Source organism: Scleropages formosus, chromosome 1, assembly GCF_900964775.1.
Source record: "Scleropages formosus chromosome 1, fSclFor1.1, whole genome shotgun sequence".
Taxonomy (NCBI): domain Eukaryota; kingdom Metazoa; phylum Chordata; class Actinopteri; order Osteoglossiformes; family Osteoglossidae; genus Scleropages; species Scleropages formosus.
Window position 1 is genome coordinate 54,043,560 of NC_041806.1, and position 69,296 is coordinate 54,112,855.

General features: G+C 48.2%; 3 protein-coding genes and 1 long non-coding RNA gene across 5 annotated transcripts; 2 read left to right on the forward strand and 2 right to left on the reverse strand.

The window, feature by feature from the left end:
- Positions 1–10,164: 10,164 nt before the first annotated feature.
- Positions 10,165–10,834, reverse strand: LOC108932927 (uncharacterized). Its single transcript, XR_001966030.2, has 2 exons — positions 10,590–10,834; positions 10,165–10,439 (listed from the first exon to the last, which is right to left on the reverse strand). It is a non-coding gene; the product is annotated as an uncharacterized LOC108932927 (long non-coding RNA).
- Positions 10,835–10,923: 89 nt separating this feature from the next.
- tesk1b (testis associated actin remodelling kinase 1b) lies at positions 10,924–27,691 on the forward strand. The gene is made up of 11 exons (XM_018749650.2): positions 10,924–11,146; positions 11,864–12,245; positions 21,566–21,687; positions 22,239–22,287; positions 22,624–22,770; positions 22,963–23,045; positions 24,000–24,090; positions 24,291–24,374; positions 25,400–25,486; positions 25,650–25,755; positions 26,108–27,691. Exons 2-11 carry the CDS (start codon positions 12,063–12,065, stop codon positions 27,142–27,144), a joined length of 1,989 nt encoding a protein of 662 aa, XP_018605166.2. The 5' UTR covers positions 10,924–11,146; positions 11,864–12,062; the 3' UTR covers positions 27,145–27,691.
- Positions 27,692–29,645: 1,954 nt separating this feature from the next.
- Positions 29,646–39,339, forward strand: LOC108932920 (uncharacterized). The gene is made up of 8 exons (XM_018749645.2): positions 29,646–29,733; positions 30,112–30,212; positions 30,848–30,968; positions 34,105–34,277; positions 34,963–35,147; positions 35,624–35,768; positions 36,324–36,439; positions 37,187–39,339. Exons 2-8 carry the CDS (start codon positions 30,134–30,136, stop codon positions 37,673–37,675), a joined length of 1,308 nt encoding a protein of 435 aa, XP_018605161.2. The 5' UTR covers positions 29,646–29,733; positions 30,112–30,133; the 3' UTR covers positions 37,676–39,339.
- A 1,766-nt stretch (positions 39,340–41,105) lies between these two features.
- pik3c3 (phosphatidylinositol 3-kinase, catalytic subunit type 3) lies at positions 41,106–58,455 on the reverse strand. 2 transcript variants are annotated; one of them, XM_018749652.2, is made up of 25 exons: positions 58,066–58,455; positions 56,965–57,153; positions 55,267–55,410; positions 54,853–54,982; positions 53,923–54,009; positions 53,494–53,589; positions 53,197–53,268; positions 52,985–53,089; positions 52,803–52,895; positions 51,814–51,999; positions 51,585–51,727; positions 51,199–51,277; positions 50,936–51,000; positions 50,724–50,829; positions 50,404–50,520; positions 49,977–50,108; positions 49,154–49,282; positions 48,694–48,763; positions 45,080–45,144; positions 44,848–44,932; positions 44,538–44,612; positions 44,017–44,185; positions 43,812–43,902; positions 41,892–42,017; positions 41,106–41,809 (listed from the first exon to the last, which is right to left on the reverse strand). In XM_018749652.2, exons 1-25 carry the CDS (start codon positions 58,128–58,130, stop codon positions 41,795–41,797), a joined length of 2,634 nt encoding a protein of 877 aa, XP_018605168.1. In that variant the 5' UTR covers positions 58,131–58,455; the 3' UTR covers positions 41,106–41,794. The 2 variants fall into 2 exon arrangements, with proteins under 2 accessions (XP_018605168.1, XP_018605167.1); XM_018749651.2 differs by having other exon boundaries at positions 41,109–41,809; positions 50,936–51,003.
- Between the last annotated feature and the right edge of the window lie 10,841 nt (positions 58,456–69,296).

Here is a 69,296-nt window from a genome sequence, read left to right on the forward strand (position 1 = left end):
TGTTCTTCTTCTGTCTTGCCAAATACACAAATGTCGTCTGCAATTCCAACACACCCTTCCAGGCCTTCCAAGATTTCGTCCATGCGCTGCTGGAATATCTCTTGGCTTATGTTGAGGCCAAAAGGTAGGCGTGTGAAGCAACAACGCCCTAGGGGTGTGCGGAATGTAGTAAGCGCCTGTGATTGTTCATCGAGTTGTACACTCCAGTACCCAGCTTTAGCATCGAGCTTGCTGAACCACTTTGCTCCATGGAATTCAGGATTTACCTCTTCTAATGTAGGGGTTTTGTGGGGACATCTCTTGATCACTTCATTAAGTCTCTTAGGGTCCAGGCACAAACGGAGTGACCCGTCTTTCTTGAGGCTGCATACCATACTGGAACACCAGTCTGTGTATTCTCTCACTTTCTTGATGACCCCTAGTTTCTCCATGCGACAGAGCTCATCCTTAATTTTTGGTTTAAGGTTGATGTTAAATTTTCTTGGGTGATCAACGTGTGGCTCTGCGTCTTCCTTCAAAATGATTCATGCTGGGCCTTCTAATTTACCAATCGTGTCAAACTGCGTTGGATATAATTTTACTAGATCCTCTGTAGCGCTCACCTTGATTGGAGCCTTTTCTAAGGATTCAAGACGGCAATTGAAAGTGAGCAAATTCAGGGCAGTGCACATTGGTAACCCGAGGAACACTGGGCCATTAGCATCTACGACATGGAATGCTGTACTCACCCACCTGGACGTGTCATATTTGCATTGCATGGGGAGCTTCCCGAAACATGGTATGGAGTGACCACTGTAAGATGTCAGCTTCGTCATACCCATCGGTTTCAGAACCTCTGTCGGGTCAATATTGCCATACATCTGTTGGAAGGTACGGAGTGGGAGTGCATTCCCTTGTGCACCCGGATCTATTTTTATTTTCATAAATTTTGACTTGTTGCAGCCAGGATATTTGATTTTAATTGTTGTATAGGTTTCATCTCGGGTGTGAACCTCTGTGCTGTGTATGTCTATGCTATGAAACTTTTCGGCAGATTCATCTTCGGAGCTTCTGGAGCTGTCATCGGTTGCCTTGGAGCAATCATTGTTTGCCCTCACAGCATCAACCTTCTTTGCACCCTTTTTCTTCCTGCATCTCTCTTCTCAGGCCTGTTTCGTCTCTCATTACATTCTCTACCTTTTTCAGATCGACACATCTTCTTCCAGTGCCCCTTCTTCCCACAGCCCTTGCACACATCCTTATACGCTGGGCATGCACGGGGTTTGTGGTGCAGCCCACAACGGCCACATGGCTTTTTCATCCCGATGTGATCGATTTTCTTTTCCTGTAGAGTCTGTAACTGGCAGGTGCTAATGAGTGCAGCTTCATGTTTTCTGCCTTCCATGAGCACGTCCTGAAGCGTGAAGCCTTTTTCTCTTCCCAACAGCTCTCTGCGGAAGTTATTCATGGGCGTGCTCATTATAACAAGCTCCATGATTCTCTCCTGCATTTCGTCCTCGGAGAATTCACATAACTGTGCTTGTGCTCGGGCTCTAGTGACGAACTCATCAAGGGTTTAATTTTCCCGCTGTCGATACTGCATTAAGCTTAATCTGTGAATCCTGAAGTTAACAGCAACATTTAATTGCTTTTCAAATAACTCCCATAATTTTTCAGGACGTTTCTGCTCGTCATCAGTCAAGCCGGACGCACTCAGTCTCCGTAGTCCTTCATCGCCGACCCCTATTTTAATCTTCCTCGCAACATCGGGACCGTTCGCGACACCATTATCCTCGTACACCAGCAGGATCTTCTGCTTGAACAGCTTAAACGCTTCTGCGAGATCAGCAGCATCCCACTGCAGAACGGGATATCTCGACGCCATTTGTACGGGCGCTTATTGCTGAGTGGCGACAGTAATATGAAGCGATTTCAGCTTGAATGCGCCTACAACGGCGGTGAACTTGCTGCCACGCGCGGTGAATTTCAAGTTGGGAAAAAATGCCGTACTCGCAGCCTACAACTAGCTGGTACCTCCGCTGGGACTGTATGTTCCCTGGTCCTTTCTATCACCGCTGCCACCATGTAGTGTTCTTGGGGTTATAAGACGCTTCACATTTAAGCTCCGACACAGACATTTCTTTAATACTGCTTTATTAGGCAGGTGCCGCCATGTTGGTTTTTTATTATACCAGAACGAGGCAGTATGAAAGAAGAACCTCCCACTACAGTCTACAGTATCAAACGCAGCATTCAAGTCTAGTAACATAAGAATAGAGATCTGACCAGCATCAGATAGCAGAAAAGAGAAAAGTGCTCGTGCGGGGTGACGATCCTTCATGATGCGCATAGTCTTTCTGAGGCAGAGTGTGGTGTAGGTGTCCTCGACTGCTGGTAGCTGTGTGCCGATGATTTCCTCAGCTGTTTTGACCACCCTCTGTAGGGCTTTTTTGTCCTGTATGGAGCAGCTGCCACCCCAGGATGTAATACACCCTGTGAGGACAGACTCCACAGCACACCTGTACAAAGTGGTGAGGACTGTAGTGGACATCCTGGCTTTCTTCAGACGCCTGAGAAAGTGGAGGTGTTGATGGGCCTTTTTGATGGTCGATGCTGTGTGCTCAGTCCATCTGAGTTTGGCGTTGAGGGTGACCCCGAGGAATTTGAAGCTGTTGACCCTCTCTCCTATGTCCCCTCCTATGTAGATGGGTGCTTGAACCGTATTCTGTTTCCTGAAGTCAATCACCAGCTCCTTAGTTTTACTGACATTTAGAAACAGGTTGTTGTCCTGGAACCACTCTGCCAGGAGCCTCACCTCCTCTCTGTAGGCCGTCTCATCGTTGTTGGTGATCAGACCCACAATGGTGGCATCGTCAGCAAACTTTATGATGGTGTTTGAGCTGTGACTGGCCACACAGTCATGTGTGAACAGGGAGTATAGCACTGGGTTCAGGACACTTCCCTGTGGAGTGCCAGTGTTGAGGATCAGTGGGAAGGAGGTATTACTGCCAATCCGCACACGCTGGGGTCTGTTGGTGAGGAAATCCAGGATCCAGTTGCACAATGTGGCACTCAGTCCCAGCCTTAGTAGTTTCTGGATCAGCTTGGTTGGGATGATAGTGTTAAATGCTGAGCTATAGTCTACAAACAATAGCCTTGCATAGCAGTTTTTATTATCCAGGTGAGACAGAATGGTGTGAAGTGTGTGTGATATTGCATCTTCAGTGGATCTGTTGTGGCGGTAGGCAAATTGCAGTGGGTCCAGAGTGTCTGGGATGGTGCCCTTAATGTGCCCCAGCACCAGCCTCTCAAAGCATCTCATTGCAATGGGGGTCAGTGCCACTGGGCGACAGTCATTAAGGCAGCTCACTTTGTTCTTCTTAGGAACGGGGATAATGGTGGTGTTTTTGAAACAAGTGGGTACAGTTGAGCTTTTTAAGGAGCTGTTAAATATGTCCGTGAAGACGGTAGCCAGTTGCTCACTGCATGTTTTTAAAACTCACCCTGAAATTCCACCTGGACCAGTAGCTTTGTGTAGTTGCCATCAGATATTAAAAATAAATTTTAAAACTGAAATGTATTGCTTGCATAAGTATTCAAACCACTCTGCTCCAAAAGCTCATAGTGGCCACATTTGCCTCTTATTTGAACATAATTGAATAATTAGTTTCTACCAGTGAGAAATTAAAGGTCACATTTCTGAAAATAAAAATCATTCTGTGTAGTGGTGATTTGCCAGGCTGTGACCCTACTAAAGAGCCTACCACAGCAGAAAGAGATGAAGTGACTGAAATGCAAAAGACAAGAAAAGAGGAGGAAAAAATATCAAAGTGCTTGGATGTCCCAATGAGCACTATTGAGTCCATTATCAGGAAGTGGAAGGTATATCACAAAATAAGTTTATTAAAACTTAGGGCCCAAGCAAGATATAAAGCGGTAAGGAAAGTGACAAAGATGCCAGCGATCAATCTTAAGGAATGACAGAAGTTAGTTGCTGAAACTGGGGTATGTGTGCATACACAACATCACCATCTCTCCATAATGCTGGCCTTTTGGGAAGGTCGCAAGAAATACGCCATTACACAAGAATATCCATATACTGTCATGATGAAATGGGACAGAAGGACCCAAGTGCGGGGTCGTTCGTCTGCATTCAGAGGATCAGGCAAGTTGTTCTTGGTATTGGGGACAGACGGAGGGTCGGTTGATTGGCAGTCGGGGTCAGAGTGGGAATCTATGGGCGAGGTCAGGAGACGAAGCAAAGAGTCGGTCGAATGGCGATCGGAGTTGAAACTTAGATCCATGGACATGGTCAAGAAACAAAGCGAAGGGTCAACAACTGGAGAACGTGAACTGAAAACTGGAGATGAGCAAGGAGTCACAAGGCAGGACGGTGTCTCTGACGAGATTCCGCAAAGGTATGGGAGCTGAGGAGGGTCTTTTAAAGGGTGAGTGGTTAATCTGGTGCTGGAGCAGAGTCAGGTGTTGTCGTTTGAGATGTGGGTGTGGACATGACATATACAAAGTATGTCTGGAGTTCATTGCAATGCATGATATGGACCCAGCTAGCATGTGGGGAAGGTGTTGTGGTCAGATTAAATGAAAATAGACCTTTTTGGCCAAAACTGAAAGTGCTATGTATGGTGCAAACCTAACACTGCCCACACATCAAAAAAACACCATCTTTACAGTGAAGTGTGGGGGGTGGCAGCATAATGCTGTGGGGGTGCTTTTCAACTAGGAATCTTGTTAAGAATAGATGGAACTAAATACAGCGAAATAATGGAAGGGACCCTGTTCTAGTTGGGTCAAACTGAGAATTAAGAGAAGGTTCACCCTCCCGTAAGACGATGATCCCAAACACAATGCCAAGGCATCACTGGAGTGGCTGAAAAACAAAAAAGTGAATGGCCTATTCAAAATTCTGATCTCAACCCCAGTGAAAATCTGTGGCACTCTTTGAAGATTGCAGCCCAGGAGTGTCATCTGTCAGGAAGAATGGGACAGAATCAGTCTTGAGCAGGGTGCAAAGCTGGTTCAGACTTACACCAAAAGACTTAAGGCTGTTATTGCCTCAACTCATGCTCATAGAACAACCGTAGCATCCGCAAAGCCACCAGTATTGTGGACGACCCCTCTCACCCCCCTCATGGTCTCTTTCCCCTTTTGCCATCTGGTAGAAGGTACAGGAGCATCCGCGCCACCACCAGCAGACTCCGCAACAGTTTCTTCCCTGAGGCAGACAGATTACTCGACACCCTGCTGCCTCCCAACGCTCACCTGGCACAGTCAAACAGGTTATCCAGCATGAATCCATACCACTGCAAACCTGCGCTTTACAAAGCTGCATCAGACACTTTTTATTATGGGACTTGTTTTTGCGACTGCTTAATATTTATTGCTGCTACACTACAAAATGGTTAACAGTTTACAGCCCATGTCCTGTGTATTTATTGTCCTGTGTATCTGCTGTTCTGTTCTGTATATTTATTGTCCTGCACTCACCTCACACTGTTGTGTATTTGCACTTTATGTAGTTCTGTGTACTTTTCTGTGCTGCACCATGGTCCCCGAAGCAACAACATTTCGTTCCACTGTATACAAGCTTGTGACACAAGACACCGTAGACCAGAGGTGCGTGCTCTTGTGTCCTTTATTTTTCCCTTGAGACAGACAGGGAATCGGGTCAAGGGGAAGGGAGGGGAGGAAAAGGGGGAACCTGGAAGTGGTACTACGAGAGGGAATCTGAGGTGCAGTTAAGGTTGGGCGAGGTCGTCTGCGTCTCGTACTCTGAATGTGTGCGTCTGACTTCCGTCTCCTCCGTCTCCCTCGCTCACTGTCAGGCACAGGGTTTGAAATAGTGGTTGTTATTAGCCCCAGGTGTGGAAAATCTTCCCACCTCCCCTTCCCTCTCTCTGTCCGCATAGGCATGCCACACTCCTATGCCCCCATCCGGTGGGGAAAGTGGGAGTCTTGCGCTACACTCGCCCTTCCACCATCCCCACCGCGAGAGGAAGTCAGGGACCAACAGATCCCGTCCTGGTCGGTGGACAATCTGTAAGCGGAAGAGCTGTAAGGCCAAATACCACCGGGTGATGTGTAGGTTTGAGTCCTTCATAGAGTGCAGCCACTGTAGGGTGGTGTGGTGTACAGAGTCGGAATTCCCGTCCTAGGAGGTAGAACCGGAGTGAGAGGTGGTCCATTTGATTGTGAGAGACTCTTTTTCTATTGTGCTGTACTTACGCTCCTGAGGAGCCAGTTTTTGGCTGATGTACAGAATGGGCTGCCACTCCCCCCTTACCTCCTGGGAGAGGACCACCCCTAGGCCCTGATCAGACGCGTCTGTCTGTAGGAGAAAGGGGAGAGAGAAGTCAGGACAGGACTGGACCCCCACAAAGCGTTGCCTTAATCCTCCGGAAAGCAGTCTGGTACTGCTCTGTCCCCTTGTCCAGATCAGCGGCCCCTTAGTGGGTGAGATCCGACAGGGGTACCGTCAGGGTGGAAAACGCCGATATAAACTAACGATAATAATTGGCCACCCCCAGGAAAGACCTTACTTGTTTTTTGGTCTTGGTGACTGGACAAGCTGCAATTGGAGCTATTTTGTCAATTTGGGGCTGAGTCTGCCCATTCCCCAAGAGTGAGATACTGTATTCAGATACTGTACCTCACTCCTCCCAATAGCACACTTCGCCGGGTTCGCTGTAAGGCCTGCCTCCCTCAGGGACTGAAGGACCGCCCGCAAGTGGGCCATGTGCCGCGGCCAGTCAGAGGTGTAAACGATGACATCGTCCAGGTAGACCGCGGCATAACTGACATGGGGCTTGAGGACCCTGTTCATGAGTCTCTGGAAAGTGGCTGGAGCCCCATGCAAACCAAACGGGAGTGTAACAAATTGGTGTAAACCAAAAGGAGTGGAGAAGCCCAAGATTTCCTTGGACTCTGGTGACAAGGGAATCTGCTAGTAGCCCTTGGTGAGGTCCAGTGTCAAATAAAAATTAGCAGTGCCCAGTCGGTCCAGCAACTCAGCCACCCTGGGAATGGGGTAGGCATCAAACTTTGTGACCGTATTGACCTTCAGTAATCCACACAAAAATGAACAGAACCATCCAACTTCTAAACTAACACAACTAGGCTACTCCACTCACTGTGGGATTCTTCAATGATTCCCAGTCGCAACATTTTGTCAGTTTCATCCTGAATCTCCTTGCGTTTGTGCACAGGAACATGATACGGGTGGCTTTGAACAGGCCCTCCCATCAGGGGGTGAATACAGTGCTCTATGAGTGGCACAGTGGCACAGCGAGTAGCGCTGCTGTCTCACAGTGCTTGAGTGGTGTGAGAGGACATACGTTCGATCCCCACTCAGTCTATGTGTAGTTTGCATGTTCTCCCCATGTCTGCATGGGTTTCCTCTGGGTGCTCTGGTTTCTGCCCACAGTCCAAAGACATGCTGTTCAGGTTCTCCATAGTGTGTGTGTGAGAAAGAGAGAGAGAGAGTGTGTTTCACTGATGCATGGATGAGTGACCCATTGTAAGTAGTGTATCTAGCAGTGTAAACTACCCTGGTGAATAAGGTGGGTGGGCTGATAACACTACATAGAGTTCACTGGAAGTGGCTTTGGAGAAAAGTGTCTGCTAAATAAATGAATGTAAATCTAAGCCCTGCTTGGGGTGCCTTGTCATCTGCTGGTGTCCTGTCCTGGGTGTGCCCCCCCCCCCCCAGCCTTGTGGCCTGTCTTGCTGGGTTAGGCTCCAGTTCACCATGACCCTGCTTGAGACAAGTGGTTTCAGACAGTGTGTGTGTGTGAGCTTGAGGGCAGTATGTTGTCATAGTGGTTTGTTGCCACAAGTGGGCAGCACAGCAGTGCACCAAAAGTGTGCAGCTCAGCTCATCTCATCTCAGTTCAAACAAGATGATGATGCTGTGCAGGTCAATGGGTTACAAACTGGTGTTATGAAAAGGCTGCTGCACTGCAGCTGGCTGCTTGGCTGCTGCTCCCTGTTCCCTAAGGGCTTCTCAGGCCTTTGTGCAAAATAAGTTGTCAGACTTTGTGCTATTTGTACCGCAGAAGAAAAAAGCCCATCAGTCCTTCAGATGTTGGGACATGCTCTACATTGACATGAATTTTTACAGATGAACCTCACACAGCTCTGTTTTCAAAAGTGACTTAAAAATTGGTATTCAGCTGAGTATTTTACCTGTGCAATTCAGAGTAAGTACCTTGATTTGACTCAGCAGCCATGAGGTGACAAGGCTGAGTCCAAAGCGACTGGAGCACTCACCTCACAGGGGAGCAGGACGCCTTGTCATTGCTTTGTTAATTCTTTTGAAGGGTTACTATAAATGTGTGATTCCAGTAAAGTAGACACTGACACTTATGTCTTAAGGAGGGTTTTTATATACTTACTTTCCAGATGCTTTCAGGCAGTAAAAAGAGAGGCATACTTGTATCGCAACAGGGGATGCCAGTTTACTGTACTGATTGGCTTCCTGGGCAGTTTGATTACAGTAACTGATTAGGTGCCTGCATCCCCACTTGACCCAGGTCAGCTCTGTGTGAGCAGAGCTGTGCTCCTTATATGATGCACTAGGGTACCCAGGTTGAGCAGGTCCTACTCAGACTACTCACACTGCACCCTGCTGCTGCAGGGATGTGCAGTGTGACCCTAACCCTAACCCTAAGCACCATACTGGTTTCTGACTTTGGTGCTGCAGAACTACAGGCGGAGGGATGCATGTGTGTCTGCCAAGGGTTTCGGGAAACAACAGACACTCGTAGTCCTGGGCACAGGATCTGGATCCGGGTCTCAACCGACTCGTTCTCCTGCACAGAGAGTTTAAACAGGAGACTGGTGCTATGGTGATGGACTCCAGGTGTGTTCTAGGTGCCCTCTCCCCTTGTGTCACAGACTCATTTGCCCAAGGCAATATGATCACACACAAAAACAGAAGGGTGAGCAGGGTGATCTTCAGTGCTTTCAGTACAAGAAATATTGACATATCTTCTTTTGCAACTTTTGCATTTTTTTTTACAAACACCAGATAGTGACAGAGTTTATATGTAAGTACAATCTAGAAGTGTGGGATGTGGTGGCACAGAGTAAAGCCAGTGCCTTACACCTCCTGAGTTGCATGATTGGTTTGGAGTTTGAATCCAGCTCAGAGTGTGTGGAGTTTGCATGTTCTCCACCCGACAGATGTGCATGGAAGATGGAACTGGCAAAGCACTCCAGTTTTAGAAACCACACGTGTGGTGGCTTTGAGTTGGATTTGACTCGATGGCACATCCATCCGCAGCCAAGAAATGGGTAGAAGTACTAATAGTTGCAACAAGGAACTTCAATTGCTAAGCAAGAGGTGAAAGAATCAGTCTGTACAATAAAAGCCCTCACCTTTCCGCTTGACACCATGCCTCCACCACAGCTGTATGGGCCTTTTGTAGTGCTTATGGTGTCCATTCTTAATGCAATTAATACATCTTCTTATGTTTGCATCTTACACACACACACACACACACACACACACGCACACTGAAACCGCTTGTCCCAAGCAGGGTTGCGGCGAGCCAGAGCCTAACCCGGCAACACAGGACACAAGGCTGAAGGGGAAGGGGACACACCCAGGACGGGACGCCAGTCCATTGGAAGGCACCCCAAGCAGGACTCAAACCCCAGACCCACCAGAAAACAGGCCCCAGCCAAACCCGCTGCGCCACCGCACCTCTCTGCAGCTTACCCAGCCTTCTCCTAATTATCTTGAAGGTAGCCACGGTCTGATCCTTGCCGAAAAGGCAAACATTGACAGTAACATACTCACTAACTACAAAATGATCATCAGCCTTACTATTCTGTCAAAGTAGTATCCATTTAGCTGCATGGATTTTTGGAAATTCACAACATGTTAGAAAAAGATGAGTGTGGATTTCGCTCGCCATGAAACTGAAAGTGCCTTAATCAGATCTGTTTATGACTGAGCGTTTGTCCTGTATTCTAGGTACTTTTACTGTACTGATGTTTTTAGCCCTCACTGTTCAACACAAAGGGGGGGTGCAGTGGCACAGCAGGTTTGGCTGGGGCCTGCTCTGTGAAAGATATCAGTGTCTGAGCTCAGGAGAATTAGAGAAAGTATGTTATTTTGTTTGGATGAAATAAGATAAGAGTTTACTGCTATCAAATATTAACTCAAAGGGTTTAAACTCTGCGATTGCGCCAGTACTTCGGCCCCTTTATTTACTCCCAGAAGAGTTAAGGAGACACTTTACAATCTTATTGTTCACTTATACAGCTCCGAAGCAGTTATTCATTACATATTAATCAGAACCATTAGAATTTAGTGGCTCTTCAGTGACAGGATGCAGGATTTCTCACAGGTGTCAGTAAAGTCTTTCGTTGCACCTTCGTCTCCTAACCAAAGCGCTGCCGCGGCCCAGAGGGGGATGAGCGAGCTGACCTTGGACCTCTGCGAGTGGGGGGGTGGGGGTTATTTTTCCCTTAAGTTTAGTTCCAGCAGATATTGCAGCGGGACTTAATTATCAGCAGGATTGTGAAATCGATGCCTTTTGCACTTTGCTTCACGGGCTGCGCAGGTAAGAGCATCCGTGACTCACCTGCGATCACCTGGCTGTGATCCGACTGGCCTCGAGCACGGAACTGTAACCTCGAGGGTTAAAAATAAGAGCAAAAAGCCATGTGACAAATGCAAACTTAGCCCTGACAAACAAGGGGGTTGCGCGAGCCACCCATTGTGCCCTTTAACGTGAACGAATGAATAATAAACGAAATGGCACAATGTGTGTGTGCGCGCGCTGCGAGAAGCGCCGCAACCGCAGGGATCCTTGTCGCTCCGCACAATAACGGCTACAGCGCGAAGGAGGAGCGACCGCGCTGACGCTGTTGTACAGGGGGAGGGGGAGGGGGACTGCGCGGCGCCGAAGCCGAAGCCGAAGCCGAAGCCGAAGCCGAAGCGATCCGACCCCTTCTGCTCCTCCAATAAGAGGTGGGAGACGCGCACACGGCCATGGCTGCGCGCGGCGCCGGACACCGGAGGAGCGCGGCGACACCGAGAGCCGCCGAACGGGCTCACATTATTATTATTATATAAAAGCTCGCGTTACCGACAGGACGTGGAGGCGCACCTTTCGGCCACCTGGACCTGGAGGAGCAGGTAGGCGGAGCGCTGAAGGCCCGTAATGAGCGACACAAACATGGTTGTGTGAGTGTGTTCGTTCATTGATGAAACGTTGCGGAGCGCCGCACGTCGCCGCGTGAATGCAGCACATAGACGGACACGTAGTTTGTGTGTCTCGCGCTCGCTCGCTCGCTCGGCTCGCTCGCTCTGCCGGGACGCGGCGGGGGGCCGCGGATGCGACGAGTCAGAGCAGAGAGACACAGTGAGTGACGGCGAGTTCGGCCGCAGCTCTACTTAAACCGTCACTGGTACTCTAGACTAGTACTACACTACTGCTCGACCGCACACTAGTACTAATACACTACTACTGTATCTATAATTGATTCTCCGCAGTCGAGGGCGAACGGCGCCGGTGGGCTCGGGCTCGTGCTCGTGCTCGGGGGTCTGTGACCGCGCGCTCCGTTTCCCAGTATCCTTTAGTTTTCTCCACACACGGCCCGGCGGTGCCGGAGGAGACGGATACCATGTATCGGTGTCGACTGAGAGAATCGTGGTTCGCGACATGCAAATTGCGGTGTCTCGCGGCGCGCCGCGTGCGACCCGTGCTCCTGCCGCGCGACCGCTGATAGACAGACAAATAAGGCGCAATAAAAGCTGCATTTTGTCCTTCGCAGCGGTTCATGAGGTTTTTTTTTTTTTTTTTTTTTTTTTTTTTCTTTCTCCCCCCTTTCTCCTTCTTCTTCCTCCCGGCAGAGAGCGCGTCGCGCGAGCGGCATGACGGAGCCGAGCCCGAGGGTGTCGCGCGCATCGGGGAGGGCGCACCTCCTGTGAAGAGTGTCGAAGTGCGCAGGGTTCACGCGCATTTCCTTCGCAATCCCGCAGTATCGCGGCGGCGGCGGCGCGCGGGACATGTAAGCACTCGCCGCTCTCCCTCTCGCGGGGTTTGTCCGCCATGGAGCGCGCGGAGCCGCAGCCCGAGCCGGAACCGGAGCCCCCCAGCCACGGGCTGCACGGACCGAACCGCCTGCGGCCCTCGTCGTACCGCGCGCTGCGCAGCGCCGTGTCCAGCCTGGCGCGCATCGATGACTTCTTCTGCGAGAAGATCGGATCGGGCTTCTTCTCCGAGGTCTTCAAGGTGAGAGCGAGAGACTCGGAGAGACTGGGACAGACAGTGACAGTCACTCTTCCTCCTGCACGTGGGGTGAGCAGGGCATGATGGGGTGATGGTGGGAGGGTTCTGGGCTCCAATCCCACCACCTGCTGCTGCTGCTGCTGCTGCGCTCCCCAGGCTTGATCCAAGTGCTTTACCCTGAGCTGATGCAGTGACGCTCGGTGAGAATGAGCCCCTGCCACCCATGCGGATGAGCGTGAGCCGGAGTTCCGCACCCTCCCCGTGCCCTTATTTTTATTACTAGGGCCTGCAGCGTTTCAGTTATTAATGTCGCTGTCGTCATCGGGATCGGCCGGCTGTCGAGCCGAACGTCTTCCGAACGCTGCCCTCAGCCTTATAGGCGAAGGCGAAACAAGCCAGAGTTCTGCACTTTTTTTCTTTGGCTTTTGCGGCTCACGGAGTGAATGTGGCTTTCGGTGGCGAGCGGTCAAAGTGTGACATGTCCCACTCGTGTAACAGTCGGGACTTTTACTTTTTAGCGATGGCAGAACATGTCGGGGTGTGATCAGCTGGAAAGTGGGCTATCGAACCGCTGCCGCGGTGTGAGCTGTGGTGCGCTTTGAATGCCTCTTTGACACCGAAAAGGAGAACGATTCATGTGCCGAATAAACCAGTAGGATTATGGCAATGAAGGTAACGCAGACGAGCCCGTGCGGGTAGTTCCCTGTCTAGTGGAGCGTTCCATGCACGGTGATAGGGTCGCGACCACTCCGTAGTGAGTTTAGACGCACATACGTACTGTGTGGAGCCTCTTTTTTCCAGCTTCGACTTTGTCACGTTGAGGTTCTCGTGGTCTGAAGTGAGCAGCGGTTCGGTGCGAGACTGGCCCACCGTGGCCCTGCCGTGAAGTCGGACCTGATTAAAAATGCACGAGATGCTCTCTTTCTTTCCGTACCGGGATCGCCTTGCAAAGTTGACGCACCTGTGGAATGTATTTCTGCCGACACCGAGCGTGTAAATGCTCGGCGCTTCTCTATGTGCTCGTCGCTGTTGAAAGCGTGCCTAATGCGCTTCCTGCACATGGGTGCCAAACGCAAACAGAATGTGTTAGAATGACGCTTTTGGCAGCTGGAGCTGGAGCTCAGCACACACTCCTCACGGTGGACTCAAAGCATTTGAACAAGATGGGTGGCAGTAAAAGGCCTGTCCAGGTTGCGTTCTCCGCTCGACGCAGAGGCCGCCCTGGGCAAAGGAAGCGCCGCACGTGGAAAGGCGGCAAAGTGGTCCATCGCAGCACTTGGAACTCGTGGTAAAATGTCGCCTCCGCTCTCGTCCCGATATTGTCCAAGCGCGAATGCTGTGCGTCTTTCTCTAGTCCTTCTGAAACTGGCACGGCTGAAGATCACGACTCTGTTTCTCTCAGCTTGAGGAACTGATGCTTCTGTTTACCGCGGCCTCCGGCTTTTGGCACCGAGGTCATCGCGTCCCCCGCTGTGTGCGGCGCAAGTCGTATTGCGCGTTCGCCGGGCTGCTCAGGAATGACGGAAAAGGGATGTGATGACCGCAGGAGCTGGAGAAGACCCCCTCAACGTCCACAACTCGCACATGGGTCAAGTTGCTTTTTACCAGGGTTATACTCTTGTTTCATTGTGTCAGGACTCTGGGACAGCAAGTGGCGTAGAGTTCGGAGCTGTTGCCTTGCGATTTTTGGAACAGTTTTGTGTGCGTGTGCGCATGCTACGTCACTAACGGTTCAATCCACGTATGTTTGCCCAGTGTATTTCGGTGTGAAAAGGACGCGTACGGGCTCGACGAAGTGAAGGAAAAGCGGAAGAGTATTTGTACTCTTTGGTGTGACCGATCAGCGCCCAAGACGGAAACGGTGGAGTTGTGTCCGTCATCAGAGAGCCCTTCCTTGCCTCAGTGATCGAGTTGTGTGAAACACCTTTTCGTACAACGGTGCCCTTCGCCACGAAACCCTGTTGGTGTCCGTGCCCATGAAGGCGTCTCATTGCGACGACGCGACTGCTTGTCGCGTGGCCCGCATGTTTTGACGGAACTACGGTCTTCGCTGTCTTTGTGGTGAACGAAGTTATTTGAAACCGCTACCGAGTCTTCAGGAAAGAGCAGTAGGTCAGAGTTGTGCTAAAACCCAGGGAACTTGGATTAACTAACCACTTATGTTTTGTGATTCATTGCTCAGCTATAAGACACTTCCCTCCAGGTGCTCTGGTTTCCTCCCTCAGTCCAAAAGACTTTTGTTTCAGGTGGAGTGTTCTAAATTGATTCTAAATTTAGAATTAGAATTAAAAATTCTAAATTGCTGTGTGTGTGTTATATTGCTCTTGTTAAATGGGTGATTGTACAGTGTTTAGTGTATCCAGCATTATAAGTAATCTAGGGGTAAATAATAGTGGCGATGATGATGATATACAACCCTTTCATTAACCATCCACCTGATGCAGTTTTCATCTGTCTTCTGAATAATCACTTTCATTTAGCATCTTGTTTTAAAGCTTAGCTTCTCCGTCTCGTAGAGTGCAATTGGGGTAAGGAAGACGGATTATCACCGGGTACCACCACAGTGTAAACGTTGATCTGCAGGCAGGAGCCCCTCGAAGGTCGGTGCTGCGGCGCAGCCGATACGGCGACTGCGAGTGCAGTTGTAGAAGCCAGCTCGAACCCTGAGGCTGACGCCAGGATGACTCTTCTTGTTTGCCCACCCCCCCCCCCCCCCCCCCCCCCCCCCCCCCCCGCTTCGAGCTGGGGCTTGTCAGGCGCTGGAGAGCAAGCAGCTGGTTGCGTTTGTGTGGCCTGTGTAGAGAGGATCCTTCATCGATGGCTCCGTAACCGGCAGCAAAACAATGACTTTTCTCGGCTCTCGTTTTGGAGCCGCCGGTGGCCACGCTGTGCCCTGTAACATGTTCCCCATCCGCAGCCTGTCAAGGACATGGGTGTCCTGGGGGGGAGCTCTGCTGGGGAACTTGAGTCCAAACACACTTGCAGCTTTCCTCTTCTCTCTGAGCTGTTTAGATGCCTGCGCCGGGCTTTCCCGCTTACCCGGAGTCCTGCTTCCTTTACGTTTCTTAGTCGGGTGATCAGTGGACTAAAAATCGCAACAGGTGGAAAAGCAGCGGCCTTGTGGGACAAAATGAGGTGGGTCCTTCCACCGGTGGAGGCTGAGCAGGTGAAACGGTTGTAGATCTTGTCAGAGGTCACAGAAGGACACGGTTGTGCACGTGATGGTTTTAGAAGCGCAAGCAGCCTGCGGTGAACCGGGCTGGACGCTTACCTGTTCAAATGGACACCAGTTGTAGGTAAAGATGGGTGATGGGGGCTGCAGCAAGGTTTCAGGTCCAGCTGTAGATTTGCTGAATGAAACATGAAATTTAAGGAATTGAAAGGGATGAAAAATGATTTTTTTGAATTCGCTTGGAATGCTGTTGTAACTACTGGGCAGAAAAAGCTAAGGATTTTAGTGACTTCCAGTGATCCCAGAAAATGTACGTGATGTCAGCACTATTTCTTTCTCTTATTATGTTTGGCATGTAGTAAAAGTGTCGCTCACCTCGGATATGACACAAATGATGGAGAATTGCACAGTGCAAAAGGTTCCCTATATAGGCCTCCTAATTAAGCGTGAATTTATGGCACGAGAATGTTGAAACCCTCTTGAACAAGTCGTTACACTTGAAAATAATGGCGTAATAAATTCAAGCCCTCCCTACATCTGCCTCCGCTGGTCATATTTGCAGCCCCCATATCGGTGACCTTTTCTTCTGCAGACTGTTCGCGGTCGTTGTCGCGCAGGGATACGATGCACGGTGGCCCCGGTGTCTCCGTTCATCTTACCCCGTGCATCATGACACCAAACCTTTTGGTGATGCTGTGCAGGTGTTTCCAGCAACGTGTGGGAGTGCCAGAAGCAAAAACGTGCCTGTTCAGGTCAAGTGTTGGATTGTGTGTGTGTGTGTGTGTGTGTGTGTGTGTGTAGTGGGGAGGTGACCTGCGCCGGTCTCTGTGTGAAAGCTGTCGTGACGTGGGGAGCGGGAGCGCGGTGGAGCAGGGGAGCAGGAGCGCGGGCTGGTTGATGTTTGCTTCACTTTCACATGACTGACTGAACGAAGCCAGTGTGTGACTTCCTGAAATGAGCCACTGAGTACAGAGGAGGGAGTGAAAGGTGAGTGGTGTCAATGTGAACTTTGACCTCTACTTCTCAGCTTCATCTCTTTACCTCTGTACATATTTTTGTCCCCGACTCCCTGGGGTATTTACAGGCATGAGCGGAGTTAATTACCCTCCTGGAGAGGGTGACTCGGCGCCTGCCTGGAGGTTGGCCGCAGGTCCGAGTGCGGAAAGATGGCGGCGGATCCTCGCCATGGGTCAAAATGAAGTGGTGTGTGTGTGTGTGTGTGTGTGTGTGGGGGGTTTTTTTTTTTTTTAAATTTTTTTTAATTATATACTTCTCACACCTGTGTGCGTGAAATGGGTCTCTGTCTTTCTCGGTTGTGCTCAGGCACCTGATGCCCCTCCACCTGACGACTGCTGTGCACAATGCTTTCCTTAACCCCCCCCACGCAGTCTGATGTACGTGTCACGGTCTTGCTGTGTCAGCAGGAAGGCTCGGCCTGCTCGCAGATCTCTTGTATACATGGTCACATCTGAGATTATGGCTTTTTTTTGGAGGGATTGTGCTGTTTCGGACATGGACTCCAGAAACTCTGGGTCCCTGGGTTCCAACTGTTCAAGTGATGAAGTTGAGGCTTGAAATTTGATTTACTGTGTTTTGCCTTCGCACCTCTGTAGTTAACATTTGTTCGCATGCAGCCATTAGTTGGCAATAAAAGAGACAAAAAGGGTTGGATTGTCGGACTGGGGTAACGAAAGTAGCGTGTGCAGTTTGCCGTGTCTGAGTTTCATGAATAGCAGGAGGAAGAACGTTGCACGTTTATGTGATGAACCTCTCAGAAGTTTGTGGGAACCACAGGTCTTTTTCACTTTTAATGTTTTTCAAGTTAATACATTTTTTTTTTTTATAGCTGTGTGTGTGTGTGTGTGTGTGTGTGTGTGTGTGTGTGTGTGTGTGTGTGTGTGTGTGTGTGTGTGTGTGTCTTACCGAGCACAACCAGCAAATAAAATGAAGTACGTCTCTAATAAGCTTTCATACATCGTGATGTTCATAAACAACGGCTAGCTACGTTTACATTTATTCATGTATCGGACACTTTTCTCCAAAGCGACGAATGTCTCGGCGAAAATACAACGTGTTCGTTACATTAAGACAAAGACAGGGCTGCAGACATGTGGTTCTTAAGTAAACCCAGTTTGTTACTTAGATACTCAGGAAGGTTGCAAGTGTTTGTGATTTGACTTGGTATTGAATAAGTTTGGGAGGCGATGTATTTTTAAAGAATTTTCAGTAGTTTCAAACTAGATTTAAGTTTACAAAAGAGAAAATCATACATTTTGTGATGGACTAGCAGCCCATCCACATCGTACTCTACCTCGTTGCTCTGTCTGTGGGATCGGCTGCGGACCACCGTGACCCTGCATTGGATGAGCACGTCGTGAGAACGGTAGACGGTTCTTAAAAATTTACTATACTTTCTTGTCTTATTTTGCAGAGCAAATCCAGCGGTGAGATGTAGCTGATGTCGTCTGCTGTTATGGAGCTCTTATTGATTGTGCCTTAGTGGCGAACGTGATTTTGGAGTTGCGGACTTCAGGTACCTGTTGCTTCCCAAGTTGAGGACTTGGGGGTATGAACACAATAAGGGTTGGTCTCCTCTCCGTACGTACGCGCGCGCGCACACGGTTGTTTCGAAAGCTCAAGGAATGGTATTCTGCTTGCGGCTGTATTTATGGTGTTACCAGCGTTTGCTGCCGTGGATCTTTCGTGGCGACGTTTGCAGGCGGTCTGGACCCGGCCCACTTCAGCGTCTGCTTGTTTGTGCCGACCCTGTGCTGCGTCGGGCATGTCGGGAACCGTGCTCCTGTTGCCACACATCCACGGAGATTAAATCTCTGGCACGCTGAAAACAAACACGGTGTCAACAACTGTAAAGCAATCCCCTCTCGAGCTTAATAGGCAAAAGTGTAGGAGGTGTTTTGCTTCGAGTGCCGTGTTGTGCCTGAACGTGTCCTGCCAGGAGGAAGGAGAGGTATAAATGTAGAGCGAGAGCAGAACATTAATGTTGGATACATGTGTAACATGTACTTTTTGCTCCCTGTGGGTGATTCAGCGCACCGCGGCTCCAGGAGGACTCGCACGCTTAACTCGTCTCGTACGCAACGTATTATTAATCTGCTCGTGGACTTTGCATGTTCCTTACGAAGAAGTTGTCCGTGCGCAGATAAGAGCTCCTTCCCGGTGCGGCGGTTGACCGTGTGTCAGGTACCTACTTCTGGGAGATCCTAGATACAAACGAAAAATAAATTCCCCAACACTTGTCATTCATGTTGTACTGAAGGGAGCAACATGACCGTAGGGTTGGTGTTCAAGTGAAGTACTATCTTTCCACAGCTTATCCATTTTAACTCGTGTTCTTTGCACCTCAGAAATGGTCCTGAAAGGAAATCGGTGGTTGTGCAACATTTGCGTCCCGCATGTGTTCGTACCTTGTGATGGGAAGAGGAAGAGGAGGGGAAAAAAGACAAACGTTCTGCTGCTGTTGTCTCTTTTTGCTTGTTGCCCCACAACCCCGAGAACCTGTCAGAGCAAAGGGATCACCTCCTGTTCACGCAGAGCCGCTGCGGGGGTCCGCAGGGTGTCCAGCTGCTGTTGTGGTCAGGAGGCCTTCTCCGGGTCAACTCCTGAACTCAACACCCAGCTGTGGTCCATGAGCACTGAGCTGGTGAAGCTTCACTTGTGTGTCTGTTACTCGTGAATTCGTGCGGTTTGGCAGCACAACTGGTAGCGCTGGCGTCTCGCAGCGGCTGGACCGTCCAAAGACGGGCTTCAGGTGAACTGGTGACTCCACGCTGTTGTGTGTGTGTGTGTGTGTGTGTGTGTGTGTGTGTGTGTGTGTGTGTGTGTACACACACGTAGTTGTGCATGTAGACTTCCAGCAGCTCTTTGGCCAGCAGATCAGTCTGTCAGCTGGCCTGGATTTGAGCTGGGAAGCAGATCAGGGGAATGATGGGAAATCCAGAAAGCCTATTAGTGCCCAGGCCTGGAGTGTCCCTTAATACCTGTTGCAAAGGGCAGAGGAACACACTCCAGGACAAACACACAGCATTAAAGATTTGGATGTTCTGTCTACTATTGGGCAAACGCCCCCCCCGACACACACACACGCACACCTCTGTAAAACAGTGAGATGCCTTTTCTTTCAAAACATATTTTTGGTATTTTGATGGGACATATAAAACTTTTTAAAAGTAAATAAAAAAGGCAAAATTGACATTTCTAAATATTTAGGATCTCCCTTTAGCAGCAATTAGTCTTTGACTGTTGGAAGTGATTTTTACTTTATCTGTTGCAGGTCACTTGGACGTGAAGGTGTATAGCAGTTTGAAGTTCTTTCAGTAGATTTGTTCGTGGGTTTTAAGTCAGGTCTTTGACTGGACGTCACAAGGAGTCTCACCTTCTTTTTAAGCTGTTCCAGAGTAGCTTTAGCTCTCTGTTTGGGGGTCACTGTCTTGGTGAAGTTGTCCCACCTTCAGGTCTTCTGCAAATTTTGTACCAGTGTCTCTCCTTATTTTACTCCATGTTCTTAACTTCCTTGTTGACTGGCTACTCAGTCCCAGCTGGTGAAAGGCACAATCCCCCAACATGACCCTTCCACCACCATACTTGATTGTGGGGATGTTTTTTGCAAGTGCTGAGCTGTGAGTTTCCCCACATGTAACGCTTGGCAATCAGGCCAAATATCTGCAGCTTCGTGTCATCAGACCACAGCACTTTTTTCCCCACACGTTGTTTCAGAAGCGCCTGCATATTGTTGTTGGGTCCCTCCCGCAATTATTTTTATAAACGCTTTTATAAATTCAGTTGTACAGCCCAGACCGGGAGAGCACCTGAGCATCTCTTGACAGACTCATTGTTTCTCTCATCTCAGCTGTGTCACGCTGTAAATCCTCAGCGGGTGTTTTTGACCTCTTGACTTCCTCCTCCTCCTCTGGCCAAATTTTTCTTCTTGCTGAGCTGCTAAGTTTTGGGGATGGGTTGTTTTGAAGACTCTAGGTAGTTTTAAGTGTCTTTTGTTTCCCCATAATTGTTTTAAAAGTACTCCTTGGGATTCTCTCAAGCCTCTGTATCCATCGTGTGGCTTGTCTCTCAACGGCTGTTCCTGGGGTAGCTCTTGCCTTCTCGTTGCTTCCTGTGCCCTTTTTCAGCTCTCAAGCAGTAGAGCCACATTGAAGGTGTGCTTACTATTTCTCTGCAGCAGTGATAAACAGAATAATGTAACGGCTTCCAGCTGGGGTGGTGGCAAAACAACGACACGGAATAAGGCAGGTTCGGGGAATAAAGTGGAAGGTGTACGCCTTGACGAGTCTGACTTTGGTCATTCAACTTCTGTCCAGCGTTGGCATTGTCATGTCCGCGCGGAGCCCACAACAATATTGACTCTGTTGCCAGTTTGAATCCCTGCAGACCCAAACGTAGGAGATAGACAAGTGAAGGGTGACCTAGAGAGCTGCGTGTGTCTTCTCGGCAGCGGCAACAGAAACCTGCGTGTCCAAAGGTAGTGTTGTGCTAGAAGCTTGCCAGCGCCGAACGTGGCTCTTTCTCGGTGTTCTGTAATTGCTGGGACTCAAGTACAGGAAGTGGGTGCGATACATAACCACGTTTGTGCATCGTATCTGACCGTCGCCATAAGGTCTAAAGTTCGTCCCGTCCCGTTCCCCCCCGGTAAACACTTTTCAGTGTGTTCTTCATTCTGCAAGCACACCTTTCTAACGGGCATTTCGCTGAAGCGGCGGCATGGTGGCACAACAAGTAGCGCTGCTGTTTCACAGGACGTGGGTTTGATCCCCGCTCAGTCTGTGTGGAGTTTGCATGTTCTCCCCGGTGCTCTGGTTTCCTCCCAAAGACATGCTGTGCGGGTCCCCCCATAGTGTGTGAGTGACAGAGAGAGAGAGAGAGAGAGAGAGAGAGAGAGAGAGAGTGTGTGTGTGTGTGTGTGTGTGTGTGTGTGTGTGTGTGTGTGTGTGTGTACACACCACTGACGTATGGACGAGTGACCCCTCGTAAGTACCGTATCTATCAGTGTAAGTCACCACGGTAACTAAGGTGTGTGGGCTGGTAACACTGCAATAGTATCCATTGGAAGTTGCTTTGGAGAAAGCATCTGCTAAATAAATAAATGTAAACGTAAGAGCCTTGTCTTCCGGCCTCCCAGGTGCAGCACAGGATCACCGGGCAGGTGATGGCGCTGAAGATGAACACTCTGCCCAGCAACAGGGCCAACATGCTACGGGAGGTGCAGCTGATGAACCGACTCTGCCACCCCAACATCCTCAGGTTAGTGGTTGTGGCCCCGCCTGCTCATGCGCCCCTCACACGCTGTGCCGTGGAACCTTGTGCTCTGCTGCACAGTAAACATCACCCAGGTTCCTCCTGCAGTGTTAGAAGGGGGAACTGGCTGACTCATTGGCACATGCTGACACGTTTGTCTTCCTTCCGTAATTTTGCTCACAGCACAGGAAACGCTTTCTAATTTCTCCTTCCACACAGATGGAAACTTTGGGTGCCTGAAAAGTAACTGAACGCTTGCTGTGATCATGTGTGTAAGCAGCTCTTGCGTGTGCACTGAGTTCAACAGCAGGGTCGTTACTGCTTTTCACTGCTGCCTTTAGGCCTCTTTACAAGTGCAGATAGTCGTCGGCGTGCAGCCTGTGGTGAGAACCGTAACCGAGTCGCCGTCCGCATCGCCGCTCTTTGAGCACCGCTGAGGAGCGTGAATCAAGAGGAGCGCCTGCTCACGTGGCAGGAAACGCGCGTCGTCGTTTCACTCGCTCACTGAGTGTGGAAGAGCTCCTTAACGCGTCCCTCGTGTCCCTGTCCTCCTGCAGGTTTGTGGGGGTGTGTGTTCACGAGGGACAGCTGCACGCGCTGACGGAGGTAAAGTTAACCGTGGTGTCCACCCATCATCTCTGTGAAACACTTCGTTCTGACAACACGAAGCTCTTGCCGCATGGGCCAAGGGTTCGACTGGAGTTGTATGGCTGTGGCAGCCCTGTTCTTCGGGGCTGCGGTGCGAACATGTGCTGGTCTCTGGTCCCAGTAGAGCACTTCGGAAGCAGTTTGTGTGTTGTAGCCCTGTTCCGGTCTACCTGGTTTGTGCCCCGCTCTTTGTCTGCGGGAGGCTGGCAGGAGCTGGTCTCCATGGTAATGTCCATGTTTATTGTGCCCCGACTTCCCCACAGTCCTCAAAACGTGTCGCTCTACTATTCGCAGTACATCAATGGTGGGAACCTGGAGCAGCTGCTGGACAGCGACGAGTTCCTGTCCTGGGCTGTACGCGTGGACCTGTCGCTGGACATCGGCCGGGGGCTGCAGTACCTGCACAGCAAGGGCATCTTCCACAGGGACCTCACATCCAAGGTGCCTTGCGTAACCTCTTCTCTGCTGAGCTGGGTTTTGTGTGCGCACACACGCAAAGTCACACTCGACACACTCTGGGTTGCGTGCATACACTCTGCATGCATTAATAGATGTCACCAAGCATCTTGCCCCTTACGCTTGTGGCCAAGGTGCTGGGTGGCCCTGCTGTCCTCAGCTACTTCTCACCTGCAGAACTGCCTGGTGCGGCGGGAGAACGGCCTGTTGAGCGCCGTCGTGGGCGACTTTGGCCTGGCGGAGAAAATCCCTGATTACAGGTGAGTGAACACCTTTGCTGCCGTGCCGCTACCTGTGCGCGCGCGCACACGGTGTCTGTCTCCGCAGGGCATCGTCCGCTGTACCTGACATCACGGCATTGCGTGCGTGCGTTAGTAGCGCAGAGATTTGACCGTGGTGTGACTGAGCATTGCGGTGTTGCCCACGTACTCTGGCTAAGCTGTGGCCGTATGTCACTGGAACATCAAGCCCAACACTTGTGTGTTTTTGCATGTGTTTGTGTAAGAAAATGCGTGTTGTGCTTGTGAAAAAGAGAAGCGTGTACAAATGCAGTGTGTGGCCATTACGACGTTTGTGTGCAACAATGTTTGTTTTTTTTTTTTTTGGGTAACTGCACGTGTGTGTACCTGTGCTCTGTGTGTGACATGGCATGTGTAGCCAGTTGGTGTTGGGTGTCGTTGTTCTGCTATTAATTCTGTACGGATGACATTTTATGTTACGGTGCATTTCTGCTTGTAAGAAAGTGAGAGAGAGAGAGCCGCGTGTCGGCACGAGAAGGAGGCCAAGGCCCTTTAGGGAAGCTCTCCAAATAAGGACATGTTCTTGCAGCGCTCTGTGCTTCGCTGGCAACTCGAGTTGAGGCTGTGATTCCGGCTCCTCTGTTTGTTGCTCACTGGGGTGTTGTTTTTGACGTGTGTGTGTGTGTGTGTGTGTGTGTGTGTGTGTGTGTGTGTGTGTGTGTGTGTGTTTACACCTACGTGCAGCACTACCAGTCCAGACTCGCTCTGTTCTCCTTCCTCCCGTTTTCCTTACTCTGAACATGAGAACTTTCACATGCTTGGTTATTATGCACACGGACACCCTCCACGTACCGGTGTGTGAGAGTGTGCACGCGTGCACATACACGCACACAAACTCAGGAATACACGCAGCCCGTAGGAACGTCGCACCAGCTCAACCCGAGCGCTCCTGAAACGACCCTTTTGTCCCCCCAGCGACGGTGTGGAGAAGCAGCCCCTGGCGGTCGTGGGTTCCCCCTACTGGATGGCGCCGGAAGTGCTCAGGGGGGAGCTGTACGATGAGAAGGTACAGTACGGCGTGGCACGGCGGCGCTGCAGTCACTCCGAGGGAGAAGAACAGCAAGAGAAAGCACAGGGCCCACAAGGGGGTTATAAGGAGACTAGCGCCTTCGGTATTGCGGGATTTTACACACTTTCGCTTGCGGGCGACACCTTTGTCGCACGTGCTCTTGCCGCTTGTCGTCATCTCCAGCCACCCCTTTGCAGGTGGATGTCTTTGCGTACGGGATCATCCTGTGTGAGGTCATCGCGCGGATACAGGCGGACCCCGACTATCTGCCACGCACTGAGGTATGTGGCCTTGCGCACCGCCTCTCTTCCATCCAGCCGTACGCACGCCGCTCCAAGAGCACTTGGCTCGGTGAGCTCACCAACCAACACTCTAAACTAATGTACTTTTTGTGAGGGGCTTCCAAGGGTGTGTTTCTCACTGCACGCCATCCACCGCATGCAGACTGCGTTCGCTCGACTCTGCGTTGCTCCTCCATCAGGTAAAGTGGGGCTTTACAGCAACCAGTTGGCAGCCAAGAAGGGGGCGCGCGCGCACACACACACACACGGGTGTGTGTTCATCAGCACCAGAAATTTGAAGTTCTCTTGATGCGTGTGGAACATGTTGGGACTGACCTCTTTAGTTCTGTCTTTGAATGTCAAATGCTTCTGCCCTTTACGAAGACCGCAGAACTCCTTGCTGTTTCTTTCGGTTTAATTTCTCATAGGGCAGCGCAGTAGGTAGGATGGTGCCTCACAGAGCCTGGGTGCGCTTAGGCTGTGGGGTCGAATGCAGCTCGGTCTGTGTGGAGGTTGCATGTTTTCCCTGTATGTGTGAGTTTTTTCGCCAGATGCTCTGGTTTCCTCCCACACTCCAAACACGTGCAGCTGAACGAATTGACTTGATGCTTCATCATTGTGTGTGTGTAGGTGTTGGTGCCACAGGAAGCCTCAACTCTGCACTGTTCCTTTCCCCTGTACAGAGTCCTTTACTCTCGTGAAGCTCCGTGTCGCCAGTTTTACTTCCCTCTGCTCTTGACTTGTGCATCAAATACTGTATGTTGGTGACGTTTATATTGTTGCAGAGTTGTCTGCCAGCTAAAGGTGACCGTGGTTCTGCAGCCTGAGGTCATTTGTCCAGTTCGCCTTATGCTTTGGGTTGGGACTCGTCACAGCTGTTTGTCTTAAAGAAGGCACGTGTGTGTGTGTGTGTGTGTGTGTGTGTGTGTGTGTCTCTCTCTCTCTCTCTCTCTCTCTCTCTCTCACTGTGAGAGACAGACGGTGAGTGGCGATGTGTACCAACCTCCTCTGTGCGCCTCCCTCAGGACTTCGGCTTGGACGTGCAGGCCTTCCGGAACATGGTTGGGGACTGCCCCCCCTGCTTCCTGGACATGGCTGTTCGCTGCTGCAACGTAAGACACTTGCTCACCTTTTCCATTGGAATCCAGGCCGCTTTCTGTCTCAATAAGAAACCTAATTTTAAAAAAGTCTGAATTTTCACCTGAAAAGCAGGAAGCCCACGCTGGCCATCCTTGTCCACCTCGTGCCCACCCCAAATTGTGTTTCTCTTCCTAGATGTGTGCAGTCCAGAGGCCCTCATTCACACAGCTGGTGGTAGAACTGGAACATGAGCGAGAGGAGAAGGAGGAGGAGGAAGAGCAGCAGCAGCCTGTTGTTCAAGGTGAGTCGGGGATGATGAAGAGCCGCAGGTGCGCTGAAGCTTGGCTGCTTACGTGGTTTATTGCACTTTGACTGCAGACTGAGCCGCAAGAGTATGCGTTCCCTCTGATGATGGGGAGATGCCACTCCTGGTGCTGCTATGTTGTCTGCATTGAAAATCGTACATCATGCCTGTATATGATACCTCACTGAAACCTGACCAATGTTTAGGGAGTTTTTTTTTTTTTTTTTTTGCTCCCCCCACCACCCTCCCCCACCAGTGCTTTGTTCATATGTTCACCTTAGTGAGAAAAGCATTCTGAAGATGAATCAAATGGAATTTCTCTCCCCCCCCCCCCCCCGTTCTTTGCCAGAACCCACAACCCTGGTCAACAGCCCTCATCGGAGACGGTCCTTCTGCACACTTGAAGATCAGAACTTGTCCCGGAGCAAGTCGGACACATTGCCTCCCACAACGCCCCCCGCTCTTAGTACGCCTGCCCGCATCAACCCTTTTTCTCTACGGCAAGACCTGAATGGTGGCAAAATCAAGCTCTTTGATACACCCAGCAAGTCAGTCATCTCCCTGACCTTTACTCTGCCCCCGCCACATGACCCCTGTGTGTCCCCCTCTGAGAACGAGCCCCTGCGGGGGGTGCACCGCCGCTGCCAGTCCCTGCCCTGCACCCCTGAGCTAAGGGGCCTCTCTCTTCTGGCTGGCTCTGTGGGCCGAGAAGACGGCCTGGAGGGCTTGAGTATACTGCAGGACAGTCAGGAGGAGGAGGAGGAGGAGGAGGAGGAGGAAGTAGAGAGGAAGTGCTTGGAGCACATGGCAGATGACTCGGGTCTCCCCTTGGACCTGGAGATGGTGTCGCTAGACCGCCTGGAAGAAGATGGAGAGCTAGACAGCTTGTGTCCTGCTGAGCCAATGGACTGCACCAGCTCCCCCGATGCAGTAGATAGCGCTGTTCCTGGCATTAAGCCTTTGATACCCCCTGCATCTGGACTTAACGGTTGGGGCTCTGTGATATCCAACGGTCCCCCATCGCTGTCTCCGCTGCCGCACCTGGAGAACAACAATAGCACTGTGGTGATGAGCGGGCCTCTTAGCTGGGGGAGCGGTGGGTACCACGGCCCCAGTGGGGGTGCTGCTCCCTTCCTGCTGCCAGGCTCCAGTAACGGCACAGTGGAGCAGGAAGAGGTAATTTCCTGTCCTGGTTGCTGCATCGCAGGGCTCAGCTTCCCCTCGGTGTGTCTGCGCGCATCCCCCCGTGGCCACAGTGCCCACCACCCCTACAAGAACTTGAACGGGGACGCAACGCGGCGGCTACTCGCTCACGGCACCAAGAGCCTGGCCCCATCGACAGGGCCCGGCGAGCCTGGCCTGGCGCTCCCGGAGGCTCAGACATAGAGTGGCGCCGCGTGCCGGACAGAGCCGGGAAGTGCTCCGCTTTCAGGTTGACTGTAAAAGTGCGTTTGTGGTGGTGACTGTTTTTGGTGATTCTGTCATCGCTCATATCATTGGTAGTATAACTGTTTTTAGGGTCGGCTCAGCTCTTTGCCCGTATTTTGTAAGGCAGAACCTCGTGCTCCGTAGGCTGTTTGCTGGACTGTGTGTGTGTGTGTGTGTGGGGGGGGGGGGGGGTTATTTTGCCCCAGATTGCACAGAACACCATGATAGCTGGAGGGTATGAGGACATGAGTGGCTGGGGTGCTGTTTGGGTCTCGGGGAAACAGGATAAACAGCGGATTGTTTCCCAGCATCACGCAGCTCATCTCCACTGGTGCAACATCTGCCTCTTCAAGGACAAACAACTGACTTGCCCTTCTGTGTCACACCGCTGGAGTAGCACACACACACTATACCGTCACCTGTGTTCGACTGACATGTTAGACCTTATTTTTAGTTTAATCAAAGTAACAAATGCTTGCTTAGCGCTCACGTGTGTGTGTGTGTGTGTGTGTGTGTGTGTGTGTGTGTGTGTGTGTGTGGGAGAGCATTTGCGCTCAGTTAATATGCATTTTTATGACGCATGTGAACGAATGAATAACTGCACGAGAGACCAGACCCAGCGTTGCTACTGCTTTCATGTGTTAGTGCACAGATGGTTGCTCTTGGATCTCTGTGTGTTTGTAGGGAACTTGATGACTGAAATCGTCTGTGGTGTCTGGGGCGGGGGGGGAGGGTGGTTGCTCTTTTCAATATCGAAGGCCAGCAGCGGTGTGGTCATTGCTGAAGAACTTAACTGTATACCAGAAGGTAGCAGCCAGAAGTCCTGAGAATGCACTGCTGTTGTACCCTTGAGAAAGTACTTCACCTGAACTGCTGCAGTAGATGTGCAGCTGTAAAATGGGTAAAGGTGTAAAATAGTAACTATGTACATAAGTTTAGAAAGGGGATTCTCATAAGCTAAATAAATGGGGTAATGTATGTTTTGGACTGCATGTACAAGGCAACGAGGGGAAAAAGATGTATATTTTGTTACTACAGTTTTTATCTTCCGTCTACTACTGTACAGCATTTGTAAGACTTTGCTTGGTTTCCTCTACCCTGGAACCTGCTCCGTCCTGATGTCCAGCATGTCTGCTTCCCCAGAGGGGATTGCTCTCTTGGCAGCCTGATGGAGTCCAAGCACGCAGCCATTCTGAGATCTCTAAACAATATTGAGTGCATATGAAATATTGAGATTTCTGCCCCTTTTTCCAGTGAAACTGCGGTGGAGCAGCACGTTGTGCTGTATGACCATAATGGATTTCAGTAATGCCTCTATATACTAACGCATGAGCTCCAGCTGTCCCTCTTGTCCAAGTCGCCCCTCCCTGCTCTTTCATGGAAGGGCATCATCGGCACGCTTGCCTATCGGACACGCATGGCTGCGGACTGCTTGTTTTTGAAAGCACATCCATGGAATGAATATCTCTTGCAGGGCGATCACCTGTGCTTGATAGCTGTTGCGGGAACGAGAAGGTGAGGGCTTCGCATTCGTACAGCGGATATGTTCGCTCGCTGCATGTTTCACTTACGACCGTGGTGTCGCACATCTCCCGCGCCCTCGATGCTCCGTGCAAACACCTGGTCCCCCATAGCTGCACTGTACTTCTGAACCTTCCGCTGGACCCCCCAGCAAATCTGGACAAGTACTGTTGAAAGTCCTTCCTCTGACCCACTGATATGATTTGTGGGAATGAGCAAAGCAACCAACTGCTGTTTGTGGTCCTGTAATTTTTGCACTTCAGTGTGGAAGCTCTGTGCTCTCCAAGGCCTGCTGTCCACCCATAAGCACTTCATGTATTGTTGTTGTTATTATTGTTATTATTATTATTACTACTACTATTATTGGACTTGCCAGCTTTAAACAAAGTGTTGATTGATATTTAAAGAAAATGTTAAATAAAAATATCGAATGTAAGTGGTCTGTGGTGGTTTTTTTTTTTCCCCTTTTTTGATGAAATTAATGAATTCATATTCGTGAAGCTTTTTCAGGTGGTTCCTTAATGTTACATTTGATAACACTACATGGTGCCTGCTCAGTCCATATCCATTTAGCCTTTACTGCAGTAAAAATGAGGTAAGAAATAGGATTCTGATGATCTCTGGGAGATATTGCTGCTTCTTAAATTTAAATTTATCAGAAGGCTGCATGTTTTGTGCAGATTATGAATTTTTTTTGTGTGTGCGCGTGGTCTTATTTCAGGGTAGCGGTGGTGGCGGTGACGGCAGTGGGGCTGTGTCACAGTTCCATGGTTGCTGACCTGCCCCCCCAACCTCCCAGTAATTGAGTTGGCCTGGTGGGCTCGCGCTCTCGTCGTGTCATCTGTGCTCCTCCGGCAGAGGGCAGTGGGGCATCTTTCACGGTTCCTCGGAACAATGTGCTTCTGATGCTTGTTGCTCTCACCTAGAGGCTCGTTTTACCGCTGCACGCACTCGGAACGCCTGTTCAAACCACAGCGGCGCCCAAAGAGCTGCTGCCGTCCTCCAGCGTCGGGTTCATTTACTGCTGTACGGAAACACATCTCTGGCAGCACCTTTCGTTTTCCGCCTGCTCTCCTCCTCTTGCCACAACCTAACCCTAACTTGCACTTTTCTAGCTGCCTTCTGCTTACTGACTGTCGCCTCTTCTCCGTTTTCTCTCAGCCTTTTGTTCAGAACTACGTTGCTCTTGCGTTTCTCCGTTTCCCTTTGCCACACAGCTGCTTACTTTCACAGGCTCATGAAGTTTTATGTTTCATCGCTTCTTCTAGGTAAGTGCTCTGTGTTGGCCTTGACTTCAGTCAGTGTGAAGTAACCTTTGCCGAGAGAAATTAAACAAAAGTTCTCATTGAATGTCAGCTCTAAGTTTATTGCTGTCAAACTTTGCCTCTCTTGGTTCCTTAGCAGGTACTCAGGTGATCCTGTTGCCATGGCAACTCTGAGAGGAAAAGCTATACTCCTACGTTGCCTGCTGCTCTGGGCTCTCAGCATCAGTGCGTTTGCCACAGGTGGGACCTGTTTTGTGTGTGTGTGTGTGTGTGTGTGTGTGTGTGTGTGTGTGTGTGTGTGTGTGTCAGAAAAATTGTTTTTGGTCAATAAAAGGCATGTATTTCTGTAGTATACATTCCTTTATTTGTTTTTGTTTTTATTTTTTTGCTGAAAATTCTGCTGTCAGATTTTGATAAAACAGTATAAATATTATGCATATCATTTCCTGGATATTGTAGAATCAGCAATATTACAAATATTTTTTTAAATGGAATAAGCCAGCAATTTGTAGATGGTGTCCTGACTGAAATGGCACATTATTAAAACGCGTGATACAGCAACAGGATCCAAGTCGGTATTTTTCACTAGTTATGCAAAGGCACTGCTGTGGCTCCCTGTTTTATGTGCGACGTCTGCTGATCTCGCTGTGGTGACTGTACCTTCACTTGCCATCAGCTGAGGCTGCACCATCTAAGTGCCTTTCTAATGCTTTCTATAAGAAAAACGGGTTGCGCCATTTTCGCACCATCGCATAAATGTTGGGCGAGCGACTCGGACCAGGCGCCGCAGAAGTACAGTTCGAATTCCGACCAGACGACGTATGTGGTAGACTGTGTCATGGCTCATGGCTCATTGTGGAGTTTGTGTGGCCCAGGCCTGTCCCAGTCCCTGTGCAAGATGAAGCTGGACTTCAGGGACTTTGACGTTGTCCTGAAGTGGGATTGTCCCACTCTGCCCTTCAACACCACCTTTACCATCCAAACTAAAACACAGGGGTGAGTGCAGATCACATCCTTGCACGTCTTGGCTTGTGTTTGCATGCTTTGGTATGTGTGTGATGGCCCAGTACTTTGCTTAACTTTTATAAACTTTATGGAAAAACATCAAAACAAACTCCCCTTTTTTAAAGGTAAAATCAGTCAATTGGCTTTGATCTCTATACTGCTTTTTTATTTATTTATTTTTTTTTTAATTTTATTTAAATGCTGTACACAAGAAGTTCAAGGCTCTATCATGTTCAGTAGAGACAAAAAAAGTGCGGTGGTTGTTTGTACCCATCCCAGCGGAATGGTATTTCTGCTCCAGGAAATTTTCCAGCGATTCAACTATGTACAAACTCTTTAACTGATGGTACTAATTGCCAAGGCTAAATACTAAATAATCATTGAACGAAATCTTCTTGCATTGCAAAGGGAAATGTCGCAGAGGGGTTTAGCCGAGCATGGGACGGCGTGTTGGGCTGGTGAGAGAGCCTTGAGGAGAACTTCACGCTTAAATGCTTTCTACAGAATTCTGTAGTCCCCACAATTTTTTGTTAGCCTGTGGTCCATTGTGCTGCAGACTCTACAAGACAATCAGCACAATTACTTTGGAAACAGTAGAGTTGTACCTTGATTTACAAATTCTTACATAGAAATATTTGTGTTTTCTAAAGTTAGCTTTTTCTTCGCCGTTCCATATTCTATACACTTGTTCCAGCTGCCAGAGTAGTTATTACAGCTGCTGACTTTCTGCTAACAGCTGAACCCAAAGATTACAGGTTCAAATCTCACTCCCAGCTCTAATACTCTTGAGCAAGGTACTTTCACTAAATCGATCCAGTAAAGTTACCCAGCTCTTTAGAGGGGGAATTAACTGCCAGTCGTTTTGGAGAAAAGCATCAGCTACATTAACTAACTCTGTTGTGGTATAAATTGCATGCGTTCCCCCTTCTGCCACTAGCTGGCATTAAAACGCACTCGGGAGGGAAGGGAGAAGGTCGTGCCGGGGGGGAGGAGGTTGTGCCGGGAGGAGGGTGCTTGATTTTTTCCACAGGAATTTCATGAAGCAGTGCTGCTCTATCTATAACGTTTACAGAAACTACAGAGCGAAAAAATCTAGGGACGTGTCTAGGCACACACTTTGCTGTTTACAAAACTAAAAGTGACCAAATGGCATCAAACAAACTTGTGACAAAATGGTTGCTTCCTAGTGGACTGTAAAATACAGTCAGGATTTTAATGGAAAATGCTTTTAAATACTTTCTCCATGATTTAATACTTTCTACATGATTCTCAATTACACGCCAAATCATTCTACTTTCTTTATGCTGCTCTTTCAATGGTTCCTCAAGTGCGAAAACAACATGTGACGTAACAGTCCTGCATGTATAAAGGAAAAATAAAGCTAGCTGAATAGGAGGCCATGGAGATGAGACACACTTATTTTTTCTTTTTTTAAGAAATGCTTCAGTTTAATGTTGCTTGATGTTAATGGAAGCAAATTATTGTGGGGTCCCAGCTATGTGGTTCTGTCTCACACCCACAGTTTCCAGTACAGAGGAACACTGAGACCTGCACTGGATAAGCTGTGGATGAAAATGGAATGAATAAATCTTACAATGATTTCAGTTCATTATAGCTTTATCTGATGTTTTTAACATTTGGATGTATTCATTTAGCAAATTCTTTCTTCGAAAGAGAGGCAACTCAGCAAAACTGTATATTTTGACAACTGGCAGAGACACATGGATAAACGTGTTAAAAGGAGCTTTATTTAATACCCCTACCTCATCCTACTTCATCTTATAAGGCATTTTTCTGCAGAAGAAAAGTTCCTGAAGAGGGTTGATTCCTGCTTTTGGCTGCATGCCTTTTGTGTACGTTATCCTGCCGACTGACAGATAACATTTTGGGGACACAGTAATTGCTCTGCCAAGCACAACTTTCTAAATGTTGGTCTATACCATTCCTTTTTTCAGCAGCTGTTGCCCCCTCCCCCCCTTTCTCAAGATACATCACATCACATCACATCACATCATCTTAAATTAATGTAATGGGGAAAATCTGGTCTGCTGTACCAGAGTCTCCAAATGACATCAGAGTTTAGCATTTTAACAGTCTGCTGGGTTATGGCATACATCACCAGAGAGGCGCGAGAACCTTACAGGCAGCCCAGGAAGACGAGCACATCTGCTTTAGTAACTGCATCCGTTCTTCTCTTCTCTTTGAAACCACAGCTTTTCCCGTCCTATGTGCAGAACATTTCATAACAGCAAACCCGATGGTAAACATAAAGCATGCAAAAGAGTCTGAACAGAGGCATTTTGTATTTGGTGTGACAGGAACAGTAGAGTTCGGGTAAATAAGGGTCTCGACATGCATCATTTTCAGCCTCCATTCTCCCCTCATGTCCTATATGCTCGATGAACGTGAAATACGTTATTTTTATTTAAACAAACAAAACAAAGAAAGCAGTTTATGCAGTTACTCATGTAACGTACACTGGTTTATACGGTGCTATGAGGCAAACTGGCTGTACTCAAAAATCACACGTCTGCATCCAGAGCTCCCCTTCTGCTTGTCTAATACACTGTAGTATTGTTTTCTAAGATATGTGTCTGCTAAAGTAATATATGTAATGATTTTTGGAGCATAGCAGATACCGTAGCACAGAACATGGCCAAAATTATTAAAAGGCTTATCAAATTTATGATGGTTAAACAATATGGCCATGATAAGCAATTCACAAAAATGGTGAATTTGCTTAAGTTTGCTTCTGCAGCCCAATCCGTAAAGGCAAATGGACGTTTGCGCTAAAAATTTCAGTACATAAGTGATGGAAAATGGGATAAATAAAGCCTTATAGGGAGCTTTAATTCATTACTATTCTTTATGAGAGGTTTTTAGCGAAACTGACCTATTAGCTGAATTGCTGGATCTCTGCATCATTCAGCTTTTATTAATTGTGATATACGTAGTTGTTGGATTTACAAACAAATTGACCTATGAACTGACTAAGTTCCAGTTGTGTTGGTAAATCGAGGACCCGGTGTATAAAGACATTGAATTGCTAGACAAAGGACGTCATATTTGTGTTTTTGCCACACGTTGCTTCCTCCTACACCAACTCTGCCCCTTTTTTGTCCACCAGAGACCGAAACTGGAGAGGCGTCACAGGGTGTGTCCGTGTGACCTCTCGGACCTGCAGCCTATCGGAAGCATTTGAGCACTTGGCCCTTTACAATATGGTCCGACTCGAGACGGAGGTCACTCCGGGCAGGCTGCACCGGATGACCCCTGTCAAGGTCGACCTGCTCTCTCACAGTAAGTACGGCATTGCTATCGTGGCCTCAGAGTCCGTACCTCGTGCGAGACCTCTGATCTACTGTTGAAACGGATTCCTCATGTGGTTTGGAAAATGTTCTTCAAAACAGTTGTTTTAAATAATGACTGGAATATTCTGAAATTTGTAAGTTACAGTATGTATCTACTTTTTCCATTAACATGTAAACTTTTAAATTTCTCCAAGTATATTTTCACACCAAGGAAGTGTCCTGTACAATTGTTCTAGAATATTAAAGAACATTTCAATGCTGTACTTCTTTGTAACACAAAATTGGTAAAGGTCTGGAAAGAAAAAATGCATTTACTTCGTGTGTGTGTCTTTGTCAGTCTGTTTTTTCCCGTGCGTCTTTAGTTCATGTTTGTTTGCATCTGTGAGTGTGTCTTTCTGGAGACATATTTTCCTGATATGTTTATATTTTTGATTCAGCCTTTAAAAACTGATCATCACAAAACATGTTTCTTGTTAAACTGTTACCTGTTTTTGTGTTTTACACTATTAAAATTGCATAACTTTTTTTTTTTTTTTTAAGTGCATCTGGTTATTCGTCTGTGTGTGTATGTGCGTGTGCGCATTACTCTGTTACAGGGACTTTCTGTGATTGTTTCATTATTGCCCATTATTGACTTTTCATGGCTCCCCTCCCTGCCCTGTGTCCATCCTCAGTGGTCTTCAGCCCCCCATCCCTCAGTCTCTCTCTGAAGCAGTCTGTGCTGACAGTGAAGGTGCAGTTCCCTACATCCCTCAACAGGAGGCTCTGCCCTCATCAAAGCAACTGCTCCATCCCCGTGGTACTTGAGCGCATGACCACCATTGTGGTGTACAAGAGAAAACGGCCCTCGGAGTGCCAGGTCTCCGCTCTACCTTCCTTCCTTCCTTCTCCTCTCTTCTTGTTGTGTTATGAAGTGGGCACCAGTCGCATTGATTGAACGGAGTTGTGTGAAGGAAGGACCCTGCTGTTAATCTCTGGAGACAGACAGTAGCATCAGTTAAGGAACTTATTCAAGTCAAACTTCATCTACTTTAGTAACTGCATCCGCTCTTCTGTTCCCTTTCAAACCACAACTTTTCCCTTCCTATCAAATATTTCCCTTCCAGGTCCATATGCTGGGATGCTGTCATGCAACAGTCTGTGTCCAAGTGCACAATATCAGAAACCACTGCCGTGTGATCCAGCCCCCTTCCACAGAGTCATTAAACCGCACAACTCTTTCTTTGCCCTACGAGGACTGTGTCCTCCTCCAAGTTCACGTGCCATATATTCCCTCAGGTGGGTTTGTCTCCCCCAGCTGTGCTGATATGAGCTGTCTTTTTGTGTGCTGCCCAGACGCGCACTCTTCGAGCTGTGGGTGACACCCTGAGCTGTGACTTCGAGAACCTGGAAGCAGGACAGGAGTACTGCGCCGTAGCCAACTTCACATCCAGCAGCTCCTCATCTCCATCCTGCATCTATACACCTTTCCAGCATCCAGGTAGGTTGTGCTACCCTGCCTTGGTTTCCTCTTCCTCTGAACCAAGGCACGTGGAAGGCTGTATACTGGGGGACTCGCATTTAGTTCTCTTCATTTTGCAGCTGCTTTTCTCCAAAGTGGTGTAGATTCCAGAGAAAAAATACAATGACTTCATTACATGGATGCTGGATCCGTCCGCTTCCAAAAGAGACGCTAATAAACCTGTGCTGGATTAGCAGCAATGCTGCTAATTATGTACTAATTTCCATTGATATGAGGAAAGAATAGTGAAGTATATACATTTATGTGCACCATATAAGTATTTCTGCCTGTCTATAACTGTCTGCATGCAAGTGAGCGTAAATGTATTTTGCGAAGCCCTTGCAGACATTAGTATGGAGAATGTCCTCACAAGGATGCTGAACCATGAGAATTAAACCCTGTGGCAAAGTTGCAATAAGGTAGAATATTTATTTTAAGTTAGTTGGCTGTCAAATAAATAAATCTGAAAATGTTGTTCTTTGTCCCTTACACTGAAATGAAAACAAGTTCTTGCTCTCGTTGCTGCCGCTTCAGTGCTGAAGCCCCTGCTGATAGTGCTGGGAGTGTGTTGTGTCCTCCTGGCCAGTACCACAGTCTTCCTGAAAGCAAAGAGAGTATCATCAGAGCGCCGCTGTCTCCCCAAGACTCTGGCAAGTCACCCCAACACAGACACATACACTCACACAATCAAGACTATGCAGCAAGTATCAGAGGCTGCATCTGTAACTCTTAATCTGTTGATGATCCATTGTTGTTTACAGAGTTGTACGTAACTTTGGAAAATAGCTTCTGCTAAATGAGTGCTTGTAAATGTACATACTGTAGACTCTGTTACATGTCTTATCACCTGAAAAAATAGTTCTGTAGTCTAAGCTAGAGGCACCTTGAATCAGCCTTAGTATTGTTATAGATACTATAAAGATGGTTTAATATTGATATGTTGTATCAATATTAAATGAAGCAAGTTATAAAGAGCTTTATTATAGACAGAGCTGTACATTATTGTCCGATTATTGGAGGAAGTGGCATGGGGGCAACACAATGGTTAACAAACAAAGCAATGATTGCTATTGCATTGACAGCCCTATTGAGTATAGCAATGTAAAACACACACACACACAAAACCCATGCAAACTACACACAGACATGGAGGGGGTTGAATCCATGCACAGTTAGAGTCCATGTGCTGTGAGATACCAGCATTGCCTGTTGTGCCCCTGTGCTACCCATTAGCTATTGTGGGTACAGTTCCACATGAACTATTTGCTATTGTGCGTTTTTTGTTCAGGTTCATGCTTTTTTGCAATGTAATGTTGGAGTTTAGTTATGACCACATATGTTGCGCTGTGTTGAATGTTCAGTTTTTAAAAAAAAAAACTGATGTGGATTTTTCATAGGAATCACTGCAGGATGAGCTGTCCAGGGAGCTGTGGGTCTTACAGGAGGACTGCGAGGGAGATCACCTCTCCATTTTGTCCCTGTCATCCAGCTATGATTCCATCCCCCCTCTGGCATCTGAGGCCCTGACTGACCACCAGATCCTGGACAATGGCTACCACAACAACCCTTTCCTTGTGGACTCAGACTCTGGTGAATCAGACTGGGGTAGCAGAGGTATGACAGACCTTGCTGGGCCAGGACACGGTGCAAATGCTGTGAGCTGGCTTTGTGACCGCATTGCTGCCCAGTCACAGCAATCTAATGGCACAAGTCCACCATCAGACGGTCACTGGGGGGTCTCTGTGAGGGTGAGGTCACCCTTGATGTCCAGGGATGTCCCACTGGGCTCGGTGAGGTTGGCCTCCGCAGAAGCCGAGGCACTTGAGGAGTGGAGTCACCTCTCCCAACCTGTAGAATCCTGGGATCCTGGAATCTCAAATGTGTAGCCTCTCATCCCTTAGAAAAGATGATGTCCAGGCCCCCAGTCATAAAAGCTGAACGTGAAACTGCATTGTGAACTGTGTAGAGATGGGAGGAACCAAAACCAAAGCAGAGCAGGTCATGAAAATTGCCCAGCTATAATAACAGTATTTCTGTGCAAGTAGACAAACTTTCTGAATAAACCTTGGTGCATGGGACAGACCTTAATGTTGGATCAGCTTGTTGAAACTGGCACTTCCAGTCCTCTGGACTATTCATGGACAATGGCTCTTATGCTTCTAATGGTGCATCTGTGCCTCCTCCTCCTATGCTGCTGGAGCAATCCACTCCAGACTGTAGTCCAGGATGAACTGTCCCCAGGAGGTCTTGTACAAGCAACCCTGCTTTGCCAACTGATGGGTGAAGTACATGAGTTGAGTTTCTACAGGATGTCATTTGTAAAGTGACAGGACTGGGGGGAGGTTGGGGAATGGAAAGATGGTCTTAGGTGGCTTTGGTGATCTGGGACTGGCTGTGACTCAGGCATGCTGCATATTTGTCTTGTGTGAGGCTGTCCAGTTGGATGTTTGAGATGAATCAGGGTGGTTTTCATTCTCAAGATGACTCATCATGGTCGCATCCCCAGATGATGTCCCAGCAGCATCCCCCACCCACTCTCTGGCTGTTATTGCTCTGATGCTGGTGCTCTTATGACTACAGACACCATGGATAGCATCTACTTGCCTACTCAAAAGTTAATAATTATTGTAATAGAATCCCTACATAAACATGAGCTGGGCTTTGGAGAAGTAAGAAGTTTGGTCATAGTCAGGAAATTGAAAATACCCATTTTTAGGTTTATATTGTTCGTTAATGTGAAGTGTGAACTTGTACTTGAGTCATAAGACACGAGTCCTAGATCATCAAGCTGCAACAGAGTAATGCAAATTTCAGCTGACATAGACAATAACTAAACCTTTGATATGAAACTATTGCTGTCAGTATTTTTGATTTGCTATGTTTAAAGTAAATGTAATGGAAAAACCCCAGGAAAATAGTTTAAAATTTCTCTTCACTCTGCTGTTTGGAATTACTCCGCCTCACCAAAGAAATTCAAATAAATGTGAAAAGAATGATTTACAGGGTTACTTCCATCTTAACTGCATGTTTAGATTTATGAAACCTGGACTGGCACCGTGACCTTTTCAAAGGCTGTGTGCTTGTACATATGTAGCAGTTTCTGTTGATTCCAGCCACAGTTATATGGGTATGAGAAGAAAAACCAAATTTAACATTTCTGGGGGAAAACCCTTTTTGGCCTAAAAGGTGAGAACCTATTCCTTAAAATTTCTTGCCACTTTTGAACTTTATTATCTACACAGTCAAAAGCTGATTAATACCGATGTCACGAATCTATGGGTTAGGGTTATGCAAAAGTCTTGGGTCTAGCTATAATAAAACTAAGATTTTGCATTAGCACTTACTTAGTTTTAATTCTGAAGTTAAAGAAAAATTTAAAGTTACTGGGAAAAAGTACATAGTCTTCACAAACTCCTGTTTAATGTTGACTCATTCATCCAGTAAGCATGAGCCGCATTTCTTGTCTTATTGATAAGCTGGTAGCAGCTGGGAAAAGCTGGTAGTGTAGTGGTTAGAGATACTGCCTTTGGAGCCAAAGGTTACAGGTCTGATTCCCACCTCCAGCTGTAGTAGTACCTTTGAGCAAAGTAATTAATCTAAAAATTGCTCCAGTAGAACTACCCAGCTATGTAAGTGGATAATTAATTTTGAGAAGCTTAACATTGTAAGTTGCTTTAGAGAAAAGTCACATTTATTCATTTAATTAACTGATCACCACTTACTACCACCACAGGTGAGTTGTAAATACAGTGGAATTAAGATGGTTCCACACTACATTACAGTAATTAATCAGATGCTTTTCTCCAAAGCCACTTCCAATGAATTCTATGTAGTGTTATCAGCCCACACACCTTATTCACCAAGGTGACTTACACTGCTAGATACAGTACTTTACACTGGGTCACTCATCCATACATCATTGGAACACACACACACACACTCTGTCACTCACACTATGGGTGAACCTGAACAGCATCTCTTTGGACTGTGGTAGAAAACCAGAGCACCCAGAGAAAAACCACTCCAATATGGGGTGAATATGCAAACTCCACATACTGAGCAGGGATCGAACCCATGTTCTTTCACACCATCCAGACACTGGAAAAAACAGCACTACTTGCTGAGCCACCATGTCACCCATACAGATGTATTATGTTTGGGTTTAAGGTTTCTTAATGTAATGCACAAATTGTATTTTTGCTGAGATGTACATTACTTTGAAGAAAAGCATCTGCTAAATGAATAAATATAAATGTTTACTTTGCTGTCAGTTGTTGGCTGGAAACATGAATACTGGTGACTTTGCCAAAAATAAGTGAAAAATCTAAACTAAAAATTAATCAAGGGAGAAATGTTTTTTATCTTCAAAAATTTGTAACTTGAATGTTCACAACATGAAGAGCTACTAAAAATTTCAGAAAACTTGTTAGGTGCTCAATGAATTGGTGCACACATGCATATTAAATCCAACATATAGAATGAAATGTGGCCCTGTAAACAAATTATCACCCCCTCACAGAAGTGAAAAAAGAGCATGCAGTATTCCTACACTGAATATACGAAGATGTTTAGCAGAACTGTTAGCCCTAACTGTGCACACAGAGTACATAAAGTATAAAAGGTTTTGAGTGCTGGTGTGGTTTACCGGTGGAAACTGAACTTTTCAAACCACAGGGTTTGTCTGTTTGCCAAAAAGAACAGCACAGCAACCTGAAAGGCTTGTTTTTGCATTTTGGGCACTGAAAAAAGTTTTAAAACTGACTGGATTGGGATGGAAAAGGTCAGCAATGCTGTTTGAGAGATGTACTTTTTTGGTATCGTTCATGTTTCTTCCAAGAAACTAATTAGGCATTTTAATTTGAACTCAAACATTTTGTAATGATGCATCTAAATGGAGCTTGACAAACACCCTGATAAGTAGGGGCTTGACAGAAGATAAATGATGTGCTCCAAAACAAATGCACTGGCCTTAAGCAAAATGCCTCCAAAATATACTTTGCAGACCTACCCAGCTGCATATTTTCACAAAGCAACTTGAGTAATTTAGAATGAAATTCAGTTGGTAGTTCCATTGTTCCCAAGTTTACATCTATCCATTTGCAATCAAACATGTTACCTTTTCAAAGCATTAAGGATTCTCAGAACTAGAAACCAATTTGTAAGGGAATCCTCTATTATAATTCAAATTATCAAATTAAGCTTTTTGATCAATACATGAATTTGCAATGATGAATACATACAAAATGCAGGAGCTAGAAAACACTACCATGACCTGCATGCATTTTCCCACAATTCCCAACTCCTAGATAAGTGATATTTAACTTCTATACATGGATAGAAGCCTGGCTATACCAAGTCTTTGTTTTGAGCGTGGAGCCTGTAGTGGTGGTGTATTTTAGGGGTGAGACATATTATTACAGGAAGTGGCACTAAGCACCTCTCTCATCCTCACTGGAGGTGCTTCCTGGGGCCCCAGGGTTGGTGGCTGTTCATTCCTGTGAAACTATAAAAGCTCTTTCTCCTAGGGGTCTAAAATTCACATTTTTGGGGGAAAAAAAAATCCAGGAAAAACAAGCTGGGTATGCAGTTACACATAGCACAGATATACAGTCATCAGTTGCTCTTTATCAGTGTTAACAGTTCTGTCTGCAACCACCTCGTAAAAGGCAATTTTTCTGTATATTCATTAACCGTAGATTAAGGTGGAACCAGCAATTGAGGAGTCACTCTCTTTATTTGGCCATTGTGGGTTAGTGATGTTATCCATACAGTTTAGTAAATATATACAAACAAAACAAAAGTCAGCACTACCCTCACAGTCATGGCAGAATCTTCTGAGTGTTTTTGTACATTTGCAGCTGTGGCCTCTGTCGTTGGCAGTGAGTACATGGCCTTGGGTTTGTGGCATAGGAGTGCTGCTCAGCAGTTCCCCTTGGTGTCATGGTACAGGAGACTGGATTGTTGTCCAGCGACTGAAAAGATCTTCTACCCGCAGTATGCCCAGTTCACCTCCGCCAGTACTGCAGCAGCGAGAAAGAGGGGTTCACACACCCGGGGGGAATCATAGGCCATCTCCACATTCTCACTCACACACGCAACTACCTGTGCAAATTTGTGTATCTGCTCCACGACCGCAGCAAACAGAGCACCCACGCTCTCATCAATAAGGCTCTGCATGTAATGCACGGCCTCCTCGTCAGACAGGTCAAGTCTGAATTTGTCCTGCACCTGAAGGGGAGAGAATAACATGCTGGTATGAAATTGCTGATTAAGTTATTCCTGTCACAGCCAGAATGGACTATAAATGCACTCAAAATACTGAAATCGTCTCACTCATGGATTTGTTATTCTGGCACAAGCAGCCATGTAAGACAAGACCTTAATGTATAATTTGTTAAAACTGAGTTTAACTCTAACCCTATATCCTGTTTTGCTATTACATTCTACTAAGGTAGTAGTACAGTGCCCTTTTAAACAGCTTGACTCAGAGTGCTCAACAGAAAATAAACACAAAACAAACAATGAAACAAAGAACAGTTCAAAACAAAGCAAGAGCTGGGGAGGGATCTGATAAAGCGAGGGGAAAAAGGCAACTGACCAGCCCCTACTTAGCTACACACGCTAACTTTACATGTAAAAAATTATGGCTTTATGAGAAAATTCTGAAGCGGTCAGCTGGTTGTCTGGAGAAGCAGCTTGCAGGTCTGTAAAGGCATTCTGTGTAAATGCACAGCGTAAACTGGTCCTTTAGTGCTATCCATATTCACCAGCTGCTTGCCTTTCAAATTACTTGACTTTCAGAATTTTAAGACATTTTCCAGGTCTTCAAGGAGATTCTCCTAAATAAACTGGAGGAGTTTTTATCATTAAGCTTTATTAACTCGGAGGGGGGTCGATTTGGGCCACCAAACTGCACTATCCAGCCTTCTGGAGGTGTCGTGGGCCTAATTCAACGAAACACCAACAAAGAGAGGTGCCCACTTGATACCTCAATGCTATACCCATGTTGGTATCCTGTGGTTGTGTTTGTTAGGGAGGGAAGTTAAACTTCTTGACCTCGAGTCATGGGGCTGTATGTTGGTAATGTTGGATGTTCTCCTCTGTGGCTTCATGGTGAGGTTGGTTGGACTGGGTCCTTGTGTACAGCCGTTGTAATATATGCATGGGGTACAACATCTTGTCCTGTATATCTTGAATGTGTGTGGATAATATAGAAAACAGAAGGTGACCAGGAGTAATCTAACATAAGTCATGCTTATGAGATAAATGGGTGAACGGGGGAGCGCAGCGGGCTTGGCTGGGTCCCGCTCTCTGTTGGGTCTGGGGTTCGAGTCCCGCTTGGGGTGCCTTGCGATGGTCTGGCGTCCCATCCGGGGTGTGTCCCCTCCCCCTCCAGCCTTGTGCCCTGTGTTGCCTGGTTAGACTCCGGTTTGCTGTGATTCTGCTTGGGATGAGTGGTTTCAGCCTCTGTGTGTGTGTGTGTGTGTGTGTGTGTGTGTGTGAGAGAACAATGAGGACTGAACTGGAGGTATATTTTATTTCCAGAAATCATAAATGTTTTAATTTTAATGTTTTTAAATTTATTATTTATTTTTTTTTTTTAAAAAGAGAAGGTATTGCACTGCTATTGGCTGGCATCCCGTCAAGGGTGTACTCAGCCTCACTTCGTGCTTCTAGGATTGGCTCCAGACTACCAGGACATGCCAGACACCCTGGTTAAGAGGTTATTGATAATGGAAGTATTACAAGGTATTTAACATTCATCTGAAGTTTTTACTAAATCTAATGTGAATAAATGGAAGAATATCTGTATTATGTAGCTTTTAGTGACTGACTTTATGGTAAGTTTCTCTGGAGTTATGAACAAACTTCTAGTCCTAGCTGAGTCAGTAATTGTTTTTGTCTGCTCCAGAACATTGCAGGTTACACTGCAAATAAGTTGGTGCCACAGTCAGGTCTGACATTGTTTGCACATTATAGTCCTGCAATGGAAGTCTTGTGCTGAGCTGGAGCACTCCTCACCTTTTTAACAGTCTTGTCTGGCTCCAGGGCAATGTCTGGAATGTTGGCATCCACCATGAGAGAGAAAAGGTTCAGGATGAGGTTGGAATACCTAGAGGAAAGCACAAAGGGATACTATAAATACCATATCTTTTCAGTAAGGTAGAATTTTGGGCATGCTTGTGTGGTGCTGAGTTCAGGTGCTTGTGGGTGTATGCATACTTACCTGCGAAGGTGCAGAAAGGCAGTGTAGCACTGCTTTCGGAATTCTTGGTACTGCTCACTCTGCATGCCCCCCATCCCCTCCACCATTTCTTTGCTTAGCTTCATAGGCGGTGGAAGGGGCTTTGGGTCTCGCCCCAAGATGTATCCAAAATCAATGTGAAAAAGCTTCCCTAAGTCCAAGAGGAGGAGGTAGGGAAGATGGACAGAAAGCAGTTTCAGATGGAATCTAAAAACTGATATTTTGAAATCTTTTACAGGTCTTCTGGAGTACGTTGTTCTGTGTTGCACCAGGGTCTCCAGAGAAACGGCATTTCGTTCCACTGTATACAAGCTATATAGAAGAATGACAAAAACCACTTGAACTTCAAGTGATACTGCATGAGGCAGCAGTCTTGGTACAAAAAAATGATTTTACATGTATTGAAAGGAGGAGCATGGTATAATCCTGAAAGTAATGCATGCTGATGTACATGGAAATGTGTGGTAAATGACAGCTATACAGGTACTGTTTAGCTCACTTACCCGTTTTAGTCAGTAGCAGGTTATCCAGGTGCCTATCCCCGACTCCCAGGATATAGGTGATAACACAGTACCCCGCTGTGAATGACAGCATATAAATCATGTACTGTATGAATTATAGTAAAAGCAGAACTGATCTGTTATGGTTTGGGATCATAATGATTAAATATTGGGGCAGTGACTGGACATTTATGGTGACTGGTTGAAGGACAGATGAATTTCGGGGGCCTAATTTGTGAGATTACATCCACTAAAGTCAAACTTGTATCCTTGTAAGGGGTGTGGCTTGGTGCCAGGAGGGACATGGACTCACCACAGCTCTTGACATAGGTGTCCATGACCTCAGAACTAATGCCGTAGGGCCCCTTGTCACTGGGGGAGTGTTTCCTGAAGAAGCTCTACAAGGAAAAGTTGTTCAATAGTGAGATGTTGTACATAATGACAGGGGAGAGCAGAATACAGAGCTAACACAAGGAGGAAGTCTCACGGTGGTAAACGAAGTAAATTCGCATGCAAAGGGAAGACAGAGACAGTAATTTACACACCTGGATATTCCCCTCTGTTGCCAGAACCTCAGCCACAGGCACTGACTGGATGAATTGCATGAATCCTGAGAAAGTAAATGAAAAGATCAGCAGTAACCTCACTGTACAAATCTATACTTTGCAGAAGCACTGGACATAGCTCAAGTTTCAAGTTCAAGTTTCAAGTTTGTCATAGATACAAGTACCATGTACATGTATCATGAAAATCTTCCTGAATGCTTCTCCACAGACTATGGGCAAGGACAATAGGAGTACTGCACAAACAAAACAGTGTCAATGGCAGTAAATGACAATAGCAGCAGTGACAGCAATAACATATGGTAACAGTCAGAGAACTCAGAAGGAGAGAATGAGAATGCTTCAAGTGGCAGTGTAATTTACCAATCATGTGCTTGGGAGGAGCCGTCCAACTCTAGTTACTAAAGGTGGCACATTGGTTAGTGTTGTATAGTCTTACAGCAGTGGGGTAAAAGCTGTTCCTGTATCTAGCTAGATGTGCGGGTTCGAAGAGACCTAAGCCGTTTTGCAGATGGCAGGGAAAAGAAAAGTGCTCGTGCGGGGTGACGATCCTTCATGATGTGCATCGTCTTTCTGAGGCAGCGTGTGGTGTAGGTGTCCTCGACTGCTGGTAGCTGTGTGCCGATTTCCTCAGCTGTTTTGACCACCCTCTGTAGTGCTTTTTTGTCCTGTATGGAGCAGCTGCTACCCCAGGATGTAATACACCCTGTGAGGACAGACTCCACAGCACACCTGTACAAAGTGGTGAGGACTATAGTGGACATCCTGGCTTTCTTCAGACGCCTGAGAAAGTGGAGGTGTTGATGGGCCTTTTTGATGGTCGATGCTGTGTGCTCAGTCCATCTGAGTTTGGCAGTGAGGGTGACCCCGAGGAATTTGAAGCTGTTGACCCTCTCTACCATGTCCCCTCCTACGTAGACGGGTGCCTGAACCGTATCCTGTTTCCTGAAGTCAATCACCAGCTCCTTAGTTTTACTGACATTTAGAGACAGGTTGTTGTCCTGGCACCACTCTGCCAGGAGCCTCACCTCCTCTCTGTAGGCCGTCTCATCGTTGTTGGTGATCAGACCCACAATGGTGGCATCGTCAGCAAACTTTATGATGGTGTTGGAGCTGTGACTGGCCACACAGACATGTATGAACAGAGAGTATAGCACTGGGTTCAGGACACTTCCCTGTGGAGTGCCAGTGTTGAGGATCAGTGGGGAGGAGGTATTACTGCCAATCTGCAGACGCTCGGGTCTGTTGGTGAGGAAATCCAGGATCCAATTGCACAATGCGGCACTCAGTCCCAGCCCTAGTAGTTTCTGGATCAGCTTGGTTGGGATGATAGTGTTAAATGCTGAGCTATAGTCTACAAACAATAGCTTTGCATAGCAGTTTTTATTATCCAGGTGAGACAGAATGGTGTGAAGTGTGTGTGATATTGCATCTTCAGTGGATCTGTTGTGGCGGTAGGCAAACTGCAGTGGGTCAAGAGTGTCTGGGATGGTGTCCTTAATGTGTCCCAGCACTAGCCTCTCAAAGCATTTCATTGCAAGGGGGGTCAGTGCCGCTGGGCAATAGACATTAAGGCAGCTCACTTTGTTCTTCTTAGGAACAGGGATGATGATGGTGTTTTTTAAACAAGTGGGTACAGCTGAGCTTTTTAAGGAGGTGTTAAATATGTCTGTGAAGACAGTAGCCAGTTGCTCACTGCATGTTTTTAAAACTCGCCCTGAAATTCCGTCTGGTCCAGCAGCTTTGCGGATGTTGACTCGGCTAAAAGTTCTTCTCACCTGTGCCACAGAGACGGTGAAACTGGCGTTATGTACTGTGGGGATGCGCAGTGGTGGGTCTTTGTTCTCAAACTCGAAGCGGCCATAAAATGCATTCAGTTCGTCTGGGACAGACGCAGCAGCACCTGTCAATGACCGCCTTTGTGGTTTATAATCCGTTAATGTTTGGATTCCCTGCCACAGCCTACATGCATCTTGAGTGCAGTTAAACAATGATTCCACCTTCCTGCTATACTCCCGTTTCGCGCTGGCGATGGTTTTGCGGAGCTCGTACTTGCTCTTCTTGTACGCATCCATGTCTCTGGACTGAAGCGCGCACGTTCACGCGCGTATCTTATTTTGGATTTCAGCGGTTATCCATAGTTTTTGGTTGGGGAATAAGTGGACTGTTTTATGTGGTATGCAGACATTTACACAGAACCCAATGAAGTCCGTGACCACTGTGGCATACTTGTCCAGATTGGAGGATGAGTTTCTGAACATGTCCCAGTTCACGGAGTCAAAGCAGTCCTGGAGCCTTTCCTCCGCTTCTGGTGTCCAGCACTGTACAGTGCATGTCACAGGTTCCTCTCGCTTCAGTTTCTGCTTGTAGACCAGGAGCAGCAGAATCGAGGCATCATCTGACTGCCCGAGGTGTGGATGCAGAAGGGAGCGGTACGCACCTTTGTGTGAAGTGTAGCAGTGGTCGAGGGTGTTTGAGCCTCTGGTGGGGCAGGAGATGTGTTGATGGTACTTGGGGTACACGTTCCTGAAATCGGCTTGGTTAAAGTCCCCAGAGATAATGAACAGTCCATCTGGGTGCTTGTTCTCGTACTTAGTGACGATGTGGTACAGTTCGTTCAGAGCGCTGTGTGTGTTCCCTTGGGGTGGGATGTAAACTGCGGCCATGAGCACAGCTGAGAACTCCCTGGGCAGGTAGAACGGCCGGCATTTGATCAGGACGTATTCAAGGTCTGGAGTGCAGATCTGCGCAATCACTTCCACATTCGTGCACCATGTGTTGTTAATAAGAAAGCATACGCCCCCCTTCTCTCTTTTCCCCGATGAATCAGTCCGATTTGCACGATACATTGAGAAGCCCTCGGGCTGGACCGCGTGGTCCGGTGCGCTGGCGGTGAGCCACGTCTTCATAAAGCAGAAAACACAGCAGTTCCGTAAATCTCTTTGGAATTTAAATCAGAGCCAGAGACTGAACGTTGGACAGGAAAGTGTTGGACATGGGAGGTCGTAGCCCGCGGAGTTTCGCGCTCACCTGAACTGCGGCCCTGTTTCCGAGATAGTGTCTTCTGCATGGTCTCAGGTGGGACACGGTCATGATGTTGTTTGCGGCAGAGCGAAGGTAGCGAGTTCAGCTCTCTAGCGCTAAGAATTGCATCTAATTGCACTATTTCACGTATTTGCAGAAGTGTTTAGCGGTCATAAGTAATAAGAGAATAAACTAGCTGGAAGAACAGTGACACAAATAAAATAATATATACTAAACTAACAAGTCTGCGAGGAGAAGCAATCGACATGTTGCCTCGTGCTGGCGCCATGTTACAAGGCTACGAAACGGGGTGGATAGCGCTTTACTTTCACTATCATGTTGTGGGAACTGCCAAGAGATTTTAACAACTTCTTTGGTTTGCAAATGCTCTTTTAGATTTGGACCCACTGCAGCACAGCTGACACTCTTGTAAAGCAGTGAAACATTTTGAAGCGTAAAATATTTTCCTAAGACACATCAACAGGGCCATGCCCAGGATGTGACTCCTAAGCTTTGGTTACCACGGTTCTCCCCCCCCCCCGCAAGCTCAGTGGGCCTGTGGGCTGGTTTACCGTGCTTGGTGCTGGTCGCAAGCACTTTATATGGAGTCAGTTTGAGGTCCAGGTTCTCCTTTCTCAGCAGCTGAAAAGAGAATGTAAAAAAACATTGCACCTTTCTTACCAAGCCTCTAACAAGCATACTAGGGCTTGCTGACTTGTCCACTCACAGCCATGTGGTCTGTTTTCAAAAAGCAGACCAGAGGGCAGGAACACGACAAAAAGCCATGGCTCTGTAACAGCACTTAAGTTTTGAGTGGAGTTACAGGGAGGTCAGGTAAGAGGATGTACAGAGTTAGGGTTAGGATAAGTGAGCTGTGCCTATTATTTTCCATGAGATGTAGTCAGACTGAACTACTCAAACCTTTGATTGCTACCGCACTTTTTCTAATTTTGTGTGCCATGTGACAGTGCCTAGGCTGAGTTTGAGTACTGTGGGGTTTTTCAACCACCACAGAGCGGTACAAAGAGGTACCTTGTCCATGAGTGAGATGATCTGCAGGATGAGCTGGTCCTGCCGCAGGTCGTCGCCATGTTTAAAGATGACGGGGTACAGCTCTCCATCTTCGGTCTTAAAGATCAGCTTGGCAGGCATGAGGGCGCTCTGGAATACAAGAGAGCCACTGGACGCCAGTTCTGTAGACCATCACCCCATCCACACCAGACACAGTTACCCTTGTGGACCACTAGTGCCACTAGCCAGTACCTTTTCAGCTGGTACCAGAGATCCCACTTTCCTAAACAACTGCACTATAAGTAGTAGTGTGGTGAAGGAACTGCCCTTGTGACCTAAAACACTGCTGTTACAAGAGTTGGAAAGGGCTATGCTATTTTACATTGAAGGACAAGTAAGCTATTGAAACTGTTTAAATAGAACAGTATGAAAACAGTCTAAAATACATTTTTTTCAGCAGATACTTTTCACCAAAGCAACACACATCTCAGAGAATAATTCAAACTAGAATATACACTAATGTAAACTAGGTCAGTGATAGCAGGTTTGAGTTGAGGTTCTGTTATGTGCAGGACAAGACTGTGCTGTAGCTTTCTGAGCATTTATTTAAGGTAATATTCTTGATACGGCACCAGTTACACTAAAAATTTAAAGAAAATTCATCCACATAATTCTTTTGGGGCACTTTCTATTGAGTTCTAGTTTTTAATCTGTCATTGGCTACTGCCAAGCACTGACTTGAATATCTAAACAATTGCACTAGTACAAAAGGACAGTGAAACAAAGGACAGTCTGCAGAAGGGCCTGCATGGCACCAGAGGAGCAGCGGAAGAGGGACTGCTACCTTAAACAATGTGGCTGTTTCTGCGATAATTCCCTTGATGCGGACCTGCGGCTCCAGGGGGAGGGGGATGGGTTCAATCTCTGACAGGTTCACCTTCTCATTATCAGCCAGCAGTGCCTGCAGTCGCTCAGTCTGATAGACAGGGGCATCATTGCAGTTAGGGCAATTCCAATTACAGTAGAAGCTTTGTTGCTAAAGATAATCAGTTAAACCAACCTTCATACAAAGGGCTCTTTTGTTACTAGATTAAACTCTGTTAGCCAAACGTCACATGGATTTCTGAACTCCTTACTGAAACTATGTGTGGGTCATTAACCTACCTACTTTCACTGGCCCTTCTGTATTTGTATGTGTAAATGAGCCCGATTTCCTGTGTTTGTGTTTGCACACACGAGCATCTTTGCGGCTGCACACCACGGTTTCTTACTTTTTTCTTGCGGTTTCCACTTTCCCTCTGGACGGCCTTCATCAGCTGCACCAACCTGTCCACAAAGGTCTGCTGGGTGGCCAAAAGGGAGCGCATCACCCGCACACTCTTATCACCCTAAGGGAGGAAGAGAAAGCAAATGAGAAACAATAAAAAAAACAATTGGTGCTGATCCAGGCATGTTTTGCCAAATCCTCTATGTTCTAAATAAATATAAAAAAAAAATATAAATGCTGCAATCCTCCAGGACATCAGAAATGTGATGTGTGTTTGTCCACTGAGACCCCCGTTTCACAGCTTTTAAATGCTGCAGGTCTGACCTTGAGCAGTGCCTGACTGAATCGCCTCATAACATTCAGGTACATATCATGGGTCTTGGGGTCTCTTTGTTGGGTGTCCTGGTCTTCACACTCCACTATTACATACCTGGAAAACACATGTACACAGCTGAACAAGGAAATTCACACCTGCCTTCGAAGAAATTAACTTAGTGTCATACATACAGACACGTACGCTGTCTGCACAGACTTACCAGTACAAATAATTGGCCAGTGTGGAATTTTTGCAGGCACGAGAGATCAGGAAGGTGCACAGGTCCTGCTGGAAGACAAAGTTCTGTGCAAAGTTATGTTCGCCTTGCTGATATCAAAACAGACTGCCAGTATTACAAACATATATAAATTTACACATGGAAACGCAGAGTTGCTTTTGGCATCCACCTTCAACAGCTTAAATTTGTCCCTCTTTTCTATTTCTGGCAGGAATTCTCCCCACTGGTAGCTTTAACTGCCTTACCTCCAGGTTTTCACTGTCTGTGCCTTCTTTCCCTTTCTGGGCACTGGGGGGCACTGTTGAGCCTGCCAGTATTTGGGAGCTGGGCCACACACATCACATTATTACAGATATTATCTTAGCCAAGGCTCTTCATTAATTTTCCCAACTTACAATGCTGGATATGTACTGAAGCCATCAAAGCTAATTAACTTTCTCAAGAGTAAAACAGAAGTACTCCTTGCAGTCTGTTACTTTGGTCCTGGTGTTGTAAATCCTGGTTTATTAACCATTGGATTGCCTAATGTCTTAAACTGTTTGTTTGCCAAGTAGAGTACCCAGTACCACAACTTGCAGTGACCACGTCGATCTTTCCCATGGCGCCTGTGACACGAATGCCCACTGCTCACCTGTCTGTGTCTCCAAGTGCACTGCTGTCCCCCAGCCCCCCCTGGCTGTCCCTCTTGGTCCCAGGCTCCAGACCTCCCTGAATGTCACTGAAGTTCTCATATTTTAATGCCTGAACCAGCTGCAGCAGGTACATCAGTAAGTCCTGGTGTGTTGGGAGAAAACAGCACAGTGATGTGCTTGGTTCCTATACAATGCACAGTGTGGGAACATGAATTCGCACGCACGCACCTCGTCGTCAGCCTGCTGCAGTCGGGCCACAGCATAGCGCCGCACAGTAGGGTTGGTGAACTGGGAGGAAAGTAGCTCTAGGGAGTCCTCCACATCCATTGGCCTCCACTTCCCCAGCAACTCCAGGGCCTGCTTGGCCTCCTGGGGTAGTGCCCAGTTCACACACTTCAGGAACTTGGTCAGGGCCTGTGAGTAGAAAAGATGTTACACATTCACACAGACTCACTTCTCCCTTGATCTTGTAACCTCATGATAACCGTGGTTTGTTTTTTTGTTTTCTTTTTTAAATAATTTGTAGAACAATGGATAAACCTTCATGCAGCTACTTGTGTGATGTACTCTGGTTCATATGGCAAAATGTGAGACCCTGACTGCGCTCTAGAATCATGTGCCTGCATCCAAATCTCTGCTTCTCTTGATTTAATGCACTAATTGTATTTTTCTCTGAGATGTATGTCACTTTGGAGAAAAGCATTTGCTAAATGAATGTAAATTTACATACAGAGACACACCCAGTTATACAGACATGGATAAAAACACACCTTTTTCATATTGTGTGAACTGGAACACACACATTCACATCCAGTCATTACAAGCTGTCACTGTATGAGGATGCTGTGCAGTGACACCTAAAAATGGCACTTCAGAAACAAGCACTTAAGATCTCTCTCTCTCTCACACACACACCCATCAAATCAGGGAGTCACGACCTAAATACAAACATACTGTTCTTAACAAGAGCAGAGAAATGGGCAACAAAGTACTGTCCTATAAAAGACATTCCGGGAAACACGTCTGCTTCTCAGGAGCTAAGCCAGGAATTTTAGTCCAATAAGTCGCAGTCTCCACAATCTAGTGAAAGGTGTTGTATGGAAAAATATACCTTTGTTTTGTTTTTTTTTATAAACACTTTTCAGGCACTCCATGTCCACATTAAACATGAAACTCCCGAACAACGAGTAGAAACACACACATACGAATACACCTACCTTCTCTTGGGTGGTCAGGTAATAGCGAAACTTCCACACCAGGTCCTGCTCCTCAGAACTCAGCTGCTTGGTTGGGGGGTAGCTCACAATGATCTGCAGAGGGAGTGCCAAGTGAGGGGGAGGTCACTTGCGCAAACACACACGGACAGATCAGAGAGGAAACCTTAGAGAACAGTGCTGACATTGAGCTGGTCTCGTGTTGTAGCATTGGGCTTCAGGTCGTGGTCTGAGGGACCGCTGCGAAGACTACGAGCCAGTTTGTGATGCTTGCTCTCCACCAGGTTCTCCTAGAGCGTGTAAAGAGGGACATTATTTTCAGTAATTTTCTGGCTGACAGGCTTCGTGGTTTGCCACTTAACAGAGTCGGACGATGTACTTCCTACACTATGCTCACCATGGACATCTGAGGGTCAGGCACTTTGACTATGTCTGAGCTGGTGAGCAGAGGGATGGCTTCGTCTACGTCCTGAGGAAAACAGGTCAGTGAATCTTTTAGCTCACAGGAGCTCATCACTTACTGGCTTTTAACAATGAGACCGAAATGTGCCTTTGCCGGTAACTGTTATATTCTTAATGACATTCTCACAAAATCCTCTCACAATGTTAATTCATTCTACAAACAGCCCAAGGGCATTAAGGCTGCAGCTTTACATAAACACTCGCACAAACACACAGACAAAATCTTTCTAACCTTCTCGTAATAAACAATGCTATACTCCTTCTCTCCTGTCTTGACCCGTGGAAATTCCACCATCAAATACATGAAGTTGGAGCTGCGCTTCTCGCTCTGTCTCTCACACACACAAAGAAATATATACGCAAAGAGACCTGTCAAGTATCACAGGCATTTTATAAAGTAAACAACATCGGGATGATGAAACACAACAAGAGCAATGGAAAAAAAGCAGCTAAACAGCCAAAAATCAACATCAAGACATTCAATTCAGAGTTGCTTTAACAAGAATTAAGAACCCTTGTTGATATCAACAGTTAAGATTATTCACTATATTCAATAAACTTGGGTAATAATATGAATCCCCACGTGCTGCAAGTGATTATTAGAGTTTAAAACGAGATGTTGAACTCATGCCCTCTGACCCTTTGGACCCCCAGGCCTCACCTCATTGATCATCTCAATCTCCCGGAACGTTAGGCGATCCAGCCAGTCCACCTTCACCATATGACCCTGACGGTGGGCCTTGGTCAGCTGATTTGACAAAGATTGGTATTGGGTAGGTACCAGGGAAAGGGGGTGTGGAATGAGTTCTTAATAGTGTCAGAGCTGTGTAGGTGATGGGCACAGGGACGAGCCAATCAGAGGGAAGCCATGCAGCTTAGCTCATTGTCACTGCACCACATCACGCTGTTCACAACCTGACTTGCTCTGGTTAGTACCAAAGAAAGTTTAACAGTGTGTTTCTCGCTTGTGTCTGAAAGTATTGATGTCCTTCTTTCTACCGGTTCGCATGCGGAACAGATGTAGGCCACTTGAGTCTATGCTAAGTAACAGACTGAAGCATTCCATCCATTCTTACACATCACCTTTGTATACACACAGTTTGCACACTGCCAGAAAAAAAAAAAATCACTCAAGAACACACACACTCAAATCTGCAGAAAACTGTGGGCCGCAGATGAGCGTGCATACACACTTTGCCATGCTCGGCGATGGGGAGCTGGCCGGTTTCTGACCCCCACACCTTGTACTCACATCACTGAGTACCTCCAACTCAGGGCCCTAGAACAGATACTCATTTAGGCCAAATTTCATTCCAGCACCTAAAACTTAAGTCAGTGCTGTAGTCATAGTGGATACATCTTGGAGGCAAGACCATTTTACCACTCTGCCTGAGAACTTTCCACTTAGGGGCCTAAATAAGCAGCTAATATACAAAGAATAATACATGCAATTGACTTTTACACAGTCTTCCTGTACCTGTATGCCAAATCAGAATTTAGGAACGATATTTTTAAGCCATTGATCACTGCGCCTGTGTGTTTTCATGTACCTGAAGAAAGCTTAAGCCACCTCAAACACCCTTCTCCTCACCTTAGCGAGACGTCCCATCTGGTCCTCTGTCAAGCTGCTGCTGGTGCGGCCTGGTGTGGTGGTGGGCTCTCCACCATCCCCTTCGACCCCGGGCCATACCTTCAAGTCATGCATTCCCTGTCGAAACATCCTGTGGGTGCAGAAAAGAAGGGGGGGACAGCCACAGTGACACTGCTGAGTAGGTTTTCTGGTCTCTGGGACCTCTGTAGCCAGAACTGATATAGTTGATAGAACAACTACTGGCAAAAATCAAGCAGCATAGCACGATTACGCTACTTGTCCAGATACGCACAGCAGTCAGCTCTGAGCCCGAGTCGTGTGCTGGATGAAGAGCTGTTGACTGGTCAGACTACACTGTGACCTAACTGAAGAGCATCTGGCTGCTTTTTACCAGCATCTTTTTGGTTCCTTTACCCGTATTTGCCAAAGAGGGTTACGGTGGTTCCTCCAACAGGTGTGGCTCGGCCAGGCCCATACACATCCCAGATGGTGAGCGCTACCTGTGCGCTCTGGGGTAAGTCGGGGTACTTCACGGGAAGCCTCAACCATTCATTCCAGCTATGGAGAGAAGGGTTATTGTGTTAGAGACACAGACATGTATCAAAAGATTCAAAACACAAAATCCAAACAAGTGCAGTATACACCCATTCCCTGACATCCAATCAATCAATCAAGCTTTATTGTCACATCATCGTCAACATAACATGTAGAGAAGAGTGAAAATCTTTAGTGCAGCTCCAGAAAATGCAGTATTAAGAGTATGAACAAAAAACTGCATTGCTGTGCTGGAGCATGCAACACGGCAGCCATCCTCGACGCCATCCTGAGAATGAAACCAAATGTGTTCCTGAAAATTCATGTGTTGGGCACATGTATGGATAAAAGAAGCTATACCAATTATTATACTACATTCCTATACCCATTACTATAATCCATTCCCAGACTACCATAAGATCGCTCACAACCATTATTAACATTCTAAACTATATTCAGTTCCATTCAATTTATTTTTATAGAGCGCTCTTCTTACGCAGTGACACAGAGCGCGTGAACACAGGCCTAAGGCAAAGAAACAAATATAATATTTTATAATATTACATTCTAAATTATATGGATAAAACATATCTAAATATAATAGATCTTCTTATATGAAATTAATTGCCCGTTACTATCAAGTGTCATACTTTTACTATAGACATTATTTGATGTGACTGAAGTTGGTGTGGCACAAATGTCGTGGTAGTGCACAGAAAGTTTCACGTGAATTTAGTCACACAAACAGTAGTGCAAGACAACTGTCTTAAAACTTAACTGTTGGCTATTTAAAGAATGTATCTATATCGAAGTGATGTTTGCTTGTTTATAATCCCCCACTGCCTCCCGTACTCCCCAGCCCTCAATGTACAGTACTATAGGAAGAGAGAATTTTAGTACAAGAATTTTGTTGTATTCACTGAGTACACATGTCAATAAATGTTGAAATCTGAAGACAATTAATATGGAAAGTAATAAACAGGAATACAATACAGCATATCATGAGAGTACTTTATCAATGGCTGAAGACAGAACTCTGGCTAAAACATAATGCCTTTGAAAATAAGCAGGAAAAACTGATGCTAAAACTCTTGGCTTTCATTGATTGTCAAAACTTTGTTCTGCATTATGTTCACAAGAAAGTTCATACAAGAACACAAAAGTATTTCTTGTACATATAAAACGATACGGAATTCCTTCTTAGCATCCTCAGCACGTACACAGAGCTAGTTGTGCGTTCACCTGCTGAGGTTACTTTCAACCGAGCAGGCTACTGAACTTGTAAATTTTGAGACGTTTAATTCTAGTTTTGTGTCACATGCATTTGTACCACTCACCCCAGTATAAAAAGCGTGCACCTGGCCATCTAAACTTTTTGTACGTGCAGATAAATGAACGTATGCATTAAGCAGATAAGCTGTGCATTTAAAACTAGAAATGAGTACGCAAAAAACCTTGCTCACTTTTCCCCGTAAAAATGATCTCACAGGAGAAAAAAGAAAAGGCACAGATGTCGATACTATATGATAGGCTTGACTTTGACTGCTTCCAATGACCTTACGGCAGTTGGGTACTCACTTCCAGCGCGTACTGAAGGCTTTGTAGGAGGTGCGGACAGGTAGCGCCAGTGGTTTTCCCTCGGCAAACACCTGACAGGTGACGTATAGGTCAGAGCAGCTCTCCTGGTACAGGCCTGAGAATCGAAGCATGGGGTCCTGGAGAAGGGCCTTGTAGCTCTTCTGCTCCCGCTTCCCTTCCAGGCTGCCACTGCAAAGAGTGATGTTACCATCATCCTCCTCTTCATCACCACCACCACAATAAATATACATCCTCAGAAGTACTCCCCAAAGACCCTGTTCACCGCCAGCCTGAGCTGTGGACTAAACATTGTCACCTGACCACAGTCTGAATATAAGATGGTCAGTGTTTTAACCAGAGAACTTCAGCTGAAAAGCCTTTACAAAAAAAAAAAAAAAAAAGTGGCTCAGCTGGTGGCTTCACTGCTTCGAAGCCCCATCCATCATGTAAAAAATGGAGAGTCTCCAAACGCCACCGCCGTCCAACAGAAGGAGTCGCAGGAGCAGCAGTCCGAGGATGGAAGGGGGAACAGGTGACTCTTTTGCAACAAGGACAACTTAAATGAATACATCATGTACATGTAAAATGTATCAGACACAGTTTTCTCCAAAGCGACAAACATCTCATAGAAAATACAAAGTGTTCATTTAGCAGAAAGAGACACTTGGACGCAGACGACGTGTGATTCTAAGTGCAGTTAGTTTCTTTCCGCCCTACGAATCGAGGTTCGTCATACGAGTAGCTGCATAAAACTGTCCGAATATCGACAATTCCTAATGAGTTTTTTTTCCCTTTTCACCACTAAACTTTAAACAGGTTTGTGGTTCATCATGTTTCCTGAGTGAGTCAGGGAGTGATTTGCCGCGTTTAAATGAAATATTATATCAATCATGCTAATTTATGTTTAAAATATAGCTGGAAGATACAATGAAATGAATATTAGCTGCTTAAAACGCTGCATTTTACTGCTATTATTGAATAAAAGAACAAGTGTCTCTCCTCGGACGAGTCATCATGATGATGATGATGATGATGATGATGATGATAAACAACACGATACAAACAGCCACACACACAGATCAGAACTTCGCAGCCACTCACATTTTAAGCTGCACGTTTATGTCCAAGTCGCAGCTGTAGACATAACTGAACTTGTCCGTGTCCATCGCGGCCGTGTGTGTCGGACGATCAAGTGGCGACAAACGGACGAGGAGGAAGTGGGAACTCGACTGACCGGCGGCGCGGTGCAGCAGAAAACTGTCAGTCACCGACACTCATGTCCCACTAAGGCCTCCTCGCTAGACAGCACTGCGCTTCTCTTCCCACTACTTCACCGGACACTTTTTGGATTAAAGGGTGGTCTTCCACTACAAAAAGACCCGGAAAATCATCAGCCTGTCCGATTCACGTCAATGAGAACACCGTTTGTTCAGACATGATGTTGTTTTCCCAGCGCATGATTAGAAAACGAAAACACGGCAGTCCACGCAAGGCCAGTGTAATCGCTTCGACATGAGACAGACGCTGCAGACACGGTCGCGATCTTTGCTTTCTGAGATTGATTATATTTGTCTGTGTTGGAGTACATTAACCCTCTCAGTGGTCACGTTATTGGGCGAGAAATAATCGGGCCGCTTTATGCTGTTTCGGAGACGCTGGATAAAGTTGTGAGTCTCCGTCCCATTTCCCCATTTATAAAAAATTATTTACTTATTTTTTATTCTAAAGGACGTGTGAGATTTGAGATGGCGGACAGTGAACGGAGCCGTTGCCCTGGATACCAGAAAGCAGGGCTGGAAGCAGCGCCCACGCGTGGAACGAACCGGTGTGGCAGAGAAATCACACATCACTTGCTGGATGAGTGTGTAAAAGCTTCAATTGTTTAATTAAAACGGTTTAATCTCATTTTATGTATTATTTACATTTGTTTGTAGGCTGTGTGATGCCACAGTGTAAGTGCTCTCTGCTTAGAGACGTGGCTGAGTCTGGTAGTTGAGCAGTAAAAGTAAAAGTAAAGGTAAACTAAAGCAAACTGAAGTAAATGGCCGGCTCCAAGTTTATTCGAAAATCCAAGTAAGACTTGGCAGGACTTATAAATTATAGCAACGAATTCCAGTGGGCACTTGGCACTGGGAATATCTTGAGTATTGTGTTTTTGCCATTTTTCATTACCTGTAATTTCTCTCTCTCATTCTCTCACTTAGTCATTCCAAGATGTATCAGTGTTTCTCTAAATTTACATTTACATTTATTCCTTTAGCAGATGCTTTTCCCCAAAGCAATGTACATCTCAGCAAAAGGCTCATCCTCATTGGAGCAAAGAATTATTTGCTCCACCTTGCCAGTGTTGTGCCAAGACACAACCTTTTTGCCCCATTATTTCTTCACCACCCCAAACTCCTTGACTGCTAGCACCTACATCCTTCCTACTCACCCCAAGGTAGTACGTCATTGTGGAAGTGCACACAGCTAGTGAAGCTGTGAGTATAAATGGGCTGGTTATGGAGTAATAGAAATATTCTGGACTTCGGCTTGATAGAAGCACGTTTCACCTTGACTCTTCTGGTGGGCAGTGTGCTGTGGACCCTCTGCACCACCATACTGACCCAATGTCAGTTGAACAGCCAAAAGTAAGGGTTTAGGCTTAGGGTTGGGGAATGAGGTTAAGATTGAGGGTTATGATTAGGGATTTGGGTTAACATTAGGCTAACCCAGTGTAGTGTTAGATGGGTTCTTTCTTTTAAAAAAAATCACCAGTGTTGTGTTTGATTTGCTCTGGCTTCATTATAATGTTCCCTCTTTTTGTGTTTCTTGTTTGGGTGTTGTGCACCCAGCTATATAGAGGTGAGTAACCAACCCCAGGAGGGGTGGAAGGCATAAGGAGAACCACTTTATTTTCGTAGTACACTGCTCCCTTGTGGGTGGCAGAAAGAATGTATTGGATAAATGCATCAAGAACAGATTTGTGTTTCAAGGTTAAGAATGCTGTGTTGTGGCACCATCTTGTGGTCTTTTGGGGGATTACCTAGAATGTATTTGCTCTTTTTCTTTTTAGCATTATGCTGTTTCCTTTTTTGCCGGGATGGGGGGGGTGTCCTTGTTCGATTGATTTTGGACCATCTCCCTTGTTCCCAGGTATTACAACCTGTGGTGGGATATGAACCTGCAACCTCCCAGTTCAGAGGCCATTGTTCCCACCCCAGTGCTATTCCCCTGTCCCTGTCACCTTGAGGATTGGGGGATGAATCAGGGTTTGTGTTGGGGTTAGAGTTAGGGCTCCGTGTCTGAAGTTTGGCTTAGGAGTGAGTTTCAGGTTAGGGTTAGAGTTAGGGTTAGTATTGCGCTTTGCGTTGGCGTCGGGGTTAGAGTTAGGGCTGGGGATTAGGGTTACTGGTGTGGTGATGTGGTTCTGCGTGTGTCTGATGTGAATATGGACCTCACAAGTAGGTCCTTTAGATTCCTGTTTCTCCTCTATGTGGATATGACTTTGAGACCCTGCAATGGTGGGAACCATTCCGCTGTCCTCACACAGTTTTTGAATTTACGGTTTATCTGTGTGGTGTGTTGTGAGTAGGCGGTGATTACAGGGATGAACCCTTAGGTGCTAGTCCCCCGGTCCCATGGCCTTCCTGTATTGTTATCATTATCTGTGATTTGATATGTCTCAGGAATCTTTGTGTTCCAGTGTTGTTTTATTGTTATTTTGGGGTGGTGTGTGTTCATGATTGTGGTGAACATATCAAAATCCTCATGGCCATGGTGCCAGACCCCAAAGATGTCATCCAGGTATCTCTAGTACAGGAATGGTCTGTTTGTGCATTTCTTAAAGTTTCCTCCCAGTTTGCCGTTTAGATGTAAGCGTAGGCTGAGGCAATCTTTTTAACCAATTGCTGTCCTCTGTATCTATAACTAGGCTTTTGTTTTGGCCAGACGATGCTACCTCAGCACTACAGGACTGCTTCCAGGACACAGACTGGAACATGTTTAAAGAGGCAGCCACCTACCATGACCACACAGACCTGCAAGAATACACTGAAACAGTGACTGCTTACATCAAAAAGTGCATTGATGATGTGAGTCACCAAGACCATCACCACACGTGCCAGCCAGAAGCCATGGATGACAGCAGAGGTCCGTGGGCTGCTAAAGACCCGTGATGACGCATTCAGATCGGGAGACAAAGCAGTCCTCAAAACAGCAAGAGCTAACCTGTCCCGTGGCATCAAGACAGCAAAACGGTTATATGCACTAAAAATCAATAACCACTTCAGTGACAGCAAAGACACACGGAGTCTGTGGCAAGCTATTCAGACCATCACAGACTACAAGCCCCTGCCACAGGCCTGTGATGACGACACATCCCTCCCAGATGCACTTAATGAGTTCTATGCACGGTTTGAAATGCAGAATGACAAGTCTGCACACAAACTACCCACACCTCCCAATGACCAGGTGCTCTATCTGTCTCCAGTCGATGTAAGGAAGACCCTATCTAGGGTTAACCCACGCAAGGCTGCACGTCCTGACAACATACCAGGCCGAGTACTGAGGGACTGTGCTGAACAGCTGACAGATGTCTTAACAGACATCTTTAACATCTCATTAAGCCAAGCAGTTGTCCCCACATGTCTCAAGTCCACCACCATCATCCCAGTACCAAAGAAGTCACCTGTGTCCTGCCTGAATGACTGTCGTCCCATAGCACTGACCCCAATCATGATGAAGTGCTTTGAGAGGTTAGTCATGCACCATATCAAATCCAATCTCCCCAACACACTTGACCCGCTCCAATTTGCATACCGTCCAAACCGCTCTACGGACGATGCCATCTCCTCCACTCTCCATCTGGCTCTTACCCATTTGGAAAACAAAGACTCTTATGTTAGATTGCTGTTCATCAACTTCAGCTCAGCATTCAACACAATAATCCCACAACAGCTCATCAGCAAACTAAACCTGCTGGGCCTAAATGCCTCCCTCTGTAATTGGATCCTGGACTTTCTAACCGGAAGACCTCAGTCAGTCCGTGTCGGCCACAACACCTCCAGCACTACCACACTGAGCACAGGTGCCCCACAAGGCTGTGTGCTCAGCCCGCTGCTCTTTACGCTGCTGACCCACGACTGCACTGCCAAGTTCAGCTCCAACCACATCATCAAGTTTGCTGATGACACAACGGTGGTAGGTCTCATCAGCAACAATGATGAAACACCCTACAGAGAGAAAGTGGCACAACTAGTTGAATGGTGTGGTGCAAACAACCTGTCCCTCAATGTGAGTAAGACAAAGGAGGTTGTGATGGACTTCAGGAAGAACTCTGTTGACCACCCCCCACTGACCATCGACAGCTCGACTGTGGAGAGAGTCAGCAGCACTAAATTCCTGGGGGTGCACATTACAGAAGACCTCACCTGGACCACCAACACTACATCACTCTCCAAGAAGGCGCAACAGCGGCTCCACTTCCTGTGCCGACTTAAAAGAGCAAGTCTCCCTCCTCCCATCCTCACCACATTCTATAGGGGAACAATTGAGTGTGCTAACCAGCTGCATTACTGTCTGGTACGGGAACTGTAGTGCAGCAGACCGCAAGACCCTACAGCGGACAGTGAACACAGCTGCAAAGATCATTGGTGCCCCTCTCCCCTCCATTCTGGACATTTTCCTTGCACGATGCTCCAGTAAGGCCACCAGTATCGTGAAAGACCCCACTCATCCCTCTCACAGTCTCTTCCAGCTCTTGCCATCAGGAAGACGGTATCGGAGCATCAGAACCCGCTCTGCCAGACTGCTCAACAGCTTTTTCCCCCAGGCTGTGAGAGCCCTCAATTGCAATCACCTTGCCACCCTCTGAAACCTCATCCACAACCTTAGCTCCTGAAACCAGGATCCACTCTCCCCCCCAACCCACCACACCACACGCACCACATGTAAACTGTTGGAAACCTCCTGTGGAAACACACTCTTTTCCTTTCCATATGCAAACCAACTGTAGAAACACACTTTTTTCTCTATATGCACCAGACACTTTCTTATAAAACCCCAATGTTACAAGGACTTAATAAAATAACACAAATGTTTACTTGTGAATGCACTACAAATCATATTGCACTATTCCTTCTTAAATACCTCTATTGCACAATATCATGTACAGTTATTATGTAAGTACTTGTATAGTTAACTGTTTATAGTATATGTATATTTGCACTAATTTCAGATTACCGACTTAGTAAATTAGTTATGTAGGTCTAAAAGCTGTCCTTATGTCTAGTGTTGTATGTTTATATTTATGCTTATTTACTCAGCACCGTGGTCCTGCGAGACACGACATTTCGTCCCACTGTATGTCCACACATGTAGTGGAATGACAATAAACCTCGACTTAAACTTTTAAATTGGTTGGTCTGGGTGGCACAGCAAGTAGTGCTGCTGTCTCACCGCGCCTGGGTAGTGCGAGAGAATGTGGGTTCAATCCCTGCTGAGTCTGTGTGAAGTTTGCATATTCTCCCTGTGTCTGCATGGATTTCCTCCTGCAGTCAAAGGACATGCTGTTCTGGTTCACCCATAGTGTGTGAGTGACAGAGAGAGTGTGTGTTCCACTGATGTATGACCCATTGTAGGTAGTGTATCTAGCAGTGTCAGTTATCCTGGTGAATACGGTGTGTGGGCTGATAACACTACATAGAGTTCATGGGAAGCTGCTTGGAGGAAAGCATTTCCTGAATTCAGAATATTTCCTGGTGAGGCTTTTTTTCCAGTAATTTTAGAAGTTTTGTGTCCGTTCCACTGCAGTCTGGGTACCTGAGAAATATTTTCTTTACTGCTCTCAGACCAAGGTCTTAGGGTTAGGGTTTGGGTGAGGGTTGGGGTTTGGGTTAGGGTTTAGGGTCAGGGTTAGGGTTGGGGTTTGGGTTAGGGGTTAGGGTTGAGGGTTACGGTCAAGGTTGGGGTTTGGGTTAGGGGGTTAGGCTCAGGGTTAGGGTTGAGGTTTGGGGTTGGGGTTAGGGTTAGAGGGTTAGGGTTAGAGGGTTAGGGGTTAGGGGTTAAGGGTTGGGGTTAGGGTAAGCGGTTGAGGTTAGGGGTTAGGGGTGAGTGGGTTAGGGGTTGGGTTTAGGGTTACGGTTAGAGGGGTAGGGGTTAGGGGTTAGGGTTAGAGGGTGAGGTTAGGGTTAGAGGGTGAGGTTAGGGTTACGGTTTGGGTTAGGGTTTAGGGTTAGAGGGTTAGGGGTTAGGGTTTAGGGTTAGGGGGTTAGGGTTAGGGTGGGTTAGCTGAAGGGTTAGGGGTTGGGTTAGGGGTTAGGTTTAGGGTTAGAGGGTTAGGGGTTAGGGTTTAGGGTTATGGGGTTAGGGGGTTAGGGGTTAGGGTGGGTTAGGGGTTAGGGTTAGTGAAGGGTTTACGGTTAGAGGGTTAGGGGTTTAGGAGTTAGGGTTAGTTAGGGTTAGCTGAAGGGTTAGGGGTTGGGTTAGGGGTTAGGTTTAGGGTTACAGGGTTAGGGGTAAGGGTGGGTTAGGGTTATTAGGGTAGGGGGTTAGGGTTTAGGGTTAGGGGTTAGGGTTAGAAGGTGAGGTTAGGGGTTAGGGTTAGAGAAGGGCAGGTGCTGGAGCCCGCCTAAGGGTTTCAGCTTCTTGCGGGGCCGGCGCTGTGTCTTGCGCAGCAGCCAGAGTTCAGCTGGGACCTAGGGTTAGGGCTGGAGATAGGGTCGGGGCCCGAGCCTGGCCTATGGCTGGAGGTAGGGTTTTGGTGGGAGCTAGGGTTAGGGTTCGGGCTAGGGCAAGTGCTGGAGCCCGGCTAAGGGTTTCAGCTTTTTGCGGGGCCGGCGCTGTGGCTTGCACAGCAGCCAGAGTTCAGCTGGGAGCTATGGTTAGGGCTGGAGATAGGGTCGGGGCCGGCGCCTGGCCTATGGCTGGAGGTAGGGTTTTGGCCGGAGCTAGGGTTAGGGTTCGGACTAGGGCAAGTGCTGGAGCCCGGCTAAGGGTTTCGGCTTTTTGCGGGGCCGGCGCTGTGGCTTGCACAGCAGCCAGAGTTCAGCTGGGAGCTAGGGTTAGGGCTGGAGATAGGGTCGGGGCCGGAGGTAGGGTTTTGGCCGGAGCTAGGGTTAGGGTTCGGGCTAGGGCACGTGCTGGAGCCCGGCTAAGGGTTTCGGCTTTTTGCGGGGCCGGCGCTGTGGCTTGCACAGCAGCCAGAGTTCAGCTGGGAGCTCGGGTTAGGGCTGGAGATAGGGTCGGGGCCCGAGCCTGGCCTATGGCTGGAGGTAGGGTTTTGGCCGGAGCTAGGGTTAGGGTTCGGGCTAGGGCAAGCGCTGGAGCCCGGCTAAGGGTTTCAGCTTATTGCGGTGCCGGCGCTGTGGCTTGCACAGCAGCCAGAGTTCAGCTGGGAGCTAGGGTTAGGGCTGGAGATAGGGTCGCCTGGCCTATGGCTGGAGGTAGGGTTTTGGCCGGAGCTAGGGTTAGGGTTCGGGCTAGGGCAAGTGCTGGAGCCCGGCTAAGGGTTTCAGCTTTTTGCGTGGCCGGCGCTGTGGCTTGCACAGCAGCCAGAGTTCAGCTGGGAGCTAGGGTTAAGGCTGGAGATAGGGTCGGGGCCGGAGCCTGGCCTATGGCTGGAGGTAGGGTTTTGGCCGGAGCTAGGGTTAGGGTTCGGGCTAGGGCAAGTGCTGGAGCCCGGCTAAGGGTTTCAGCTTTTTGCGGGGCCGGCGCTGTGGCTTGCACAGCAGCCAGAGTTCAGCTGGGACCTAGCGTTAGGGCTGGAGATAGGGTCGGGGCCGGAGCCTGGCCTATGGCTGGAGGTAGGGTTTTGGCCGGAGCTAGGGTTAGGGTTCGGGCTAGGGCAAGTGCTGGAGCCCGGCTAAGGGTTTCAGCTTTTTGCGGGGCCGGCGCTGTGGCTTGCACAGCAGCCAGAGTTCAGCTGGGACCTAGCGTTAGGGCTGGAGATAGGGTCGGGGCCGGAGCCTGGCCTATGGCTGGAGGTAGGGTTTTGGCCGGAGCTAGGGTTAGGGTTCGGGCTAGGGCAAGTGCTGGAGCCCGGCTAAGGGTTTCAGCTTATTGCGGGGCCGGCGCTGTGGCTTGCAGAGCAGCCAGAGTTCAGCTGGGAGCTAGGGTTAGGGCTGGAGATAGGGTCGGGGCCGGAGCCTGGCCTATGGCTGGAGGTAGGGTTTTGGCCGGAGCTAGGGTTAGGGTTCGGGCTAGGGCAAGTGCTGGAGCCCGGCTAAGGGTTTCAGCTTATTGCGGGGCCGGCGCTGTGGCTTGCACAGCAGCCAGAGTTCAGCTGGGAGCTAGGGTTAGGGCTGGAGATAGGGTCGGGGCCGGAGCCTGGCCTATGGCTGGAGGTAGGGTTTTGGCCGGAGCTAGGGTTAGGGTTCGGGCTAGGGCAAGTGCTGGAGCCCGGCTAAGGGTTTCGGCATTTTGCGGGGCCGGCGCTGTGGCTTGCACAGCAGCCAGAGTTCAGCTGGGACCTAGGGTTAGGGCTGGAGATAGGGTCGGGGCCGGAGCCTGGCCTATGGCTGGAGGTAGGGTTTTGGCCGGAGCTAGGGTTAGGGTTCGGGCTAGGGCAAGTGCTGGAGCCCGGCTAAGGGTTTCGGCTTATTGCGGGGCCGGCGCTGTGGCTTGCACAGCAGCCAGAGTTCAGCTGGGACCTAGGGTTAGGGCTGGAGATAGGGTCGGGGCCGAGCCTGGCCTATGGCTGGAGGTAGGGTTTTGGCCGGAGCTAGGGTTAGGGTTCGGGCTAGGGCAAGCGCTGGAGCCCGGCTAAGGGTTTCAGCTTATTGCGGTGCCGGCGCTGTGGCTTGCACAGCAGCCAGAGTTCAGCTGGGAGCTAGGGTTAGGGCTGGAGATAGGGTCGGGGCCCGAGCCTGGCCTATGGCTGGAGGTAGGGTTTTGGCCGGAGCTAGGGTTAGGGTTCGGGCTAGGGCAAGTGCTGGAGCCCGGCTAAGGGTTTCAGCTTTTTGCGGGGCCGGCGCTGTGGCTTGCACAGCAGCCAGAGTTCAGCTGGGACCTAGCGTTAGGGCTGGAGATAGGGTCGGGGCCGGAGCCTGGCCTATGGCTGGAGGTAGGGTTTTGGCCGGAGCTAGGGTTAGGGTTCGGGCTAGGGCAAGTGCTGGAGCCCGGCTAAGGGTTTCAGCTTATTGCGGGGCCGGCGCTGTGGCTTGCACAGCAGCCAGAGTTCAGCTGGGACCTAGGGTTAGGGCTGGAGATAGGGTCGGGGCCGGAGCCTGGCCTATGGCTGGAGGTAGGGTTTTGGCCGGAGCTAGGGTTAGGGTTCGGGCTAGGGCAAGTGCTGGAGCCCGGCTAAGGGTTTCAGCTTATTGCGGGGCCGGCGCTGTGGCTTGCACAGCAGCCAGAGTTCAGCTGGGAGCTAGGGTTAGGGCTGGAGATAGGGTCGGGGCCGGAGCCTGGCCTATGGCTGGAGGTAGGGTTTTGGCCGGAGCTAGGGTTAGGGTTCGGGCTAGGGCAAGTGCTGGAGCCCGGCTAAGGGTTTCGGCATTTTGCGGGGCCGGCGCTGTGGCTTGCACAGCAGCCAGAGTTCAGCTGGGACCTAGGGTTAGGGCTGGAGATAGGGTCCGGGCCGGAGCCTGGCCTATGGCTGGAGGTAGGGTTTTGGCCGGAGCTAGGGTTAGGGTTCGGGCTAGGGCAAGTGCTGGAGCCCGGCTAAGGGTTTCGGCTTATTGCGGGGCCAGCGCTGTGGCTTGCACAGCAGCCAGAGTTCAGCTGGGAGCTAGGGTTAGGGCTGGAGATAGGGTCGCGGACGGAGCCTGGCCTATGGCTGGAGGTAGGGTTTTGGCCGGAGCTAGGGTTAGGGTTCGGGCTAGGGCAAGTGCTGGAGCCCGGCTAAGGGTTTCAGCTTTTTGCGGGGCCGACGCTGTGGCTCGCACAGCAGCCAGAGTTCAGCTGGGAGCTAGGGTTAGGGCTGGAGATAGGGTCGGGGCCCGAGCCTGGCCTATGGCTGGAGGTAGGGTTTTGGCCGGAGCTAGGGTTAGGGTTCGGGCTAGGGCAAGTGCTGGAGCCCGGCTAAGGGTTTCGCCTTTTTGCGGGGCCGGCGCTGTGGCTTGCACAGCAGACAGAGTTCAGCTGGGAGCTAGGGTTAGGGCTGGAGATAGGGTCTGGGCCGGAGCCTGGCCTATGGCTGGAGGTAGGGTTTTGGCCGGAGCTAGGGTTAGGGTTCGGGCTAGGGCAAGTGCTGGAGCCCGGCTAAGGGTTTCACCTTATTGCGGGGCCGGCGCTGTGGCTTGCACAGCAGCCAGAGTTCAGCTGGGACCTAGGGTTAGGGCTGGAGATAGGGTCTGGGCCGGAGCCTGGCCTATGGCTGGAGGTAGGGTTTTGGCCGGAGCTAGGGTTAGGGTTCGGGCTAGGGCAAGTGCTGGAGCCCGGCTAAGGGTTTCAGCTTTTTGCGGGGCCGGCGCTGTGGCTTGCACAGCAGCCAGAGTTCAGCTGGGAGCTAGGGTTAGGGCTGGAGATAGGGTCGGGGCCGGAGCCTGGCCTATGGCTGGAGGTAGGGTTTTGGCCGGAGCTAGGGTTAGGGTTCGGGCTAGGGCAAGTGCTGGAGCCCGGCTAAGGGTTTCAGCTTTTTGCGGGGCCGGCGCTGTGGCTTGCACAGCAGCCAGAGTTCAGCTGGGACCTAGGGTTAGGGCTGGAGATAGGGTCGGGGCCGGAGCCTATCCTATGGCTGGAGGTAGGGTTTTGGCCGGAGCTAGGGTTAGGGTTCGGGCTAGGGCAAGTGCTGGAGCCCGGCTAAGGGTTTCAGCTTTTTGCGGGGCCGACGCTGTGGCTTGCACAGCAGCCAGAGTTCAGCTGGGAGCTAGGGTTAGGGCTGGAGATAGGGTCGGGGCCGGAGCCTGGCCTATGGCTGGAGGTAGGGTTTTGGCCGGAGCTAGGGTTAGGGTTCGGGCTAGGGCAAGTGCTGGAGCCCGGCTAAGGGTTTCGGCTTTTTGCGGGGCCGGCGCTGTGGCTTGCACAGCAGCCAGAGTTCAGCTGGGAGCTAGGGTTAGGGCTGGAGATAGGGTCGGGGCCGGAGCCTGGCCTATGGCTGGAGGTAGGGTTTTGGCCGGAGCTAGGGTTAGGGTTCGGGCTAGGGCAAGTGCTGGAGCCCGGCTAAGGGTTTCAGCTTATTGCGGGGCCGGCGCTGTGGCTTGCACAGCAGCCAGAGTTCAGCTGGGAGCTAGGGTTAGGGCTGGAGATAGGGTCTGGGCCGGAGCCTGGCCTATGGCTGGAGGTAGGGTTTTGGCCGGAGCTAGGGTTAGGGTTCGGGCTAGGGCAAGTGCTGGAGCCCGGCTAAGGGTTTCGCCTTTTTGCGGGGCCGGCGCTGTGGCTTGCACAGCAGCCAGAGTTCAGCTGGGACCTAG

What these genes read in the sequence shown, in the direction of transcription:
- LOC108932920 (XM_018749645.2), top strand. Translation starts at nt 30,134, where the DNA reads ATGGCAACTCTGAGAGGAAAAGCTATACTCCTACGTTGCCTGCTGCTC. An exon ending in CATCAGTGCGTTTGCCACAG is followed by an intron (nt 30,213 to 30,847) that starts GTGGGACCTGTT and finishes TGTGTGGCCCAG; the next exon opens with GCCTGTCCCAGTCCCTGTGC. An exon ending in ATCCAAACTAAAACACAGGG is followed by an intron (nt 30,969 to 34,104) that starts GTGAGTGCAGAT and finishes TTTGTCCACCAG; the next exon opens with AGACCGAAACTGGAGAGGCG.
- pik3c3 (XM_018749651.2), bottom strand. Translation starts at nt 58,130, where the DNA reads ATGGACACGGACAAGTTCAGTTATGTCTACAGCTGCGACTTGGACATA. An exon ending in AGATGGGACGTCTCGCTAAG is followed by an intron (nt 54,010 to 54,852) that starts GTGAGGAGAAGG and finishes TTGTCAAATCAG; the next exon opens with CTGACCAAGGCCCACCGTCA. An exon ending in CACCTATGTCAAGAGCTGTG is followed by an intron (nt 44,613 to 44,847) that starts GTGAGTCCATGT and finishes TGTCATTCACAG; the next exon opens with CGGGGTACTGTGTTATCACC.
- tesk1b (XM_018749650.2), top strand. Translation starts at nt 12,063, where the DNA reads ATGGAGCGCGCGGAGCCGCAGCCCGAGCCGGAACCGGAGCCCCCCAGC. An exon ending in GGGAGCTGTACGATGAGAAG is followed by an intron (nt 24,091 to 24,290) that starts GTACAGTACGGC and finishes ACCCCTTTGCAG; the next exon opens with GTGGATGTCTTTGCGTACGG. An exon ending in TGGCTGTTCGCTGCTGCAAC is followed by an intron (nt 25,487 to 25,649) that starts GTAAGACACTTG and finishes TTCTCTTCCTAG; the next exon opens with ATGTGTGCAGTCCAGAGGCC.